This window comes from Neolamprologus multifasciatus, chromosome 3, assembly GCF_963576455.1.
Source record: "Neolamprologus multifasciatus chromosome 3, fNeoMul1.2, whole genome shotgun sequence".
In the NCBI taxonomy this organism is placed as follows: domain Eukaryota; kingdom Metazoa; phylum Chordata; class Actinopteri; order Cichliformes; family Cichlidae; genus Neolamprologus; species Neolamprologus multifasciatus.
Genome location: NC_140441.1, coordinates 27,939,491 through 28,011,579, shown reverse-complemented (window position 1 = coordinate 28,011,579; position 72,089 = coordinate 27,939,491). Strand labels below are relative to the sequence as shown.

Genomic DNA, 72,089 nt, shown 5'->3' with positions numbered 1-72,089 from the left:
GTGTTTGGTGGACTCTCCTGTGGCATTATGCCCGAAGGGAAAAAAGACGCACTCTCCAAGTGACCTATAACAAGATGGTTTCAGGACCTTGAGGAAAATATCGAGGTTCAGCTGAAAAACTAAGAAAGCAATTTATTTATTTTTTCTCTTTGGCCCTGGATGAAAGCTGTAATGTCCACAACACAGCCCAGTTACTCATCAATTTTCCTCTAAATCTTGAATGAGTAAGTAAAAGGGATCCAAATCTCTTTTGGCTGTATCAGCCCTTTAAGTTAGAGCACCATCAAAATTGACCAAAATAAGAAAATAGCATAAAGTTGGAACATTTTCAGAGTCTGCTGTACTATTAACACGGTAAAAACAAACAAACAAACAAACTGTGTGGTAAGCTAAGGTTTATGCTTTTAATGGGGAATAATGGAAATGAATGCTTTTTATGCACTAGATGCAAGCACCTGTGTGGGTTTTATGATAAGAGGGAAACAAAAAAAACCCACGTCATATGCTGAACCCTTGAGCTTACAAGGTACTTTATTACCCTAAATATGCAATTCAAACACTGAGGATTTGCCATTGAGTAGTTTGAGACAGGTGATTGCTACCCTCTACAGATTATGTAATATTCATCTTTTTCTTTTGTTTTCACCCCTAATTTTCTATATTTTATGACTAGCACGTTAAAATATAAATGTGTGTTCTCAAATTATGGGATACAGAAGAAGAAAACATTTAAATCTCTTATTGTTTTTTCCTGTTTGACCAGAGGTTGTATAATCGTTCCCATTCGTTGTTAAAAGTGTTCAGTCCAAAAATGTAGCTGTTTGAGGTCTATTTTCCTGATGAAAAGTTTAAAGGAAACAAACTTGTCCCCAACCAACTAGCTCCTGTAGTTTGTCAGGGAGTTTTCTTTGGTTGCTTCTTTGTTTTTCACTGTATGCAGCACCAGCAACACGATAACTAAAGCTTTGTTAGGTTAGGTAGCTAACACTGAGGGAAATTACTATGATTTGCTTCCTTAATTTTCTTTAACTTTCAGATAGGCATTGGCTGTAACTGATATTTATTCCATTACAAAGTAGATTTTAATTGTAAAAATATAAAGTAGTAATTTAAATTGTAAAAATAAATAGACAGAAAAAAAGAGGGTTTGCAAGAAATCAAGATGTTGACTTTCTTTGACATAATTCAGAACAAGACTCAGGCTGTGACTTAAACAGTGATTGATATTATTTGTATTGTCAGACAGAGTCATTCTGCAGTCGTGGTTAAAAGAAAGTGCACCCTCCCTCCTGTACTTTTCTCATTATACTGTAAATATTACATCAGAGCAATATTATAAATTATATAAAGTCTGTCTCGATGGACTCCTGTGCTGCTTAATTCTGAAACTGTCTGCTGAAGAAGGTGTAGTAGAAGACGAACCACAGCAATGGGAATTACAACAAGAAGAGCAGCAGCAACCACCACCAACAGGCTTAAATTATTCAAGTAACACAGTTGCAGTTACTGCATAACAGGAATCAAGTCTCTGCACCATGAAGTTTGCTATGATTCATCATCACGAGGTCACAGTGACTGATTCACAATTTTGGACTGATCTACCTTTAATATTTGTGAACAGTAAAACCAGCTTCATATCATTTGATTTGATTTTGTTTGTTGAAGATGGACTTTTGTAAAAGCTAATTTTTAGCAGTGGATGGTCATATATCTTATATATGGATGGAGTACAGATAAAATAAGACATGACAATCATTACACTCTTACTGTGATTTAAAAAAAACAACAAAAAAACTATTCCAACATGAACAACAAGAAATATGTAACTGTCCCAGTACTAATAAAACGGACTATTTATGTAACTCATTTTTATTTTACCTCGGAAGGAAATAAAAGACAAAGAGTAGCCAGACTGAATGCACCATTTGAGCCACAATATGATGATATGTGTGTTTCTGTGAGTTTTTGAGACTTCTACATGATCAGTGTGACTTTCTTTTTTTTTTTTTACCTCAAAAAATGATATAAATTACATGGCACATGTTTAATGACTACATTGGAAAAATGTGGCTAATGTAGCAAATGTGATACAAATTAAAACTCAGATGCAGATTAAAATTTTATATATTTTTTATATATTTTGTCTGAATGTTCAACAGACACTCCATAATCAAAAAGGTTTTCTGGCAGTTATTTCATGGTTCAGGTTTTAAAGGGTAAAACATTCACAGATATTCAAAGGAGCTTGCAAAGAAAAGCGTCTGGACTTCTTTAAGTTACTTGAAGACGTTTCACCTCTCATCCGAGAGGCTTCTTCAGTTCTAAGGTCAAATGGTGGAGAGTCCCAGATATAAACCTAGTGGGAGTGTCCCCCCACAGAGGGACAAAAGGACCCCCTGATGATCCTCTAATCGCCTGAGCCAAGGTGTGGAACTGGGTGTGGGTCCCAATCAGCCAGAGTTTCGGGTGAGTTCATTGTGAAACCTGGCCCCACCTTATCATGCGAAGGTGTAAGGTGGGGCCAGGTTTCACAATTAGCAATGAAACGTCTTCAAGTAACTTAAAGAAGTCCAGACGCTTTTCTTTGCAAGCTCCTTTGACTACGATGACCTGGATGACTGAGAACCTTCACAGACATTCACAGATATTCCCCCTTTTTCCCCCCATAAATTTAAATCATCCACATCACAATTTTAATCTCTATTTTATACGACTCATCCTCAATAGCAGAAAATACCAGGGTGGGCTCTGCCATGCACTCATCAGAATATTCATGCCCCCAAAAGCTGCCTTTTAATGTAATCACATTAAATTGACTTGATTTGTATACTTTTAGATTGTACAAAACACGTTTTCCTTAATGTTCCTGATTATTTGAATAACTAAACCTTTGGTTTCATGCTTCAGTTGCATTTCTCTCTAAATGATTGTGTCAAGTTTATGAGGGCAAAGAATCCTGTTTTGAGTGTTTCTGATAATAACAGTAAAGATAACGAGACATGGTCTTGAATAAAGAGTTTTACAACATACTTTACTACTATAAATATGCAACTCAAGCAGTTAGTAGTTTTCTCCTGGGCACAACTCATCAGCATAGACTGTCTGTCAGGTAAGATTAGATATTTTTTTCATTTCACCCCCAAAGTCTTGTTATATATGATCTAACTGATACGAATAGTTTTGTAGTATTGTATTCTTTCTGAAAAGGGGTTGGTTCGGTGTTTATTTTCTTATATGTTTATTTTTTAAAAACATGTTCAAAGTTTATGTATTTAAAGAAAAGCTTAAAGGGAAGCAAACCTAGCTCCACTCCACAACCATCGTGTAAAACTTTGTTGTTCTCTATGTATTTAATATTTGTCTCTGAGGTGATCAGCACTTTAGGACTGCTCTACTCTAACTGATTATTTTTTAAATATGAACAAATGTGGGTTTCTAGGAAATTCTATTAAATCTTCATTTCCTGGCAAAAAATCTAAACATTTAGACTGAAAACATACAAATTGCATAGTTAAATCTGGTCTTGAGCTTTGGTTGAATTTTTTTTTTCTGACAACTTTCAACTTTTACTCTCTGTATTTTAAGGCAAATATCTGTAGTTTGTATCACTTACATTTTCAAAACAGTCTTGTTACTGACTATGTTCCATGAAAATACTACAGTAGTTAATTTGCAATACTGTGGTGAAGTGTTGGACTGTTGCAGAGCATTTTATTTTAAGTTGATGACGACGACTGTGATGCTTCACAGTATCACATCTTGAGAAATTGGAGTCTAAACTTATTTCTGAGCGATTCTTTTCCCTATGCTCCACACATTTTTCAGTTTTTTTTCAGTCGAGTAGAAGTCACACAGCTACAACATAGGTTATAACCTTTAAAGCAAATCTCTTTTTTTCTGCTTGTGTTCTACATAATACACATGAATTCATAAAAAATTTGAATTTGGCTTGAAATAAAGCTGTGTTTGCCTGTATATTCATTCGATTTTATTATACTTCAACGTTCGGTTACCTTTTCACAAAAATAGGCCATAGAAAAGTCTTGCAAAGAGCTACTGCACAGTTCTGATTTAAAAAACATATATTACTTATCACATTGTAAACAGTGTCTTCTTTGAAACAAATAAGGTCAGAACAGCAAAATATTCAATTGAAAATATGTTGTTTTTCTCTCTCCTCCAGCAGGTTCACAAAGCTGGTTAAGACCACCACATCATGGAGAACATCACACATGTGATGAGCAAATCGCCCTATGACCCCAAAATGGAATTCAGCACAAAAAACTGGGGTGTTGTGGTAAACACCAACTTGGCTGGAGGAATTCTCCTGTCCACCTCTCTGCTGGGCCTGGCTACCTATATTGGTGCCTTCTGGGACCAAAGAGGTGCACTCAGTCTTTTTAAGAGAAGCTTCATCACGTCCTTCTCGTGTGACCATGGGAACCTCAAAGGTGCTCAGAACACCCACATCTCTCTTTTTGTTCTGATTTTCATCGATGTTCTAAATGTCATCGGAGCAATGACCTTAGGAAGTCACCTGGTTGCAGCTACCTGTCCTGGAAACACATGTTTGTACACCGAAAACCTGTGGATGTTTTCAAGACGGCATTTAGTCATGATACATCTCCTGACTGCCCTCATTTCAATCCTTTACCTCTGCCACCCACACCTGGGTTCCAAACTACGTTGTGTTTTCTCTGTGGTGGCTTTATTGATTTGTGTTTTATACTATAGTTCTGTGCTCTACACCATTGAAGTACTATACATGCAAGAAGTTCTCACCTGCGGACTGGCTTTGGCCATAACTGCAAAATCTAAACTCACAGGGAGGAAAAAAGACAAGCTACGAATTGTAACTGTTGCGTTGTTCACCTTCTTAGTTGTCTACTTTCCGGTTTTTGTTCTTGATTACCTGATCTATAGTCAGACCATCTCTGGGCTGCCAAGAGAAGACTATTTTGTAATTTATGTAAATGTGTATTATTTCACAAACTTTCAAGTCTTTCTCGATGGACTCTTGTGTTATTCAATTTTGAAGATGTCTGCAGCAGTAGAAGAAGAACAACCACAACAATGGGAGCTACAAGAACAAGGGCTGCAGCAACCGCCACAACAATCACAGCAACAATTACCACAACCACGACAACCATGGCAGCAACAACCACCACTACAACAATCGCAGCAACAATCACCGCAACCACCACAACCATGGCAGCAACAACCACCACCACAGCAATGGCAGCAGCAGCAACAACAGGGCTTAATTTATCCAAGGGTTCATGTTAATACAAATGCAATTACTGCATATAACAGGCAAAACTGGAATTAAGTCTCTGTGCTATGAAGTTTGACTCGATCATAACTCAGCTACATGTAGTATTTGTTTCTCAGCTCTCTGCAACTATCGACACTAAAATCAATTAAAAAATGACTAGATGGGTGAGGGCCTAGTTAAAGGTTGATAGCACTATTATTCAGATGGCTGTACTTTATGTTCTATTAATTCAAATTAAAATTGGATGAATGGCATTTTAAATCAGAGATTAAGATGATTATTGTACCTCTACTGTGATTTTAAAGCCAATGTATAACACAGAAGAATAAGTACACACAGAATGCACTATAAATGTGATTATGTGACAAATTACAGCAACTACACAAACACTATAATAAAAAATATCCTTTTAATTGAAGTTGTTTCTTTTTTTAACACTGTTATGCCTGGTGGTGACAGATCAACTTCTCAAAAAAACAAACAAACAACAAAAGTAAACCCCCACCACACATAACAACAGCTTATAGCCATACAACAATGTGGGGGAGAAAGGGACCGTTAGGTTGTGCCAAAGAGATAAAACTGTAGCTGAGCTTTACTCTAAGAGGGAAACAGCAAAGAAAGAAGATCCTAATCCTCATCTCACAAAATAAGCTCAAAACTGTTGCGTCTAAAGTCAGACCCCGCTGATGTGAATGGTACAGTAAGCCATGTTTACAATGAAAGTTAACTGTTTTTGAAAAGTCTTCCTGAATCCATGAAATGATTTCCATGATAGACTTTTTCCTGTTTTTAATCCAGTGCCGCCTGAGGGCCCAAAGTTCCTACGCATCCAATACTGGGGTCCATTGCGCACAGAGATTTCTCTGAATCTTTTCCAATCCAATCCTAATAACACACACACACACACACACACACACACACACACACACACACACACACACACACACACACACACACACACGATTTTGCAATAGTAATCCCTTACTTTACTTGTTTTTACAACATAATTACATCCATATATGTGCAGCTCAGAGTGGCAGTGTTTGTCAGTTGGTGATTTTTACCCCAGGGACAGGAGATCACTTTGTAAATAAGGTAAGATTAAATTGTGTCTTTTTACTCTCAAATTCTCATGTTGTATATGTAAAAATTAAAAGACTAAATGATTTTTACATGATTTTTACATGTTCTCTGATTCTCTGACAGAACAAAATGTTTAAAATGTTTTTTTTGTTGTTGTTGTTTTTCCTGTTTGTTGAGCAGAGGGTATATATTTCTTCCTGTTGATTATTGTAGAAAAGTGTAAATTCCAGCCTTTAATTTTCAAATGTCTGCCTTCACAATGAGAGCTTAAGAGAAACAAGAAAGACTTCAGTCAGTTAGCACATTCTAAGCCCCTGTGCCCTTTATGTGAACAGGCAGCAACATGTTTCTCATTACACTATAAATTTTACAACAAGTTATGGTGTCAGAGGGGTAGTTTTAGATTGGGTCCGGAGTTATTTAAGTGACAGAAAGCAGTTTGTGAAAATAAATGGTGGTTGTTCCTTATGTATGGACATTGCTTGTGGTGTACCCCAAGGGTCAGTTTTGGGTCCAAAATTCTTCAACTTGTATATTAACGACATCTGTAAAGTGTCCAAAGTATTAAAAATGGTTCTCTTTGCTGACGATACAAACATTTTTTGCTCTGGTGATGATCTGCAGAATTTATTGGAGGATATGACTAATGAAATAAGTAAAGTGAAGTTCTGGCTTGATAAAAATAAATTATCATTAAATTTGAATAAATCTAAACGTATGTTATTTGGAAATAGTAGTTTAAATACAAATGCAAAGATTCAAATAAATGGTGTTGATATTGAAAGAGTCAGTGAAAATAAATTTCTGGGGGTAATAATAGATGAAAAACTTAACTGGAGAGCTCACGTAAGATATATTCATTCCAAAGTATCACGTAGCATTGCAGTGCTAAACAAGGCAAAACAGGTATTCGACAGAACATCACTTCATATTCTATACTGTTCACTGGTTTCACCATACTTAAGCTATTGTGCAGAGGTCTGGGGCAATAACTATAAAACCACATTACATTCACTTTTTACTCTTCAAAAAAAAAAAAAAAAAAGCAATTCGAATCATCCACAATGCAGGTTATAGGGAACATACAAACTCACTATTTTTGCAGTCTGAAATATTGAAAATTGACGATCTAGTGAAATTCCAAACAGCACAAATTCTATTCAAAGCAAAAAATAAAGAACTGCCAGGTAATATTCAGAGTATGTTTTTTTTTTTTGAAAGAAGGAAGTTATAATTTAAGGGGTTTTTGTAACTTCAAAACAATGAAGGTACATACTACAAGAAAAGGCTTTTGTGTTTCTGTTCATGGAGTGAAACTATGGAACAGTCTGAATATGGAATTAAAGCAATGTCCAAACATAAAACTGTTCAAAAAGAGTTATAAAAATATGATCTTCTCAAACTATAAAGAGAAGGAAAATATTTAAATTAAGTGAATGAAAAAAAAAATGAAAAAAACAAACAAACAAAAAAACTCATGATGTGATATATAGTATATCAGAAATCTGTTCACTATTTTTATTACAAATTATATCAGTAAGGAAGCTGACTAAATATTAACTGATCATTTATGGCAAAGGGGTGGGATTAAATAAGTGTTTACTTCTTCCCACTCCCTTTCAACATGTAAATTAATCAGAACGTTTTTTTTGTATGTAATTTGTATAGTTTTTTTCTTTCTTATTTTCTTTTCTAAATGTACTTGTATATTGTTCACATGTTGAAAAAAATTACCAATCAATCAATTATACATGAAAATGTATAATGTATAATAATGTAATTTGCAGGGCAAAATACTAATACAGATATTGGTCTTCTCTCTCCTCCAGCAGGTTCACAAAGCTGGTTAAGATCACCACGTCATGGAGAACATCACAGATGTGATCAGCAAATCGCCCTATGGCCCAAAATTGGCAATTGGCACAAAAAATTGGGGTGTTGTGGTAAACACTAACTTGGCTGCAGGAATTCTCCTGTCCACCTCTCTGCTGGGCCTGGTTACCTACATCGGTGCCTTCTGGTTCCAACGAGGTGCACTAAGCCTCCTTAAAAATAGTTTCATCATGTCCTTTTCATGTGACCATGGGAACCTCAGAGGTGCTCAGAACACCCACATCTCTCTTTTTGTTCTGCTTTTCATCGATGTTCTAAATGTCATCGGAGCAATGACCTTCGGAAGTCAACTGGCTGCAGCTACCTGTGCTGGAATAACATGTTTGTACACCAAAATCCTGTGGATGCTTTCAAGACGGTATTTAGTCATGATACATCTCCTGACTGCCCTCATATCACTCCTATACCTGTATCGCCCACACCTGGGAGCCACACTACGCTGTGTTTTCTCTGTGGTTTCTTTACTGATTTGTGTTTTACACTACAGTTCTGTGCTCTACACCATTGAGGCAGATTACCTACTAGAAATCCTCATCTGTGGATTGGCTGTGGCCATTGTTTCAACAGCTATTTTAAGCTTTGCTGCCACAGGTGGAAAAATAGTAAACATAGGCATCACAGTTATCTCAATGGTCACGTTCTTTGCTGTCTACTTCCCCAGTTTTGTTCTTTGGTACCTAGTCTACAGCAGGGCCACCTCTGGGCAGCCAGTAGCTGACTATTATACAATACATGTAAATGTTTATTATTTCACAAATTTTAACGTCTTTCTCGATGGACTCCTGTGTTGCTTAATCCTGAAGTTTTCTGATGGAGAAAAAGAAGATGAACTACAGCAACTGGAACTACAACCACCATGGCAGCAGCAGCAACCACGACCACTTCAACATGGTTTAGACTATCCAAGGGTTCATGTTAATACAAATGCAGTTAACCCTTATAACAGGCAAAGCTGGAATTAAGTCTCTGCATCATGAAGGTTGACGTGATTTATCATCAATAATAAGCATGACCTGATCACAGTTCTGACCTTTGATATTTGTCTTTCAGTTGTTTAGAACTGTGGACATTTTTTTAAAAAATGATTTGATTTTGATGAATGAAAATGGGATTTGCTACAGGTTGATTTGTAACAGTTTTTAGTAGATGGTTGTACTTCCTAAAAGTGCATGTAATTAGGATGAAATCAAAGATGAAGATCAGAATCACATTGTCACTGTGATATAAATCATAACCAGTATAAAACATTGAGTATAAAAAGAGCAAGAAGAAATATGTAAACATCTCTATATTCACATAGTGGTCTATAAATTAAACGGTTGTTGTGAGAAATATCAGTGATTATGTACACATTGTAATATAAATAATATTGTAAATAACATCACATGAAACTATTTAATGACAATTTTTACACTTTTTTTTCATTTCACTTCATCAATTATATTTTAAAACTGTTATACAAATCTCCACAACAGATTTTAACTCAACTTTAATAAATAATGTTCTTTTCTGCCCTGATTGATTTTAGACCGTTTTTGATTTTCCACACAAAGCTGACACCTCAAGCATTTGAATCCCACATAGAGAATAGTAAATCTTGAGTTCGGTAGCATTACAGTTACATAGAAATACTTTTATCTGACACTTCCTCTTGTCCTTGGATGTTTAACGAGAAAAAAAAAACGTACGAATAAGCCTCTGTAGCCAGAGTGAACAAGCCAAAGCTCTTTCAACTGGTTCATCTAAACAGAAGCTGATTAATTTTAATGTTAGTGTTTATGACATTTTTATGCCCTTTACAATAACTTATTAATTGCTTTTAAATATCTTATCTTTTATTTAGTATTTATTAAGTAAACAATAACCAAAACGAATTTTGTCAGAAGCTTTTTCAGTATCATTTCTGCTTCCTTCAGCACAGGCTGTAAACAGTTTTGAGAACATCTCAGGAGATAGCTTGTGATGCAGTTTACAGGAATGGTCTGGAAGCTTTTTACTGCATACTGGGACAAGGACACATGCAGGCAGCACCTGGGGATCATTTACTACTCACGTAACATCATTACAATTTGACAAGCGCTTAATCTTTAAAGACTGATTGTATACGGAGTAATTTATGACATACAACAAGACAAGTTTGCATAAAACTATAGTTATCTTTAGACTTTAGACTGTAGCTTTGTGAGAACAAGCAGCACTTTCACCTTAATGCTAAAACTAACAATTCTGCTGTGGTGTAAATTTGCTGTTGGTTTGCAGGTGTATTGTTTACTATGCTCACTCTCTAAATTTAGTGTCCAGGAGTGAGAACTGCAAAAAGACACTTGATTTAAATGCCTTTTTGGGACATTTTATGTTTGTGGATGCTATAGAAGGGGTGCAATTTATAGAATAATATTGTAATCATTAAACTTATACAGTACTCTTGTTTCACAGGTCAATTATGCATTCAAGACGAAGAAAGTTTTTGGTCATGATAAATCTTGGACTTTATAAGAGATGTTCCTTTTACTTCCAGAATATTGTACCATTCATTAATAGTGAAGTGCAGATATTAACAGGCCTCTCTGAAAATGAGTGAAGTTCTAGCGTGTCCTTCTGTGCTGACAGAATAATGGAAGAAAATGGAAGAAGATAAACACTGGCCATACTTTTGTGTGTACACATTCTGTACTGTACAGGAGACACAGCGAGAAGGAGATTGATTGATGGTCTACAGCCAGTCAGGATGCAGAACACAATGTGCTGTAAAATAGAAACCATGAAAAACTGCATGTAAAAAATCTACAAAACAGCGAGGCCACGAAAGGTGATCTGCGTTATAGTGAGGGACCACTGTATTTTAGGAACTATGACTCCATTAATCACCTTCCTCATTAATCAAACCATGTTTTAAACATACACAGTGACAGATTAGTTTGCAGACTATGGCTTACGTTAGCAGCTAGCAGCAGTAGCCTTGTTTACTTCCACACTAGCATCTTCAATCCAGTGCCAGTATAGTGCTACATTGCTTTGGTTGCTTGGTCATATTTCAGTTTATTCTCATGCAGCCAACATACAGCAGCACATTTTTTACAAAGCACTGTAGAAGTAGGTGTAGAAAATGGGGTGTAGAATAACAGTTTATTGATGATGAAGCAACAAACTAGGCCAGAGGCTGAATTTTGGGGAATGTGCCATTTAAGTGGTTGGTGGCAGCTCCCAGGCCTGGCAGACCCTGAAACAAATGTGAGAAGGCACCAGAGTAAAAGGGTACGGATGGGCTATGCATAAATGTGTGGTGCACGTAGGCATTTATAGATGTATGACTGACAAGGGAGTGTTTTGGGTGTGACCCATCTCTAAAACTTCAGATAACTTATCTCCAGGTAACTTGTCATGCACATCCATGGTCATAGTAGCAACCACGCCAATCAGGTTCCCTACAAATAAATAAATAGATTTGTCTTTTTTTGCAAACATTTTTGGAGTTATTTCTGTGAACTCTGTTTCACTTGGCCAGAATGAAATTACAAGAGAAAGAAAAAGACTGATTTAAATAATTAATAATTTAAATAATTAAAAGTGTTTTTGTTTCCTTCAAAGCACGAGACAGGACAATCATGAGATAAGTTTCACTACTTAAGAAATCAGCTATGGTTACACATCTTTGTTTCTATTTCTTTACGCAGTACAACAAACCTTGAACGAAAACTAACCCTCTCAGGCTCAAATTAGACGTTTTGTTGCTAATGCACAACCAAGTCCTGCAGTGGTACTTCTGAGTAAAAAAGACTCATAAAATATGTATGTGGGGTAATCAGGTTGTTAGTTTTTAACTGTTGCAAATCAGCAACGCCTGCCTCGAGAGGGTTAATATAACTTCTTCAGTTTTACTTTTACTCTTTTTACATACAATGTATGAATAAATTAAAGTAATATACACATTTATTTAACCTCTTAAGCCCCAAGCCTACCTGATCTCCTGCTTTTTGCCCCCGTATCAGGGGGCGTTGGGGCTTAAGAGGTTAATGAACATTAAATGAATGTGCTCTTTTTTATGTGTCAAGAAAACAGGGATACGCAGTGGTAGGGGAGGTACATGTGACAAGCTGCTTGCCTGGCCTTTTCAAAACAAGCACACGGTTTTGAATAGACCTGCCACAGAAAGCACGCAGTAAGCAAATGTCCTGATTGTGCAGTGCTGTGGTCAGCTGCAAACCAACTATACAGAAATGTCTCTTTTACTAACCCATATACAAGTCCAACCCATGTGAAATGGTTTGCAAATTGCATAAACACAGAAAACATATTGAATGTTTAAAATGAGAAAAAACCACCAGTCAAAAATTTTTTTTTTGAATTTGATGGGGAAGGGTGTGAAATATCGGCAGACCAGTTCAGCACAATACTATGAAGCCATGCTGCTGTACTAGATCCTTATTTGTTGAAATATACAATGTTTTTCCTGAGATAAGTCATCTGAATGGAAGCATAGGTTGCTCTAAAACCTGTATATACCCTATCAGCATTGGTGCTGCCTTTCCAGATATGCAAAGTGCAAATCATAGGCACTAATGTACCATTACAGATACAGACTTTTGAACTGTGCTGATAGCAAGTCAGTTCCCTCTTCTTCTATTCTGAAGGACGCAGTATCCATGATTTCAAAAAATAATTACAAAAATTATTTTCATTATAATGTAGATTCTTCAGATCAACATGTGACCAGATGTTTCAGTTCCTGCATTGATGAGTCCAGAGCAAAGTATTGCATTTGCCTTTGTCTTTCCAGAATGAAAGAAGTTATATGTGAAAACATAACATATAACCTACACATGCAGTTAATGTCTCCTAGTTCCGTTCCCTACCATAAACGAAACATGGATAAGGCCCGTTTAACCTTTAAGTCTTGGGAGCCGCCTCCCTTGCACTCAGCACTATATGGCATTTTTATATTGCACTGAACTAACTGACTAAGATGTTCTGCAATATTTATTTTTCAGTTTCCAAGATACAAGAGCCGACCGGACTCATTAGTTTCCCTTTCATTTATTCCTCCAATTTGCATGACAGCTACTGAATGTGTATGATTTCTTTTTGTTCCCATACAAACAATGAAATCTGGAATGAGAGCCAATATTACATCAGTGCAATAACTACAGCCAATCATTTCAAACAGCCAATAAACTTTCATTAATAATTGATATACCTTTATTAGTCCCAAAAGGGGAAATTTCATAAGGCTGCTGACCTATTGCACGCAATGGCGGCGCCATCTTACCCTCCGACCATACATGCATTACACAAAACATCACATGGGGAAGACAGGTCAGAGAGGTATAACAATGGAAAATGCACCACATGAGGAAAGATAAGGAGAAAAAAATAACCCAGACTGAGCTCCAACAGGGAGATCAGTTTGAGAACAGAAAAAAACACCTTTGCACATAGCACATGAAAAAACTCTTAATACACCAAAGAAACACATGACAAGCAACAGGGGTGGGTAAAGGGTGAGAGACAGCCGATTTAGACAGTACATCCGGGCCTGCAGCCTGTGCGCTGGTCTCCTTGATCCACCGTCAGCATCAGAAGGGAATAAGCATCGAAGGCGTTTGGAAAGGGAGGGGGGGATGAGTCTGTGCATATCAGTGTATGTGTGTGTGTGTGGGTCCAGAGTTCAGCTGAGACAGTGTCCTTCGCCCTGCTAGGCTAAGTAAACAGTCTTCCAGCCAACCCAGCTGGCCTTGAATGGAATGGGAAGGAACAGACTAAACAGTCGTTATCAGGGTGTTGTTGTTCGGCTCCAGCCTTGAGACCGCAGCTGGCGCCAAAGGGGTATACGCATGAAGTGATGGTGCTTTTTACTTTAGTGCGAACAGCTCATATGAATTTCAAAGCAGTTCTACAGTCCAACACTGGTCTCTCAATCTTCCATTGGAGAGCTGCGAGTTTCGCCATACTTGTGATGTTGTCATTTCTTGTGCTCAAGGAGCCGATTCTGAGAACTGTGCCTCCCCGAGATGTCATCCAATTTGCGCCCAGCCCTTCCGAGATGTATCCAGTCACAGTCAGAGATCTTATTCTGAGTATTCATAGCAGCCGTAGCCTCTCCAAGATCTTATCCGTGCTGACTCGATGAGCCCATTTTGAGAAACTCACGCCTCATCCCATCAATAAAAGCAAACCATTACAACCACTAAAACATCTTTGACTTTTGTTTCTGTGTGGCTCTCTTCCCTTTAGCTTCTCTTAGTGCTCTGTGAGTGTAACACTAAAAAGCCATAATCTGTGCCAGAAGGAATGATAAATGTAATATATTTATTGTTGCTTTACTTCTTTCTACTCTTGTCAAATATACAGTACATATGGTGGTCAGGATGATATAAAAAAAATTTCTTAATGAAAATTTCAAACAAACAAGAAGCTGACCTGGTACGCATTCGTTTTTAAACAAACAAAGTTTTGAATGATCCTGCAATGCTAAGAAAACTTAACCTAGACTAAGCAAATGCCTTGACCATAGATCATTCAAATTGCAGTGAGTTGCAAACCAAATATATCTGAATATCTGAGACGTCTCATTTACTCACACATGCAGATGTACATATGTTTTCAAGCGTGACAAAGTGCCCTGCTAACATTCATCTCTAGGAATTTGCTCACTTTGCCACAGTTCATAGACGTGATGTTTTGGCTCAGTGCACAATCAAAAAACACAACTCCAAGCTATGGACTATTTATTATACAAAGTTAATGGAGAAGGGGAAGGAGATACACTGGTACAATTTTGTCATAGTGAGGAAACAAAGCCAAGAGGTGAGACTACACTCAGAGAAATACATTATACATTATGTATTTATAAATGGAGATGTATTTTTTTTTTAATAAAAACATTTTATTCAGGGCGTTGAATTGCAGATCATGGAAGGAAGATTAATGAAACTGCTCATCTTTGGTTTGTACTCTTTTCTTATATTTCTAGTTGAGAAATAGTACATATATACAGTATATATGTTTTGGTTTGCTTATGTTTTATTGTAGGTTCTACCTTACAATATAAAGTGCCCTCAGGTGACTGATCTTGTGATTTGGTGCTTTAAAAATAAAAATGAACTGAATTGTTTGGGATGAATTTTGATTTCCTTTGTTTTCACAGGAGTTTTTCTTTTTTCTTTCTTCAATGTGCAGATAGCACAGCTGACAGGTAAGAAAATATGAATTTATATCTATCTAGTATAACTGACTGTCAGAAATAAGAACATGGTGATAGGAGCAGGTGTGTACTGCAATAACTAATAATAACAATAATAATGATGACAGCAACTACATAACTCACCACTAAATCATCCATGTGCCTAAAAGATGTCTTTATTGGAAATTACTGTGACATGTTTTCATGTTTTATCATTCAACCTATTTTTTTTATATAAATATAGTTTTATACTTATATTTGTTTCTAATTTTTTTTCTTAAATCTGTCATCCTGTTTTACTCCTCTTACTACAACTCCAACAGATACTACCATTGCTACTCCTATTGCTACAACTACAGCTAAAACTCCAACTCCAACAGATACTACCATTGCTACTCCTATTGCTACAACTACAGCTAAAACTCCAACTCCAACAGATACTACCATTGCTACTCCTATTGCTACAACTACAGCTAAAACTCCAACTACAACAGATACTACCATTGCTACTCCTGTTGCTACAACTACAACTACAAAAGATACCACCATTGCTACTCCTATTGCTACAACTACAACTACAAAAGATACCAGCATTGCTACTCCTATTGCTACAACTACAACTACAAAAGATACCACCATTGCTACTCCTATTGCTACAACTACAACTACAAAAGATACCAGCATTGCTACTCCTATTGCTACAACTACAACTACAAAAGATACCACCATTGCTACTGCTATTGCTACAACTACAACTACAAAAGATACCACCATTGCTACTCCTATTGCTACAACTACAAAAGATACCACCATTGCTACTGCTATTGCTACAACTACAAAAGATACCACCATTGCTACTCCTATTGCTACAACTACAACTACAAAAGATACCACCATTGCTACTCCTATTGCTACAACTACAACTACAAAAGATACCAGCATTGCTACTCCTATTGCTACAACTACAACTACAAAAGATACCACCATTGCTACTGCTATTGCTACAACTACAGCTAAAACTCCAACTCCAACAGATACTACCATTGCTACTCCTATTGCTACAACTACAGCTAAAACTCCAACTCCAACAGGTACCACCATTGCTACTCCTATTGCTACAACTACAGCTAAAGCTCCAACTCCAACAGATACTACCATTGCTACTCCTATTGCTACAACTACAGCTAAAACTCCAACTACAACAGATACTACCATTGCTACTCCTGTTGCTACAACTACAACTACAAAAGATACCACCATTGCTACTCCTATTGCTACAACTACAACTACAAAAGATACCACCATTGCTACTGCTATTGCTACAACTACAGCTAAAACTCCAACTCCAACAGATACTACCATTGCTACTCCTATTGCTACAACTACAGCTAAAACTCCAACTCCAACAGGTACCACCATTGCTACTCCTATTGCTACAACTACAGCTAAAGCTCCAACTCCAACAGATACTACCATTGCTACTCCTATTGCTACAACTACAGCTAAAACTCCAACTACAACAGATACTACCATTGCTACTCCTGTTGCTACAACTACAACTACAAAAGATACCACCATTGCTACTGCTATTGCTACAACTACAAAAGATACCACCATTGCTACTCCTATTGCTACAACTACAAAAGATACCACCATTGCAACTGCTATTGCTACAACTACAAAAGATACCACCATTGCTACTCCTATTGCTACAACTACAACTACAAAAGATACCAGCATTGCTACTCCTATTGCTACAACTACAACTACAAAAGATACCAGCATTGCTACTCCTATTGCTACAACTACAACTACAAAAGATACCACCATTGCTACTCCTATTGCTACAACTACAACTACAAAAGATACCACCATTGCTACTGCTATTGCTACAACTACAGCTAAAACTCCAACTCCAACAGATACTACCATTGCTACTCCTATTGCTACAACTACAGCTAAAACTCCAACTCCAACAGGTACCACCATTGCTACTGCTATTGCTACAACTACAACTACAAAATATACCACCATTGCTACTCCTATTGCTACAACTACAAAAGATACCACCATTGCTACTGCTATTGCTACAACTACAACTACAAAAGATACCACCATTGCTACTCCTATTGCTACAACTACAGCTAAAACTCCAACTCCAACAGATACTACCATTGCTACTCCTATTGCTACAACTACAGCTAAAACTCCAACTACAACAGATACTACCATTGCTACTCCTGTTGCTACAACTACAACTACAAAAGATACCACCATTGCTACTCCTATTGCTACAACTACAACTACAAAAGATACCACCATTGCTACTCCTATTGCTACAACTACAGCTAAAACTCCAACAGATGCTACCATTGCTACTCCTATTGCTACAACTACAGCTAAAACTCCAACTCCAACAGATACCACCATTGCTACTCCTATTGCTACAACTACAAAAAATACCACCATTGCTACTGCTATTGCTACAACTACAACTACAAAAGATACCACCATTGCTACTCCTATTGCTACAACTACAGCTAAAACTCCAACTCCAACAGATACTACCATTGCTACTCCTATTGCTACAACTACAGCTAAAACTCCAACTACAACAGATACTACCATTGCTACTCCTGTTGCTACAACTACAACTACAAAAGATACCAGCATTGCTACTCCTATTGCTACAACTACAACTACAAAAGATACCAGCATTGCTACTCCTATTGCTACAACTACAGCTAAAACTCCAACTCCAACAGATACCACCATTGCTACTCCTATTGCTACAACTACAACTCCAACAGATACTACCATTGCTACCCCTGTTGCTACAACTACAACTGATACTACCATTGCTACTCCTATTGCTACAACTCCAACTCCAACAGATACTACTACTGCTACTCCTCTTACTACAACTCCACCAACTGACATCAGACTTCCTATGAAAGGTACAATCTGTTGTAATTTACATAGCTTGATAGAATGAAAGAAATTAGAACAGAGTAGCCTTTATCGTCATGGCTTCCAGGGGTGGCAGAAGGTGGCCAATGATTTTTTTGGGCAGTGTTAATACCCTCTGCGTAGCCTTCCTGTTCTCAGTTGTGGCGCCTGCTTCCCAAACACCTGGACAGTAGGAGAGTACACTCTCCACTGAGGAGCGGTAGCAGGCCAGAAGCAGCTTCTGGTCTTATATAAGTCTTATTCTTATCAAGTCCATCAATACATTTCCTTTCTGTTTGATACAAAACTGAAGAATTTTTTTTAAGATGAAAATAATAATTATTATTTCATTTGCCATTTCCAGATGTGCAAAAGAGGACTGTAGTGAGGCTGAAAATGAAAAGCAGTGCTAATCTGACAGATCCAAACATCAGGGATCAAGGGCTGCAGCAGGTACAGGAAACAGATGTGTTTGCTCTGCTTTAAAACACCTCTACTCCATTTTCTTATCAGCTCTCAGCAACTCAAGCAACAAATGACACCATTTTCTTTTTTTATATGTTGTGTATTCAGCTGGTGGCCTCTCTTCAAAGTCAGGTCTCTGGTGTTGTTAGTCTGCGTTGGAGGCACATCAGCTGTTAAAAGCAACAAAAGGAAGGTACGGATCCTAAATAACATATTTACACCATGTCATAAGTGACCCATATATGGTTATGTTTTATTTTATCCATATGCTAAATAAAGAAGTTTTCTGTAAGCAGAAGAAGCAAAATTTCATGGCTTGTTTTATGTTTTGATTAATTCAGCGTCTAATCTAAATTGAGCTACAGATCTGTTTAGAATTCACTAATATCCTATCTGATATTAACAAGTGGTGGATATTCCTTGAGGCCAGGATGAGGGACTGTTTTAGGTTTTACAGCACCTGTTTTCAGAGAAAAAACATAAATAATTTCACAATATCAGGTTCACCAATCTTGTTTTCCAGCGGCAGATACATGTGTGGAGGACAGCGATTTACTCTAAAAGAGGACTGCAGAGAAGATCTGACATCAGGAGCAGGAAAGCTATGATGATGTTTGCAAACCTTTAGCTTGCATTTTTAATTATTTTGAGTTGATTTAGATACAAATGTTTAATTACTACAGTGGCTATATTTTATGTTTTACTTTGATTGATTTGCTGTTTCTCTAAACTGTTAATGCAATACTATAACCAGAAATGAAAAGTTGTTTTGGAAGATTTTAGTGTTGATATTTATGTTTATGTAAGTTATATGTCACTTCATTTGACTTTCACAGACTTTCCCACAGGCACCAGTCACCACACCAGCACAACCAACCTGCAGTTCAGTGATATGAGCTGCAGATGAGTTGTGACTTAAAAGACTTGTGCAAGAACTGTGGGGGTCCTGGGTCCCCTGACCCAGCATGTTTAGTTCTTTGTGCTTTTTGTATTATTGTACTTGAGTGAGTTATTCCATGGTTTCTAGTTTCGATCCCTTGCCCTTCATGTTTCTCTGTGTCCCCTCTGTTCTGTGTAAGTCTGTGTCGGCATGTTTGAGTTTACCTCTGTGTCTTTCGGTTCTTAGAGTCCTCTACCTTATGGTTTGTCTCTGTGTTTCTTAGTTGCTGTCTCCACCATGTCAAGTTCGCGTCTCTATGTCGTACTTCCTGTTTTACTTTGAAGGTCCGTGTCTTATGTGAATACGTCCTGCTTTCCTTGTCTCGTTAGTCCTGATTTCTCCCAGCTGTGCCCTCCTTCTGTGTCTCATTCCCCTCGTTACTTCCCAGTATATTTAAACCCTGTGTTTCTCTGAGTCAGTGTCGCGTTGTTCCTCATGCTGTGTGGAGCTCCCTGTGAGTTTTAGTTTGTTGTTTCCCAGTTTAGTTTGTTTTGTATGACTTTCTCCTGCCAGCAAATAAAGCTGAGTTCTTTGTGTTTAAACCTCGTGCCTGTGTGCCCGCATTTTGGGTCCAACTCCTGCCTGCCGCACAGCGATTCATGACAAGAACCATAGACTGAATTTAAATGCAGCATGATTATAAATGAAAAGCAAAGCAAATGACGTGTTTTACACCTGCATGCTTTCACATGTCCAGAATTTCAAACTGAGTAGGAAAAAGTACATTTCAAGGATGAAGTTTAAGGATCAAGTTGAGACATAATTCCTTTATGATGTATTACCTGTGTGCAACTTTACCCTTATACAACCTGGCTTTGAGGGGTGTATAGATGACTCAATAACTGAAAAAACAAACCAAGCCCAAATCAGTAAGCTTCCACCACTTTCCTTGACAGTTAGATGTTAAGTTCAATGTCACTGGGATTTGAACTAATTCCTGATTTTTAGTAGCTGCACCTATGTCATGAATTTAAAAATACTCATTCTCAAGTTATCGTGTTTATATAATTTTCTGAAAAATTTGTGCTTGGCTTTTACTTCAAGGTCACTAGGTTTCAAACTCGTCAGAAACGTTTCGTACATGCACCTATGATATCAGTTTGAAAATCCGATGCGGCATCATTTTCAAGTTATCATGTTCAGAAACCTGGGTGTCCACGCTACCAGCCACCCCATCCACCTGCATGGCAGGGTGACGACAAAACCCCGTCAGCCTTTTACAGCTGAGGGGTAAAAACCTTTCACAAGAAAGAAAAATGGATGCAAAAATTTCATTCTGCATTTAAACTGATACATATTACAGATTCTGTTCTATATAATGAATTCAATCTACAATAGACTGAAAGGGATTCATTTGTACATTTGTCAACTTGCTTCCACTTAACATTAAACTCATCACTGTACTTATTAGTCTCATGGACTGTTGGCTTTTCTCACATCTGACTGAAACCTGAATTCTTCTCACAGTCTGTGATGCATGTGTTGATGATACTAACAACAAAAATGAAGTGGAAAATATTATGGAGCCTGATCTGGGCTGTTGCATGATTTTGACTTAGAAATAAATTAATATTGTATCATACTGAAATATAATTAACTTGTAGGTTTTTGTGACAGTAATAATAATTGTGCAGAAGTGAAAAACAGGCTATTAAGATTTTCTACACCAGCATTACATTATTCACCACTAGATGGAGACAGTCACCAGTGTGTGTGTGTGTGTGTGTGTGTGTGTGTGTGTGCAGTCCATTTTACATGTATGAAAATGGTGTGCGTGGTTAAACAGGTGTGGTTAAACACCAGCTTCTACTTTATACTGGTTTCAAGATCTCAACTTGACTTTGCAGGGTAACAACATGGGAAAGAAAGACAAAATAACAAAACACTTCTGACAATCAAGTAATCTTGCAATAAATCTAAATATGAAATGTTTGCATTTGCAAATAAGGACCTGGATGTAAATAAAACCATCTTCTTAAGCTTGACCACCCTCTTGGTGAATGTTAAATCAGGAGATTAAGTTAAATTCAGCATGACCCTCTAGTTTAAGAAGGGTTCATAAACTCAGTGTGGTCTTTAACAACACACTAGAAACACTTTTGAGAGCCACGTAATCTTAAGCATTTTCAAATTTGCATTTGCAAATAAGGACTTACATGTAAATAAGTGCATGTAAATCTTGGGCTTTATCATTCTCTAAAACAGGAGATTAAAGTAAATTCAACTACATTCCATTTTATTTCTATAGTGTCAAATCACAGCAGCACTGCAGTATCAGCCTCAATGCATCTAATGGACCCTTCAATAATAGAGAGAAAACCCCAACAAACAAACAACCTCCTATGACTAAGCACTTCACGACAGTAGGAAGGAAAAAGTCCCTTTTAACAGGAAGAAGCCTCAGGCAGAAGCAGGCAGGAGCAGCGACTGGTTGGGGTGAGGGGAGGGAGTAAGGCCAAAAGGCACACAGTGCAAGAGAATAACAATGATTAAATGCAGAGTGTTGTATAAACCATATAGAGTGAGAAAAGGTCAGTGAAGAAGAAACAATCATGCACATCATGGGAAGGTATAACGCAGCTTAATTAAGTGAGGTTAGCTGATCCAGCTCAAACGATATGCATTGAAAAAATGTTTTAAACCAAATCTTAAAACTGAAGAGGATGTCTGTTTCCCAAATCTAAACTGGGAACTGGTTTTGTCTCCCATTCTACCTTTAAATACCCCAGAACCACAAGTAATCCTGCAGTCTGAAAGCAAAGTGCTCCACTGGGTTGATATGGTACTATGAGGGGTTGATGATACACTATATCGCCAAAAGGATTCACTCACCCATGCAAATCCTTTTATTTAGGTGTCCGAGTCACTTCTATAGCCACAGGTGTTTAAAATGAAGCCCTTGTTTCAGAATGGCTCGTTCTCAGGAGCTCAGTGGATTCCAGTGTGGTGGTTGTCAAATTTAGTCCCTGATAAATATTCAAAAGTATATATTTATATACCACCAACAGCCACCTAAAGCTGCTTTATATTTTAAGGTAAAACCCATGTAGTTAGTAGTATTAAAATAAAGTGGAAGCAATTAGGACTGACAACAACTCGGCCAGGGAGTGGTAACCAAATTCCCTTAAGTCTTCTCCGTAATTGTTTTGCATTGCATACAAATACATCGGCCTTCAGTTCCACAGAAGGATTTACAATTAAAACACCACAGATGTATGGCACCATATCAGGTACTTTTATAACTGTGATTATAAATCATAAATATTGACAGCTCATTAAAAGAATATTAATAAAAATGAAGTATCTGGTTTTGTTTTAAATAGTTACACTGTAGTTTAGCCAATTTTACATGACTTAAATGATGCTGTTTTGTGTTGTGCTGTGTTCAGACTGTTTATTCTATATTTTGAAGCCATGGATAATAAAACTGTTGTGCAGGTAAATCCAATTTTGGATATACATGCAGTTTCAAGTATATACACACACTCACTCAAAATCTTTTAATAAGTGTTGCTCAGTGTTCTATGTAAATACCTTTTAACATGACAAGACCAAGGTCTAACTCCTCATTAGTTGTTATGATTGACTACTATCGGTAGTTGTTGTCATTTTTCCCATAAAAAGGTTTGTTTGACAGCAATTTTGGACTGACCAATACTCAGAACACTGGGAATGCTCTCTTTAACTCTTACTGTTTCTCCTTGTCCTGGTGCTCATGGGGTCTGGTCCTCTGTGGTTCTCAGGAGTGGGGTCTGGCCAGGGCTGGACTGGGACAAAAAATCGGCCCGGGCATTTTGACTAGAGACCGGCCCACCAGGTATTATAGGAAAAACCATAAAGCCTTTGAATGAAAACAAATGCTGTTGTTACAGTGATGTACACTGTCTTGTTGGTATATATGCATCAGTCTAATAAACTTAAACCTACACCATCCTCCCTATTCTGGTATTCTAAACAGTACCCAAAAGTAGACTGCTTGGTCAAGTTAACCTCCTGAACTATCTATAACACATGGTGAAAACCTGAAATTAAGACAGAGAAGACTAGTGAGACATGATCATTACTGATTACTGATGAAAGATTTAGATATATTTTCATAAACCATTCATTTGCCACATCAATAAACAGCATGGCAGGGCAAAATATATTTTTTCTAACATGGCAACCTTGAAAAAGTGAAAGGAGACAGAAAGACAGTTGAGACTTTTTGATGGCAGTTTACACACAGTACTGGTACAGTATCTAGAAAATGTGGGAAAATACTGGCATCATATACAGTACTTAGCTACTTCTGAAGAAGTTATGATGGGACCCTAAAAAAATTACTATGTACAATAATGGATTTCTATACATTTTACATCAGCTGAAAACGTTTGTCGTAAGATTCAGATAATTATTTGTTAAAAGCGAGACATTTTAAATGAGAATAAGAAAATATTTATTTGTGCCCTCCTTTCCCTGTTAATGCTCTACCTGGCCCCATGGCAAAGCTTTGCTAGACCCGCCCCTGCACAGTTACCAGCTGTCAGCTACATAAAAAAAGGATCCTGGTGTTATTTGTCTCTCAGAAACAGTTCATAACTTCCCTTCAACTCATTCATGTTACCTAAAAGGTAAACCTGTTTCTCCATCACCTGTTCAGCTCTGATGATTCAGTAAGGACATCTCCTGGTTTCATCTTCATGTTTCCCTCTCACCAGATAACCAAACCGATATCATGACCAGCAGCTTTTACAGCTGTAGCTCCAGCAAACATCAGCTGATACTAGAAATTAATATTAAATAAATTCTAACAACAGCTGATCAAGCTTAAATGTACTGCTGTTGTTTAGCGCAACATCCGCTGGTTTCTTCTTTCTGGCGCAAAGTGGGCGAGAAATAAACAAGAGAGAAAAGCCGATCAGCTGATCATTGATCAGTTTCATGATTGAAGTAGCAACAGGAGAGGGAGGGTGAGAGGATGAGAGAAGAAGAGGCAGCTGTGCAGCGTAACAACAGAATAACTCCAGCTTTGTGTCTTTTTTTCATTATAGCAAAAGTACGGGACAAACTGCGTCTCTTCTCAGCTCAATACGAAACGTGTAATATTTTCTCTGAATGAGGGACAATTCCATTTTTTAAGGAATCATTGGCAACTTTACTAACTAACCTTATGAATAAAATAAAGTTCACTATCAGTAACATCATAGCACCCACACAGCTGTATAGAAACTCCGTCATGCTAGCTAGTACGCAGTACGAGTTATTCTAACTGACTGTAAAAAGTCAGCACAACGAAAATAAACTCCACCTAAACTTGGTGTATATCTGACCCAGATAGACTGCAGGTCATAACTTCTTACCTGAAGTTCAGTTCACCTGACACTCGGACTGGCGGCTGCCTCGGGTCTCTCCTCCTCCTGCCTCCCCTTCCCTCATCCACCTGCTGGCCTCTGTGGAAGCCCCGCCATAGCCACCACCAAACAACTGAGTTATTTTTACACATCGACCTGCATCTGGCCAATCCACCACCTCTCATTGTTCATGCCATTACAAAAAAAAAAAAAAAAAAAAAGTCACCGGGCATATGCCCGGTATGCCCGATGGCCAGTCCAGCTATGTTAACTTGCAACCAAATCTGCAGCTCCATACAGCAATGTTATGACTTAGATGATATTTTATAACTCATAACTCTTATGTTAGCTCCCCTCAGTAGCATACTGTCTGAAATATTCGATGGCTGCAATAATTCTTTAAGTGTTATTTTTTTCCTTAGTATTCTAATTTCACCGAAGTTTACTAAACTCAACAAGCTTAATATTGCTTAACGGGACATTTATTCTGTCCTCATTTTCTTTCACCGAAAAATTGTTTCCTGCAGTGCCGTCTTCCATGCTTGGCTCTCCTACCTTTGCTAACGTGATGCACATAGCACAGAAGTCGATGCTGCATTCACTTACACTCAGATATCTGAGCTTCACCGTGAAAACATAATCGTACATTTGATATTTGATTGAATTTTATTGTTTTACCTTTGGGGTGGCACCTGGGGTGGCCAGTCTGGTTGGGGGGGGTGGCCTGTGCCCCCCCAGGCCACCCCGCTGGACACGCCACTGCTGCTGGCCTCCACCACTTGCTAATGTTACTGAATCTGTGGAAGCTCCGCAATAGCCACCACCAAACAACTGAGTTATTTTTACACATCTCCCAGCATCTGGCCAATCCACCACCTTTCAGTGTTTATACCGTTAAGGAAAAAAACGAAAAGAAAAAACAAAACAAAACCCATCGGCCCATAAAAACGAAAAATCACCATGGCCCACCGGGCAAATGCTCGGTATGCCCGATGGCCAGCCCAGCTATGGGTCTGGCCTGTGTACCTCTCTGGATGGTTTCATGAGGGATAGCATGCTGTTGTATGGTGGATGCTGGGGTGGCTGTATGGGGGCTCACCGAACCGACAAGCTGGAGTCAGAAACATATTTTTTGTGGTCATTATATCAAGTAATTGTAACCCTAATCTTGTTAACATAAATATACTTGGAAAGACCATAAACTTTAGTCTTTGGAACTTAGAACTGATTTTAGAAACAGCCATCAAAATGTAAATCTATTTCTTCTCAAAACATATTTAGTTTTCTGTTGAATGGCTTGATGGTGCAGTGGTTAGTACTGTCACTGGGTTTGAATCGGTTGACTGTGGCTTTCCTGCGTTGAGTTTGCATGTTCCCCCAGTGCCATAGACATGCACGTTAGGCTGCAGGGGTGAACATGAGTGTGATGAGCTGGAGATCTGAATGTTGTCCTTTGTCGGCTTGGATAGGCTCCAACCCACCACCGGCAAAGTGGACGAGGAAAAGAAAGTTATTTTAGTGGAATAACAGTTATTAGTGTAAATTGAAAATTTTTGTTGATCCAAGTAGGTTATTTAGCATTAGCTAATTTAGTGTGCCCTCCACATGCTTTGAATTTTAATCTTGGCAATCATGCTGAATGCTACTGACACCCTTTAACAAGAAGTCTGGGCTCTGGGGAACCCGAGTGCCCTGGAGGGACTTTCCCTGCCGGATACACGATGGACGGGTGGCAGAGGATCGTGTGCCTGGCGGGACTGTCGATCGAGGACGCTGAAGATATCTACCTATTCGGAACCATGGTAACAGGGTTCTTGCTTGCTTCTTACGACTGCAGTGAATGCTCAGAATAAGACCTCTGAGTGTATGTATGTTGGATTACATCAGGAAAGAATCAACTCAGAACAACATCTTTGGGCGGAAGCTGGATTACATCTCGGATCAGTTGGCTGCGGTCATGACGTCTCAGAATCTGCTATGTGAGCAAAAGAGTGACAAGACCACGGAATCGACGGCTAATAACATCACGGAGAAACTCGCAGCTATTAACGGGAGATTGAGAGACCAGTGTCGGAGTGTTAAAAAACAGCTTGAAATTCTCATGAGTTGTTTGCAAAAGAAAAATTACCATCATAATGCGGCTACCCCTTCGGCGCCAGCTGTGGGCTCAAGGCCGGAGCTGAACAAAAACTCCCTGATAACGACTGTGTTGAGTCTGTTCCTTCCCATTCCATCAGGGCCACCTGGGTTGGCTGGAAGACTGTTTACTTAGCCTGGCAGGGCGAAGGACACTGTCTCAGCTGAACTATGGACACGCACACACATACATATACTGATACTGATAAGCACTCACTGACGCATCACCCTCCCTATCCAACGCCACCTCCAACGCTTACCTCCCCTCTGATGTGGACATCGAGTCAGCTGGAGGCACAGTCGAAGATTGCAGCGGTCCTAGATAATATTTTTAAAAAAGCACAACTTAAATGAAAAACTAATTTTAGAAAGTAACTAAAAAGAAATTGACTGAAAAAGTTGGCAGGAAAGAATAAAGCCGTTGTGGTTTAAAGATAATCAGCTCCGCAATCATGCATGACAACAATCATTCCCGTTTGTCATACCTAATTAAAAGAAGACAGGCTAATTATTTTTGTTATTTATTTATTTTTAGTCAGAATGCTTCAGCAGTATCACCTAATCCAGGGGTAGAGAACGTTAGTACTCGAGAGCCGGTGTCCTGCAGGTTTTAGATGTGTCCTTGATCCAACACAGCTGATTTAAATGGCTAAATTACCTCCTCAACATTTCTTGAGTTCTCCAGAGGCCTGTTAATGAACTAATCATTTGAGTCAGGTGTGGTGACCCAGGGTGAGATCTAAAACCTCCAGGACACCGGCTCTCGAGGACTAACGTTCACTACCCCTGACCTAATCAATGAATTCCTGATGGGTGTGCGGACCAGAGCTTCTGCAGAGTAAAGTATACGGACCATAGAAAACGTGGACAATGAAAACGAGCTGGGCAACACTACACAATGTGAACTTCACCAAATGGAGCCTTGTTGAAACCAAGTAATTCTGCAGGCAATGAGTGGTGTGGAATAACCAAAACATATGTATGTTGTGAAGGCGAGTAAATGACTATGTGATTTTTGCACCAAATGCCAATACACTTTAAAAACTGTAATTACAATAAACAGCAACTTTCAAATCTTAGTATTTCATGCTTCCTTCCCTCCCACCAATGAAGAAGACAGAGATAAATGTTTATATAGTGAACATCATTACTCTCAGGAACAAAGCTGGGAAGAGAGGTCAAGATCTGTGCAGACAGAAGCACACTGACATGGCATGCATGCATGTCAGAAGCACTAAGAATAAAAGAGTGTTTTTGTCTCTTACACACATTTCTTAAAACAGCAACTTGAAGATAAACTTCCATTAGCCCTGGGCCGGACCGCCTGTTATTAATGACCAAAACCTTGTTCAAACTTGTCTCTGAGACTCTTACTGTCTGCTCTTGCAGAACTCCCAAGTCTATTTCTATACATTAAGTTCTATTTGTAAATGTATTTAAAATCGATAGATACTGTGACTGCATATATAAATTTAACATTGAAATTACTAATCATATTCAAACTGATGATTTAATAATGATTTACACATTACAGTTACCTGAATGTTAGACAGACAAGAAGGTGAAGCTATGTGTGGTAATAGTTGACAGTGTAACGGAGCGGAGGGTGATGTCTTTTTTTTTCCAGTGTTCGTTTAAAGGAGGGGAAACCTTCCTCCGAAACGGATAGAGCAGTGGATCCGCCAAGGGAAAACACACAACTTTAAAACTGTATAATTAAAATATAATTTATTATATTTAAATAGTTAAAAGTATAAAATGAATTAAAACAACCCTGGCCAGGGAACAACACAATAAAAATAAATAAGACACAACATTAAAATCCGGTGGCGTCCGCCACAATATAAAAGTCACTAAAAAGTTAAAAAATCCAGCGGAGCGGTGCAGGGGGGGAACCCGGCGGCGTCCTCGCCTTCCTTCCCACGTTCTGCGGCCCGGTGCGCTAAAGGAGGGAGGCAGCGGCAGTTACTATTCTTCCGGACAGCTTTCAATTGTTAACAAGGGAAAGTCCAGAGACTTACCCCGGGTGGGCAGAGCTCTCAACTCCGCCCGCCGCTTCTTTATAGCTGTCACTCGGCACCGGCCCGTCTCGTCGCCTCCAATTCTCCACAGCCGCATACTCCGGTCTCGCGCTGCTGTAGCAATCGGCCACTCGCTCTGCGTCTCTCGATTGCCGGCGCTGTGTCTTCCTTCTGTCTTGACGCTAAGCTCCACCAGCCTTCCGGCTTGCAGGCACCGCCGCCTGACACCACCTGCCTGCCGTCTCTCAAGCCTCTTTCTCCCCCAAAAGTGTTCCTCAAGCCTTCCCTTTTGTGTGGTCTTCCAGGCCCTCTTATTGGCCTCCGGGACCTTCCAGGTGTGCTCAGGTTGGTAATTAGGTAGGGGCGGAGTCTTTCCAGGACAAGTCATCCAATAATACCGTAAAAAACATGCAATAAAACTCATAAAATATAAACCAATGTACAATATTAAAATATTAAAAACGATAAAATACAGCAAAACATGCATAGTAAAAAAAACTAAAAACTTGTCCCTTTCCACCCCGTGACATCCCCCCACACTGAAAGATTAGCAGTCCCTGCTAAGGCCCAGCTTCCAGTCATGTGGTCTTCTTGGAGTTCGGTTCCTTTTTCTACCCCCAAGCAAAAATATAACACAGTGCGCCATACAGTCCGTTGCCACAACGAGCACTCTCTCCCACGTCCCCATAGCATAACTACCCGGAAGCCATAAGGTCCTAAGCTGCACCCGGCTGCTACCGTGGGGATACTTCCAGGCCTAACCTGGCTTTGTGCTTAGTCCCAAGCACTGCTGCCTAGCAGCAAATTACCCCACATCCCGCAATCCTGCAGCTGACCTCCCATGACGACCTAGGTTGGACGTTCCTCATTCATTCTTGGCCAACACTCATACCTGTGCACACTGTCCGTACCCATTTGCTCAGGGGGCCCTTGGCTAAAACTCCAAATCCTCCATCTTCTTATTTGACCTATTCCTACCACGGCAATACTGGGGCACCAAAATACACATACATCATCAATATTACTATTCCCCTGACTAACCCAACTGCTCTTGACTCCGTATCCTGTCGACAACGCCAATTATGTAACGGAGGGAAGGTGATTATTTTTTTCCAGTGTTCGTTTAAAGGAGGGGAAACCTTCCTCCGAAACGGATAGAGCAGTGGATCCGCCAAGGGAAAACACACAACTTTAAAACTGTATAATTAAAATATAATTTATTATATTTAAATAGTTAAAAGTATAAAATGAATTAAAACAACCCTGGCCAGGGAACAACACAATAAAAATAAATAAGACACAACATTAAAATCCGGTGGCGTCCGCCACAATATAAAAGTCACTAAAAAGTTAAAAAATCCAGCGGAGCGGTGCAGGAGGGGAACCCGGCGGCGTCCTCGCCTTCCTTCCCACGTTCTGCGGCCCGGTGCGCTAAAGGAGGGAGGCAGCGGCAGTTACTATTCTTCCGGACAGCTTTCAATTGTTAACAAGGGAAAGTCCAGAGACTTACCCCGGGTGGGCAGAGCTCTCAACTCCGCCCGCCGCTTCTTTATAGCTGTCACTCGGCACCAGCCCGTCTCGTCGCCTCCAATTCTCCACAGCCGCATACTCCGGTCTCGCGCTGCTGTAGCAATCGGCCACTCGCTCTGCGTCTCTCGATTGCCGGCGCTGTGTCTTCCTTCCGTCTTGACGCTAAGCTCCACCAGCCTTCCGGCTTGCAGGCACTGCCGCCTGACACCACCTGCCTGCCGTTTCTCAAGCCTCTTTCTCCCCCAAGAGTGTTCCTCAAGCCTTCCCTTTTGTGTGGTCTTCCAGGCCCTCTTATTGGCCTCCGGGACCTTCCAGGTGTGCTCAGGTTGGTAATTAGGTAGGGGCGGAGTCTTTCCAGGACAAGTCATCCAATAATACCGTAAAAAACATGCAATAAAACTCATAAAATATAAACCAATGTACAATATTAAAATATTAAAAACGATAAAATACAGCAAAACATGCATAGTAAAAAAAACTAAAAACTTGTCCCTTTCCACCCCGTGACAACAGTATCACTGTTTTTCTGCTATAATGTTTTTCTTTAAGTTGGAAATAATTCTGAGTGATCAAGGGATGATTGATTTCAAATTCTATTGGCAAGATGACAAATAAAGTGGTACCTTTCAACTCCAAAAACAATCTGAGACCACCAGGTAAGCGGCTATAAGTAGCTCCCTGTAGAAAACAAAAATCATATTGCACTTCAACTAGCCTTTACTTGAAAAAAATGCATAGAGACATTTAAAAATGTCTTTACAGGATACTGACTTCAGGTGTTCCCATGGAGTTATATGGAGATGTGGTCTGCCTACAGTAAAATGACGTGTGTTAACCTTTAGTTTAGAGATTACCTGTCAGTGCACCTACCAACAACATCACCTCAGAGCATGCAAATCCATCTCATTGTGATTGATTTCCATACAGTGTGAATGTTTTGGCACGTTGCATGCTTAAAACAACCACAGACATTACAAGGAAGCCACAGGATACACAGTGCATCAGATCAGGTACTTTCTAAACTTTGATTATAAATAATTATTTACATGTACAAACATTTATTTATTTCTATTAGTTGCTTTACTGATAGTTACAACAGTTGTTTTTAGTTCTAATGTCTGAATTCCTTGTAACTTATAAAGTGTGATTTTGTGTTACATAATTTGATGTACTTTCTGCTCTTTTTGCAATCGTAAACTCTTAATCTGTGGAGGTAAAAAACTTTTGCTTTGATTTTTGGCTTTCAAAATTTGATAGTATCCTTATTGGATTTTTAGAATATAAACCTGCAATTATAATTATACTCATACTTTAAAACTGTGTAATTTTCAGGTACCTATACTTTATTGGAGTATTTATTTTTCTGACAACTTTTTACTTTTACTCCCTACATGTTTAAACAAATATCTGTATTTTTTACTTCCTGTGTTTTCAAGTCGTTACTTTAGGTTCTTTTATAACGTTTACACTTGCGACTGAAAGTGGGCTGGAAGGAGTGCTGGTAGGGCTGTGCGATATGACCAAAATCTCATATCCCGATATAAGAATTTTATCGTCCCGATAACGGTATAAAATCACAAAAATGTAACATTTTCTGTAAATTCTGTGAATCTCGGGCAGCTCGACTTGCGGGAAGTGTTTCCAGCTGTGCGTCATGTAGCTGGAGTCGAGTGTTTTAACAGATGCATGAAACTATACATTTTTAGACATAAGTTGTAACAGCTGCCGTTTTCTTTGAGTATTTATTACACGGCGTGCTGCGGGGAAAAGCCTGTTCTAACGTTTGAGTCTAAGGTTTATTTTTTTTAGCACCTGGCGGCTCTTTTTTACTTCTCATCCGTAAATAATCTGCTCTTTCATGCGATTCAGTTTAGTTTGAGAAGTCTCAACAGGATCTTGAGCTTTATTGTGAAAGGTTTATGTGGTACATAAACAAGCGGACACTCGGTGTTACCGTCGTTGTTGCTAACCACAACGCATAAAAACAGGCGCTTGTCCATCAGTAGTGTGGTTATAATACATATAAGAGAAAGAGAGAACTTTAGGAAATTAATATAGCCACTACAGCGACCATCAAAACGGTGAAAAAATATTGCCGTAAACAGTTTATTTTGTGACACCACGAAACAAACGATAGTGTAAAATGAAACGATAGACGTTTTTATATCGTCATCCGATATATATCATTATATCGAACAGCCCTAAGTGCTGGCATCTTTAAATTTAAAATCTATAAATGGAGAGACCCTTTTATAAGTGTCAGGTAATCAACATTTCAAAAAAAACCATCAGCAAACACACAAACTGTTTGTGTGCAGTTGTGTTGCACAGTGTGTTGATAGCTTCGGGTCAAGCTGCTGTGAACTGGGAGATTTAAGAAAAGACAAAGGAAAGCAAGAAGAGAGGTTACATTTATTAATAAAGGTTGTAGAAAGGACAGCTCAGTGACACTTGATAAAATGCAAATTTAAAGCTTATAAGTTTTGTCTTCATTTTGATTGTTGTTGGATTCTTCTCTGTATGTTTTATTGTCGCCTCTACCTTACAATATAAAGCTATTTGAGGCAACTATTGTTGTGATTTAGCGCTGTATAAATAAAATTGAATTGACATGAACTGATTACATATTCAAATCAAATTCAAATTCATCACACACACAATCATACACAGTACAACATGTAGTGAAATTCTTATTGCTGTGCAATGCCCGACCATTAAACTACAGTAAAGAAATTTACATAATTTACAAATTTTAAAAGTTTACAGAAAAATTAAATAGATCAATTTACAGTATTAATTTATAGAGAAAGAGGTAATACAAGTGTATAATAGATTAAAAAAAAGTCTAACAGATGTAAAGACTAAACTAAGAATTAAAGGTAAATTATAAGATAAAAAGAGAATGTGCAAATAAAAAGTGTGCATTCGTTGATGTGATGTATGAGAGTCCAGACTACACCTGGTTCAGGGCCTGAATAGCCTGGGGGCAGAAGCTCCTCCTCATTCTCCCTGTTTTGGCCTTAAGAGAGCAGAAGTGCATCCCAGACCTCAACAGTGAGTAGAGTCCATTGTTGAGATGGGAGAGGTCCATCATAATCTTTCTGGCTTGGAAGTTCAGAGCGAATGCTGCATGGCCGAGCGCACCACTTGTTCTTTTTCCTGTGCAAACTACCGAGTAGTTTCACGCAACATTTCAGTAACACAAAGATACTATAGCTGAGTTTAGATATTCTGTCTTTGTATACAGTAAACTGTTGGCGTAAAATGAAATTCACTGAAGCTCAATGGCTTCATTATTTTTATGGTGCTTTTGTAAACCTTTGATTATATTGTAATATATCTATATCATGGCTAAAGCACTTCTGGATGGATGCTAACTGCATTTTGTTGCCCTGTACCTGTGCATCTGCAATGACAATAAAGTTGAATTCTATTCTATCTATTCTATTACCAAATAATAAATTACCATGTATTTTTTGAATTCATTCATAGTTAATATTCTTTGTAAATATATTAGGTGCAGTGTATGACACAACATTTCTCTGCCTGGTAGGCTTTGAGACTAAACAAATAAGGATAATTTTCCATTCAAAGAAATTCTCCCAGTTGACTTCAGCCATATTCAAATTCTTTCTGTGAATTGCAGGAATGTTCTTTGTGCTTTTGACGACCAAGACCAGGACTGCAGAGGTGATGACTGTGTCACATTCAACAGGTAACTGAGGACACCCCGGTGGGCCTCTAAGACGGAGTCTTTCAAAAATATAATGTGTTGATGACTCTACTGGATATCACACGGCAGCAGACACTCAAGTTTAATGAAACCAAGCAGGGCAAATAAAGAATGACAGGTTTCTGAGGGAGTGGAACGAATCGCCATTTGAGTACCAAGGCTCCAATAACTGCAGCTAGTGACTGGATTCTGTGCAGCCCAAGTTTGTTATTTTTTTATTGATCAAAAATGCCAGCTCTAGAGCACTCTACCAGCAGCAAAAGAAGAAGCCCTTTTAATTAGCAATTGACAGCCCTTATCATACCCAGCTGCTGATAAGCCACGTCCTCATAACCTTTCAGTGTGTGTCCACACTTAACAAAACAAACACCCTATGAAGATTTATATATCATATTTTATCATTAAAAATAATTATAATTTTTTATACATAATAAAATATGAGTTTTTATTCTAAGTATCTATGCAAGTATGTGCAAAAGTTTTCCTAAAGAGCGGTGAACTGGACATGTGTGTGCTTAATAAACTGGCAAATTACAGCAGGATATTCCTATCCTCGGTCAGAAGGCACAGGTGACTTATATGATGAAAGAGAGGGTCCACAGCAATGATAATTTGGGTTCCTTTAATCCAAAACATCTTCAGAAGTGAATTTGTGTGAGTATATGTATGTGTGGTTCTGTAAAATAACAGAAATTACAATTAGCAAACAATTAAAGTCAACCAAACTGGTCTAAATAATACAATAAGGGTTGAACAGAAAAATCTAATTCAAAATGACTAAACACCACCCCCTGGTGGACACAAATGGGCTTCTGCACAGGGATAGACTCCATCTTTACTTTGGGCAGCTCAGTCCATAAGGGTGGCGCCATTTTGGTCAAATCAACATGAGTAACTACAGTTGTGTCTCGTGGCGACACAAACCACTCTATATAAGTATCACACGACATACATGGGCGAGTATAGGATGAGTTACAACCATAGAACAAATACAAGGCACTTACTTATCATTCACGCACACGCACGACACATGTTCAGTACAACAAACCAGCTCCACCAGCGCTATCCGGTCGTTAGGGTGATGACGTGATGAATCCTACTTCCTGGCCTAAAGTAGTCTGCGTTTAATTTGGCTTTTGTGTTGTTAACATGTTTAATGTTTTGTATTTTCTTCTATTTAATCTCAAAAAGCTCCTAAAACAGTCAGTGATTACTGTTGACCTCCCTCAGCTTTTATTACCGCTAATCATTACCGCTAATCATCAAGCTCCGTTTTTAAAACCTTAGGATGTAACTACAGCCCAGCCCATGCAGCAGCATATGAATGACTAACCTCGTATTATGGATGGATTGTTATCCTGGATGAAGTTTGGTCCTTTTACAGCATCCTGCCATGCGATTACATTTGTTCCTGACCGACAACACTCACATTAACTTTTATCGAGTGGAAAAAAAAGTTAGCTTGTTTATATTATGCTAACATAGCTGTGTCGCTAGCGGTCACGTAGCACATCATTATATACCAGTTAGCCAAACTTCAGTAACCCTACAAACGTCACTACTGTTTAGATTTCTGTCTTCATTTATGTTGGAAGTGATAACAGAGCTGTACGTTTTAATTTGTTTCCAAAACACCGCAGTCAGGACATGCTATATTGTATTTAGATAGAAGCTAGCGAGCTAACTTCCTGCTAACTTCTAACTCCGTTAAATGTCAAATTCCATTTTCATGGATGCCTGGATGTTAAACTCAATTGTTACACCTGGTAGAGCAGAATGCTGATCATTTTATTAAAGATGAAAGACTTTAGACAGTGTTTTATCTCTCAGTAATGCCATAGTGAGCGTTTGATATATGGACCTGCAGCGGAGTTTAGGCCCAGACACGGCTAGTGACGTCAGACTTAACGACCAGATAATGGTGAACCAGTGCAAAAACAAACCCAGGATGGGAGGAATGTACCATCTTAGCAGTAGTTAGAGGGGGTCCGTGGAACAGTCTATATACACAAATCACAGGGGTTTTATACAAGTGGAGTGCTAATAAAGTGCAAATGCACCTAGAATGCATCCACTATTAGTTAAAACAAACATAAAAATTACTCCAGGTAAGCAACGAAACAGGTCTTGGCTGCTTGGCTTACACGGGTGCCCCTGCAAAATGATCCAGATAAAACCTCAGACACATAGGACACACATGGATTATGGAATAACTAGAACTGTACAAGAGCAACAGGACCCTAAGGCTACGTTCACACTGCAGGCGAAAGCGCATCAAATCCGACATTTTAAGGGCGATCGTGGCTCAAGAGTTTGCCTTGTAATGGGAAGGTTACCGGTTCGAGCCCCGGCTTGGACAGTCTCGGTCGTTGTGTCCTTGGGCAAGACACTTCACCCGTTGCCTACTGGTGGTGGTCAGAAGGCCCGGTGTCCCCAGTGTCCGGCAGCCTTGCCTCTGTCAGTGCGCCCCAGGGTGGCTGTGGCTACAATGTAGCTTGCCATCACCAGTGTGTGAATGGGTGGATGACTGAATGTAGTGTAAAGCGCTTTGGGGTCCTTAGGGACTAGAAAAGCGCTATACAAATACAGGCCATTTACCATTTTTTGACCCTATGCGATCCATATTCGATCAATATGACAGTTTGAACAGCACAAATCTGACATTTTCAACAGACATTTTCCACATTGGATTTAGATCTGGACTTTGACTGGGCCATTCTAACACATGGATATGTTTTGTTTTAAACCATTCCATTGTTGCCCTGGCTTTATGTTTAGGGTCGTTGTCCTGCTGGAAGGTGAACCTCTGCCCCAGTCTCAAGTCTTTTGCAGACTCCAAGAGGTTTTCTTCCAAGATTGCCCTGTATTTGGGCAAGGTTCCCTGTCAGCTTCCCTGTCCCTGCTGAAGAGAAGTACCCCTAGAGCATGATACACCACCATATTTGACAGTGGGGATGGTGTGTTCAGAGTGATGTTCAGTGTTAGTTTTTTTTTTTTTGTAGCCTAAGCCTGCTTTAAATTTCTCAATAACTTTATCCCTGACCTGTCTGGTGTGTTCTTTGGACTTCATGGTGTTGTTGGTCCCAATATTCTCTTAGACAACCTCTGAGGCCGTCACAGAGCAGCTGTATTTGTACTGACATTAGATTACACACAGGTGCACTCTATTTAGTCGTTAGCACTCATCAGGCAATATCTATGGGCAACTGACTGCACTCAGACCAAAGGTGCAGTCAGTACACACACCCCACTTTGCAGTTATTTATTTGTAAAAAATGTTTGAAATCATGTATGATTTTCGTTCCACTTCTCACGTGTACACCACTTTGTATTGGTCTTTCACGTGGAATTCCAATAAATTGATTCATGTGGCTGTAATGTGACAAAATTCTGGAAAAGTTAGAGGGGGGCTGAATACTTTTGCAAGCCACTGTATGTGCAGAAATTGATAGACTGCTGCAACAACACCTACTTGCTCTGTAGCCGCTATTTTTACTTCGATAAACAGAGCACGTTGTGTGTGACGTCTTCTTTTGCACATGCGGGCCGCTTTGAGGGCCGTGAACCATTCCCACTAGAGCGCGTTTGCTGTCACATTTTATTTGTAGTGTGAACAACCAGACAAAAAAAAATAAAAAATCGGATTTGATCAAAAAATTGGAACTGAGCATTAAGACCTGCAGTGTGAACGTAGCCTTTGAGACTTCATTAGGAATTCCATGGGAATGTGGTAAAAAAAAACAACCCAACAAACATTAGAGTCCATCAAGGCAAGAAAAGTCCTTGAATGGTTTTATTCTAAACCTGTCATCCTGAGACTTTATGCTAAGCTGAAGGAAGGAGGCCTAGGACTAGTGAGTGTCAGAACCACTATCCAGGATGAAATGTTATGATCACAACTGACTACAGAGGAAGAGGCGCAAGCAGAAGAACTGTCATGAAAGGACAAACCCAGACACAGCATGTACCGCTGATGGAAATAAGTGGCTGATATTGAAAAATCCTAAAAATAGTGCTTAAAATGAGCTCTAAGCACATGATAGATAGATGGATACTTTGGTCTATCACACCCGGCAGAGTACACCAGGCGTGTATGGGCAGATGTGCCCTTGAGACAATCAGCACATCAACAACAGCTGAGTGCAAAATAGCTGAATTTAGGGAGCTACAGATTCCCACGGCAGAGTGCACAATGAAACATTTTCTCTTTAAATATTCTTGTTTTTTTTTGTTGTTTTGTAGAAAAGATGTAAATCAATTAGAACAATGCCGTATTAGTGCCAGACCATGTTATTAAATCATGGGGTGTACTTAGTTTGTCAAAGGACTTACTTACAAGTTATGAATGTGTATATATACACATATATACATTTTAAAAGCATTTTTACATGAGCTGACTTTTGTTGCATTATAGGTAGTCTAAGCATCGTTTCTGTAAACTTTTTATAGCAGTTTTAGGAATCCTGTGATTATATGACACTGATTTGCTTTTCTTTCTGAATGACTTAACAAATTTGTGTTAGTGTGATTTTAGTGTATAATTACCCTCAACCAAATAGTAACATTTAATCTTAATTAATTTTCTTAATTTCTTATATTCCACTTACCTGATGACTGTCAGTGGTTCTTTAAATCTTTTGTGATGCATCTTTAACCAAATACATTTCAATTTCTCCTAAACTGCTTTGCACACTGTACAAGTAAATGGACCTTCAGATCTACAGAAGGTGCATAGATAAAATATATCAGATGTAGTGGACAATATCAAACACTTGTTTAACTCTGTGTATAAATTTTTAAAAATATAAATTAGTAAAGGCAAAATCTATATCTTTATTTCAAATTGTCAATAGGTGTATTTAAAAAAGGTGTTCTTTTGTGTTTCTTTTTTCCAGACTAATTCATCTTAATACACAAAATCATGAATATGAAGAAGACATTTTGTGAAAACAAAATCTTTTTTATGAATTCAATAAATAAATAATGTCAAAGATCATAAGATTAACTATGAAATAAATCAATGTAAACTATTTTGAATCCTCTCTGTGCATCTAGTTTTAAAAGCCCATTACTGCTACCTATTATAATGTTGTAAACTGGGAAGCATCTTGTGGGATCAGGGAGAGCCAAGTGACAACCAATCAGAGAGATTTAACACCCAGCACTGGCTAATTTGCAAAGTGGGCCCAACGTGTCAAAGAAACTGAATAAGAATAATTAAGCTTTGTTTTCTGATGCAAGCAAAAAGTACACTGTAATATTCAAGAATCAATAAATGAATCAATTGCCATTTGTATATATTTTTTGACTGATAAAAGTATCCTGTCAAAATATGATCTTGAGAAACAACCTGGGAAACAAACAAACAGACAAGAGTAGACAACAGAATAATAGGACAATAAAGATAATACCAAGGTTTTTAAAGCCTTAACACCATAACTATAGAAATAGATAAATATAATATCTGCTTCTATAATTTCTATGGAAATGTTAAAGTTGTCCATTTAATTGGTGTCATTAATATTGGGATGAAAGTTTACAGATTTTGCTTTTAAAATAATTTAGCCAGCTTGTACTTCTTCTGTAACTTTATAGTACAACATACTATAAATGATCACAACATTCAATTCAATTCAATTCAATTCAATTAAATTCAATTCAATTCAATTCAATTCAATTTTATTTATATAGCGCCAAATCACAACAAATGTCGCCTCAAGGCGCTTCATAGATACAGAGAAAAGCCCAACAATCATATGACCCCCTATGAGCAAGCACTTTGGCGACAGTGGGAAGGAAAAACTCCCTTTTAACAGGAAGAAACCTCCGGCAGAACCAGGCTCAGGGAGGGGCGGCCATCTGCTGCGACCGGTTGGGGTGAGAGAAGGAAGACAGGATAAAAGACATGCTGTGGAAGAGAGACAGAGGTTAATAACAGATATGATTCAATACAGAGAGGTCTGTTAACACATAGTGAGTGAGAAAGGTGACTGGAAAGGAAAAACTCAATGCATCATGGGAATCCCCCGGCAGCCTACATCTACTGCAGCATAACTAAGGGAGGATTCAGGGTCACCTGGTCCAGCCCTAACTATATGCTTTAGCAAAAAGGAAAGTTTTAAGCCTAATCTTAAAAGTAGAGATAGTGTCTGTCTCCCGAATCCAAACTGGAAGCTGGTTCCACAGAAGAGGGGCCTGAAAACTGAAGGCTCTCCCTCCCATTCTACTTTTAAATACTCTAGGAACAACAAGTAGGCCTGCAGAGCGAGAGCGAAGTGCTCTAATAGGGTGATATGGTACTACAAGGTCATTAAGATAAGATGGGGCCTGATTATTTAAGACCTTGTATGTGAGGAGCAGGATTTTGAATTCAATTCTGGATTTAACAGGAAGCCAATGAAGGGAAGCCAAAACAGGAGAAATATGCTCTCTCTTTCTAGTCCCTGTCAGTACTCTTGCTGCAGCATTTTGGATGATTCAGTGGATGACTGCTTGTTATTGTTCTGCATGTTTTGGCTGCAGGAATTTTAGTAATGCTTTTCATGACTACCACCAGGATGGCACTGGTTTCGACAGGGTCCAGTAAAACAGGTAAATAAGCACACTGGTCAGTATGCATACACACGCACGCACACACACACACACACACACACACACACACAGAGAGACTTTAGTTATGATCGTGGCAAACATGTACTCAATAATTATCGTCATCTCTTAAAGCTGCATTGGCACACCATTGTCTCTCTAAAATTTTTAAACAACATTGGAACAAACTGAGAATTATATCTCGGCGTCTGTGTGTAAGACTGGATAATCTTGTGTTTTAGTGCAGTACCACTTCATCAATGAAACCCTGACTTGGTATGAGGCTCAGAGGTTCTGCAAAATAAAGTACACTGACCTTGCAACCATAAACAACATGGATGAAGAAAATCAGCTGGTCAGTACATTGGACAGTCAAGCGACTGCCACATGGATCGGACTTTACAAGGGAAAGAACAACAGGTGGCTGTGGTCTGATGGGAGCGGCATAGCGAGCTTCACCAAATGGAGCTCTGGTCAGCCAGACAACTATGGCGGCATAGAGTCGTGTGCAGAGATGTATGATGACAGCTTCTGGAATGATATTCCATGTGACTTAGCCAGAGATTATGTGTGTTATGAAAGTGAGTAAATTGCAATCACACTTTTGAGAGTGATTAAAATGAACTTTCTGGACTTAAGAGTGCATGCTACTTTTGCTCCAAAATCTTGATCTGTCTAATAATTTTAATATGAAATATTTATTGATGATGATAAATTTAATCTATATTAGTTTTATTAGTAATTATTATTATTAGTTCTATGTAAAAACAAAAACAAACAGTAATCAGGTGAGTAACACACAAAATTGTGTAAGTGTTTATCACCAGAAACATCATGGCTCTGCTGTTAGTAATTTGGCTCTAAATCTCTTACCTGACTATTTTTCTTGGCTGAAGATACAAGTCTAACTCTCTTTTATTCATTTCTCTGTGTGTCTCTAGTTCAGCAGGATGGCAGCAAGAAGTATGTGGTTTACACACCGGGGCAAACCTGGCAGACCAGTCAAGATCTGTGCAGGCAGAAGCACACTGATCTGGCATGTGCGCCTACAGACAAGGAAAATGCAGCGATTGCTGCAGTTACCAACAAAGTCTGGATTGGTCTGTTTAAAGATGCTTGGGTTTGGTCAGATGGAACAAAAACCTCCTTCAGGTACTGGAAAAGAGGCGGAAGTTATAGTGGAAACTGTGTTTCTGTGGAAGGATCACAGACAGGACACTGGATACCAGCTGACTGTAACAAGAAAGCAACATTTATTTGTCAAGGAGGTAAGTTCCTGAAATACACAAGTAATAAATCACTTCCTAGAAAAATGTGATACAACTGTTGTGTTCATTCAAGCTTCAGACCATGGGTTAAAAAAATAATAAAAATCACAATAATAACTGATGTAGTTCCGTATTTGTCTTCTACAGACGCCAAACTAAAGAAGATGGTAATAAGGATGAAGGTGAAGTCTGATGTGGATCTCACGGACTCCACTGCCTCCAGTCAACTCCTAATGAAGGTACAAACGTAGATTCAAGGTTCCTGGTCTCTTTACTAAGAATTAGCTACAAAAAAAATTATAAAAGTAAGCAAAAGTTCTTTATTTTGTTCTAAAACAAAAAGAAATTTCACATTTAACATGATGTAAAAACATTTAGTCATGATTATTACCTGTTTGTTACACAAACAGCTATTTTCTTCTATAATGTCTTTTTTTTTTTTTTTAAGTTGGAGACCATCCTGAGAGATCAAGGGGTGGCTGATTTCAACCTCGCCTGGCAAAGTGATAAAAATGGCAGTGTCTTTCAGCATTAGCTACAAACCACGGAGAAGACGGGGACGAGATGCTCACTGCAGACTGTATATATCATGCATCAATTCAGCTAGTTTTCATTTGAAACATACAAGTCATTTTGTGGAAAGAAATATAGTTTTAAAGCAAAAACAAGTTAAATATGTTTTTCTCTTTCCAGGATGCTGACTGCAGACGTGCCCATGTTGTTTTACTGTAGCGCTGATGGATGGATTGTTTAACTCTCTATGTGGACGTCACATTTTGGGTTCTTTAAACCAAAATACCCAATTTTGCTCTACAAGGGCCTGATATCCACTTACGAGGACATTATACTGCTACTGTTCTATCAAAATTTTAAACGAATATCCTCATTTGTCTTAGAAACAAAAATTGGGTAAAAAAAAAAAAGAGAAAATCTGATGATTATTTGTCCCATCGGGTCCCAATCAGCCCAAATATCAAAGAGAAATTAAAAATGCATGCTGTGGAAGAGTTCAGGTCTTAGGAGGTTAAAGATTGTGTCTCACCTCATTGAATCTAGGTGGGAACTATAGGTGGGAATAGTACTTATATAACATAATATTGACTAAGGATGAAAATTAGCTTTCTCTCTCCATTCCTATCACTGGAGAGAGAAAAAAAACATGTGGCCTCTATAATGCTACAGGCAGCCACTTGTATGTCCACAATAAAGTATTTTTTCTGAATTTTCAACTTGTAATTCATATTTGTTTTGACTTGGTATTGATTTTTGATTCTGATTCCCCATCCAATCCCCTACACTCGCTATTGTCTTCTAAAAAGAAATAGCACTATTAAATTTTTTTTTTTTTTTTTTTTTTTTTTTTTTTTTTTTAATCTCAGAAGTGTTTCCTAGACTTCCCTGATGATGGTGATACTTCCACATGCCAAACATAAGGCACTTGAAATAACTTGCTTAATATTAAAAAATATTTACACATAATTGAAATGTAATCCTCTTTTTTTGTTTTTAATTCAATAAAACATACTTTTAATTTTATAATTATGGTGCAACACATTGCTCAGTGTTTATATAGAGAAGCTGATGCTATTTACCCACTCTTTCTTTGGCAGTTGCATTCATGGATTATAAAACTGTAAACCTTTTGCTTTATTTTCAACCACTTTTAAAATCTTTCAATATAAGTCTTATAAGTGCATTTTAGAACACATGATGATTGGTTTTCAGAGGTAATCCACACATGGGCCAGCACAGGACCACCAGTGTGTTTGTAACTGGTCTTGTGCTTGTGCACCTCTGGCAAACCAGATCTGGGCCACCAAAGGCCCGTCATTCTTTGCGGTATGTGGGCCATGTGTAAGCACATCGTGTGGGCCAAATCTGGACTATACGAATTTCGCTCTGTGGGTAATAGCTGAGAGAAATCAACGACTGACTGGTGGATGTGGTCTGAGAACATTGGAGAAATTGCCATTTACAGCTGCAGTAACAACAAAGGGGTCAGTGACTGTGTGGATGGAATAAGAAGGGTTTGAGAATTGGTACTCTGACATTTGTAGCAGCTTGAGGCTTTTACATGCTTTAAATGTGACTCGCATGCAAAATCTAAAAAAATGTTCTTCCAGTTAACAACTATGGGAGAAAACACTAAACCCTGTATGCTAGCCCTACGCTACATCATGGTGAAATAATTCTTAGAGCCACTGCAGGCAATATCACACAGACTTTGTCAGTGTTAAAACTATCGAGGAGAATAAAGAGGTTATAAAGAATGAAACAGCCACAATGTCTAGATCAAGCTGTTCAAGACACCTGGAAGTGGTCTGACAGGATCTTTTGGAAACCAGAAAAGACTGATGCCAAAATATACTTCTCCACCCATCCTTGCACTTATCCTCATCTGGGTTGCAGGGGGACAGATAATCGTTCATACTCTTGTATGTAAAACACAAAAACAAACTAATTAACATATAAAAAATAAACATGGGCTATATAGGGAAGTTTGTGTCAAACGTTATCCTAAGCAAAGCCAACAAACTATTAGTTGACCCCCCCAGTTTCAATGTAAATCTTTTATTCTCTTTGCTCAAAGAAGGCAGTCCCTCAAGATTCTCACCATTTAAAGCAATGAATTATCAGGGACTACAACATCAAGTCCTTTTACTAAATCTTTGCTCAAAGAAGGCAAAAATGCAAAACAGAGGAAACACACAAAAACGAGTGGCTGTCGTTATTCAGCGCTATATAAATAAAACTGAATTAAATTGAACTGAGCTGAACTCCCACTGCTGTTGCATAAAATCAGTTGGTAACTCAATCCTGCAGAAGTATGCTGTACTTACCACACACACGAACTGAAAGTGAGATTAACTTTTATACTCTAATTTTTATATCACAGTTTTATTCACATCTACAAGAGCAGGGTGTGTCAAATTTCACAATGAGTTGGTGAGCCAAGAAACATAAATGAATCAATTACAAGATAGAAAGATTATGATCCATTAGGTTATACCGTTGCCATAAACCACGCCAACCTGCTACTCATTTTGTTTTGTTTCCCTGTAAACTTCATGATTTCAAAATACATCCTAGTATTTCTAAATGAAATGAAAATGAAATATTCACACAGTTTCATTTTTAATACAGATTGTTGAATCAGTTGGTAAATTTGCAGCCCCACATACTATATGCACATGATCACTTTATTTTCCATGATCAGCTGCTTCTCCACTGTCTTTGGTAAATTATTCCATCATTTAATTCCCTTTGCTTAAAGCACAGTTTATCCAGATAATGCATCTGTCAGGTTTATATTGTTGATTGTCATTTATGCTTAGAAATATTTAACCATATATGCTGTGTATAATCGATTGTGTAGTGATAGGATGTGTGATCCTTAGGAGTCTGCAAAGACTTCGTGTGTGTTCTGGCGTGCACACTCACAATCTTAGGGTCATGGGAAGAGGTTGTATCTTTTCTTGCTGATATATAGTATAGCAAACACATCTATATCTGGATCTATCTAACCTGCTGGACTTCCAGACCAGCAGGTTTAGGGAAGTTGTTTATGGGGTCTCACACACACACACACACACGCTTACACAACGCACAGGCAAGGTACTCTTTGTGTGTATGTATATGTCATATGTGAATGAACCTATGTATATTCATTAGGGGTGCAACAATACTCGTATCGATATTGAACCGTTCAATACAGTGCTTTCGGTTCGGTACGCATATGTATCGAACAATACAAAATTTTTAATTTATTTTATCAACTTTCCTTCTGACGGTGCTGTCTGTGTTGAGAGCTCAGTGGATCTGGGCTCGACAGTGCAGCCTAGGCGGAGTAGTCGAACGCAGATTCACTGAGCGCAGGGCAAGCTAGGAGACAGAAGTTAAGCTCTCGTTGCAACATGGCAAATTGAACCTCCCCCACCCTCATTCAGATCTGGCGTTTGGAACTGTTTTGGTTTTCGTGTGACATATGACCCTGAAGGTAAGCGTGTCATGGACTAAAGTAAAACAGTATGTTGGATGTGCCACGCAATGTTCAATGGTGGGAACTAGTGCATTAGCGCAGTTAGCTCGTTAACGTGTAGGCCGTCCAGCCCCACGCACGGGCGATCCGCGGTAGCTCGTTAACGGAGATTTGCCGTGTTGTGGTGTTAACGTCATTTCAACGAGATTAATGCTGACAGCACTAGTGGGAACACAACGAATATGACTGCACATTTACTCCAACATCATCGTAGTGCAAAGACAAGTGGAAGCAGACAAAAACAACAAGCACGCATGCTACAAACTTTACCCAAGTCATTTAGACAGCCGTTAGCACATGATTCTCCTTATGGGAACCTGATATGTTTAATATGCTGCTGAGAATATAGCCCAGAAGAAGCGTATAGTATAGCTTTTATTTTGGAAAGAGCCATTTCTCTGTAATAAACTCTCTTTTCCAAAGATGAGTGATTCCTCAATCAGATTTTTTTTTATTACTTTGTTGTTTCAGCAACATTAAATTTAAAAACTCTACTTTTGAGTTAAAATATATATTTATAATTTTAATAAATGACAAATTAAAAAAGCATGAACATTTTTTTTTTGTATCGAAAAAATATCGAACCAAACCGAACCGTGAATTTTGTGTATCGTTGCACCCCTAATATTCATGTAACCCTAATAAAAGGGCAGTTGTCCCGAACTCGAAGATATTGAGGAGGAAAACAAAACAACACTGGTCCCGAAGAGTCTGGTCAAACAATGATTTTATTGAACACAAGCGCGGGAAGATGTATAGTGCACACAATCAGCATAGATCTCCACCCAAAAATACAAATGCAATTGCTTTTATAATGTCAGTGTTTGAAGCCCCTTCTCGCGTTTTCCAAGAACATTATTTGCATTTTTTACAGACAATGGTCAATTTTAAGAGATAAATGCAGACACCGAAGCTCCCCTCACTGGCATCTTCGTCCACATATGGCGATAAATCCAGGCCCTGAAGATCCCCAGGGACTTCTTTTCTTTTGACACATCTTCTGTCACCTGTTACTAAGCAAACTCAAACGCCACAGGTTGCTGAATGGGTTCAGGCTTTTGCTCAGGCCTGTTTCTAGATTATATGTACTATATGTGTTTTGTAAGCGTGTATGCAGTTTTAACCTTCTATAGCTCCAAGTCACTTACACAATAGATCGCCCGGACAACGCGCCAAACGAGGCTTATGACCTTTCCTTAATAACCATCTTAATGCAATGTCAATACTGTAGATTATATTGTTAATGCAATGGTAATGCTGCAGGATATATTGTAGCTGTAAAATAATTTCTTTAATTCCACACAGTGTTACGGGGGAGCGTACGAGAGCAACTGGGGTCAATCGAAGGAACGGCGTTTGTCCAGTTGGTCTCCCTCGTTTATTAATCTATTGATTAATAAATTCATTTAAAAGATGTGGGACAAGTCCATGTAGAACCATATTTATACAACAGGTATACTTAATTTAATTCAATTATATCATCAAAATTAATTTTATTTCATTTTATTTTGTTACAGTGATTACATAATGATAGCCTTTTATTAAAACAAACAAACAAACAAAAACAAAAAAAATGGGGAGCTAATACGATAAATACATATACATATATATATATACATATACATATATACACATATACACATATATATATATACATATATATATATATACACATATATATACAGTGGGGCAAAAAAGTATTTAGTCAGCCACCGATTGTGCAAGTTCCCCCACTTAAAATGATGACAGAGGTCAGTAATTTGCACCAGAGGTACACTTCAACTGTGAGAGACAGAATGTGAAAAAAAAATCCATGAATTCACATGGTAGGATTTGTAAAGAATTTATTCGTAAATCAGGGTGGAAAATAAGTATTTGGTCAATAACAAAAATACAACTCAATACTTTGTAACATAACCTTTGTTGGCAATAACAGAGGTCAAACGTTTACTATAGGTCTTTACCAGGTTTGCACACACAGTAGCTGGCATTTTGGCCCATTCCTCCATGCAGATCTTCTCAAGAGCAGTGATGTTTTGGGGCTGTCGCCGAGCAACACGGACTTTCAACTCCCGCCACAGATTTTCTATGGGGTTGAGGTCTGGAGACTGGCTAGGCCACTCCAGGACTTTCAAATGCTTCTTACGGAGCCACTCCTTTGTTGCCCGGGCGGTGTGTTTTGGATCATTGTCATGTTGGAAGACCCAGCCTCGTTTCATCTTCAAAGTTCTCACTGATGGAAGGAGGTTTTGGCTCAAAATCTCACGATACTTGGCCCCATTCATTCTGTCCTTAACACGGATCAGTCATCCTGTCCCCTTGGCAGAAAAACAGCCCCATAGCATGATGTTTCCACCCCCATGCTTCACAGTAGGTATGGTGTTCTTGGGATGCAACTCAGTATTCTTCTTCCTCCAAACACGACGAGTTGAGTTTATACCAAAAAGTTCTACTTTGGTTTCATCTGACCACATGACATTCTCCCAATCCTCTGCTGTATCATCCATGTGCTCTCTGGCAAACTTCAGACGGGCCTGGACATGCACTGGCTTCAGCAGCGGAACACGTCTGGCACTGCGGGATTTGATTCCCTGCCGTTGTAGTGTGTTACTGATGGTGACCTTTGTTACTTTGGTCCCAGCTCTCTGCAGGTCATTCACCAGGTCCCCCCGTGTGGTTCTGGGATCTTTGCTCACCGTTCTCATGATCATTTTGACCCCACGGGATGAGATCTTGCTTGGAGCCCCAGATCGAGGGAGATTATCAGTGGTCTTGTATGTCTTCCATTTTCTGATGATTGCTCCCACAGTTGATTTTTTCACACCAAGCTGCTTGCCTATTGTAGATTCACTCTTCCCAGTCTGGTGCAGGTCTACAATTCTTTTCCTGGTGTCCTTCGAAAGCTCTTTGGTCTTGGCCATAGCGGAGTTTGGAGTCTGACTGGTTGAGGCTGTGGACAGGTGTCTTTTATACAGATGATGAGGTCAAACAGGTGCCATTCATACAGGTAACGAGTGGGGGACAGAAAAGCTTCTTACAGAAGACGTTACAGGTCTGTGAGAGCCAGGGATTTTCCTTGTTTGAGGTGACCAAATACTTATTTTCCACCCTGATTTACGAATAAATTCTTTACAAATCCTACCATGTGAATTCATGGATTTTTTTTTTCACATTCTGTCTCTCACAGTTGAAGTGTACCTCTGGTGCAAATTACTGACCTCTGTCATCATTTTAAGTGGGGGAACTTGCACAATCGGTGGCTGACTAAATACTTTTTTGCCCCATTCGTATTGTGCCGCTAGAGGTGAAATTCTTGGACCGGCGCAAGACGGACGAAAGCGAAAGCACATATATATATATATACACACACATATATATATACACATATATATATACACACATATATATATATATATATATATATACACATATACATATACACATATATATATATACACACATATATACACATATATACACACATATATACACATATATATACATATATATATATATACACATATATATATATACATATATATATACTAGGGGTGCAACGATACACAAAATTCACGGTTCGGTTCGGTTCGATACTTTGGTGTCACGGTTCGATATTTTTTCGATACAAAAAAAATGTTCATGCCTTTTTATTAATTTGTCAGTTATTAAATTTTCACGGCACATTCTGCACCACCTCTCTGTGCGTTCATCATTTGTTTGAAGCCAGCTCACCTCCTGCAACCACTTTTCCGAGAATACGTGCTTCTTTTGTGGTTCGGACTCCTGACATTTCTTTGGAGGTGGAGGAACATCACAGTAACTGCTTAAAGGAGCTTCTTCGACATCTTTAAGAATTCTAAACAAATGTCTGTCCTCCGCCTGAAAATCTTATGTACGCAAACACGCGTTGCAACTTCTTATCTTGTGCGGGTTTTTATTTTGACAGTGAATGCGCACCTGCGGACCACTTATGTGCAGCCCTGGTTATTTAGCTCGTCATATTGCAGCCACAGAAATTATTTTGTCCATGAAACCATAAAGCTGCACTTTCTTTTTGTCTTATAGTCTGATTTGTCATAACTTTTCCGTTTTGTCACTTCTTCACCCTGACCTGTCTTATTTGGCTCAGCAGAACTAAAATATATATCCTGCTGCTTTTACACACGCACTAACATAACGCTCAGCGATTCTCTGCGTGATCAACCTCTCACATGTTTAAGCTGCGGGAGATTTCACTTGTCATGTTTGCATAGTAAGCTAACGATTGATAAGACGATGTCAGAGGAATTGGTGCGCAAATTATCATCACTCACCAATCAGTACTGTCGCTCTCTATACACAGTTCACGCGATTGCAAAGTGAAAGCAAAAAACAAGCGCAAATTCAAACGCGATTTCAGTATGTCACATATTGACAGTGGCCGATGCCAATGACATAATTACCCAGCTACATTTCCGAAAGAATGCAAAAGCATTGTGTAACCCAGTAGAGAAAACCGCTTTTGTTGTTATTCTTTCTTGGTTTCTTTTTATTTGTATAAATGTATTTTCATTCTTTTATTTTGAAAAGCATCATTTATTTTGAAAATAGGAAGTGTGATCCTCCAGCAAACTTTATTTTTCTGTTGCCGAATCACAAGGGGTAAATGCTTTTTTTTTTTCATTGGTTGAAAGTGGGTTTAGCCCCGTCTTCCAAAACACCAGACCATCGTTTCACATGAGCTAGGTCTTTTCGCACGTGGAAGTAGATGAGACAGGCCACGGATAGCTCGTGCGGAATTTTCTAACATTTTGGTGAGTTGAGCCCATGGGTTTGAAAAATTAATAATGTGTTAGCCTGTTGCTAAAAGTTGTTTTTTCTGTTCATACCGATTCGCGAGTGGTAATTTGCTGTTTAAAAACGGTTGAAATGCTGTTTGTGGTAGAATTTGTTAGCATACTTGAACGATGATTGGAAAAATCTATTATCTTGCTGGTTATACCTATTAATCACAATTTCGTGGTTGAAAAGAGAACGAGAAATTCATTTGTTGTTTTACATGTGGTTAAAATAATTTCATGTACAACGAGAGATATATTCAAAGCGTGCATGTAATGTATTACTGTGGTAATGTGAAAGAAATGTGAAAAGAGATAAAGAACTAAAGCTATAGCTGTGATACAAGAGAAGAAACGGAGCTGGCTGTGTGCAATAATGTTAATATTGTTGTGCAGGCTAGGTTTTTTCCTTGTTCGTGTGGAAGGAACTAAGATTTTGGATCCCGATGGATTCTCTCCAGATGGAGATGGCGAGCCTGAGCCCAGACTGAACTTTGCAGAGGAGCTTACTCTTCTTCCTCGACGGAGACTCCCAAGTGGTAACACACAAACCACAAACGAAAGAGAAAAAGAACTAGACTAAGAACTTTTGACTTGACAAATGACCAAAGACAAAAAGACAATTGAATATTGAGCTCAAACAACTATTTTTGGGTTTATTTTTGTTTTGCCGGCTTATTCTTATTATTGTTATTGTTATTATTATCATTACTACTGTCAATGTGGAATTTGTGTCTTGTTTATTTCATTTTTGTGTAAATAATAACCGTTGCTGCTCAAATTCCTGTCTCCAGCCATTTCATTCTGTATTCGCCTCGCTTTCTATTGTAGCCCTGCCGAACCTAGCAACTGGTCTATAGTTTGGCTGTCCTAAACTACTTAAAGTGAGTCAGTGGTTACAGTAAGTTTTGGCGAGCCAGCCAGGAGCCTTTGCTCATGTGATTACAAGTATATAACGCACCCAAAATGGACCGTCTTGTTGAGCGTGAATCTGTTAAAGTCCCAAATTCGGTGATGGTGAGCGAAATAGCTGGAGATGAGCAAATTGATGAGGTGACTGAATTCCTAAAACAGTATGGGTCAATCTCAAGAGTCTTAAAGGTAGATGATAGTAAATCTGAGTTTTTCTCGAGTGTTGTAGTTGAGTACAATTCAGGTACTGCTGTTGATGCTCTTGAGCCGTTACCTTACAACCACATATCCGATAGTGGGGTTAACTATAGAATACAATCTCTTGCAAGCGTATACACGCGATGTGTGGGGAATGATACAACCAAGTCATATCTCACTGAGTTAAAAAACCTAGCCAAAATGAGCGGCCGAGGGTTTGCAGATGTTCTGAAGGACATGATGTCACAGATAGCTGAATCAATCAAAGAGCCTGAACATGATCAATCAGAGCAAATTGACTCACCTGAATCTCCCATGGCTGAGTTTCAGCCTTCAGCTGTTGAACCCAGTGTTGGTGGTGCACAACAATCGAACCAGTCAAATCACACTGCAAGAAACCCAGCTCATAGTGCACCCACCATACCTGCACCAGATTTAAACCCTCCTGAGGTGCAGCGTGTAGTAGTTGAGCACATTGTGAGAAGAGATGATCATTCAGTGCAACATTTTCCACAAAAACTCAGAGCTTTTTCTGGCAAGGACCCCCGGCCAACCTATGAGCCAGATTATGATACTTGGCGTTCCAGTGCTGAACTAATCATGAGTGACACTTCCATGTCGCAGCTGCAACAATCGCGAAAGATTCTTGAGTCTCTCTTACCCCCGGCAGCTGACGTAGTTAAGCACTTGAACCCAGACAGCTCACCTGCAGACTACCTTCAAATGTTGGATTCTGCCTATGGGACAGTTCAAGATGGTGGAGAGCTTTACGCCAAATTTCTTGACACCTTCCAAAATCCAGGTGAGAAACCGTCGTCATACTTACAACGCCTTCAGGTAGCTTTAACTCACACTGTAAAACGGGGTGGTGCTTTAAGCAATGATGTTGACAGACTCCTTGTCACGCAGTTCTGTCGTGGTTGCTGGGATGATTCCCTTTTAAACGCACTTCAACTAAAACAAAAACGGATTAACCCCCCATCTTTTCCTGAGTTGCTTCTCTTATTACGCACAGAAGAAGACCAAAATGCTACCAAAAACATGCGAATGAAGCAACATTTGAACATCACAAAACAAAAAGCGACATACCACCTCCAAACAGTCAAAGGCTGCTTAGACGAAAATGAAAACACAACCACCTTAAGCTCAATTAAAGAACTCTCAAAGCAAGTTGCAGAGCTCCAGGCCCAACTGGTGCAGCTGACTGCGAAATCAAAAGCGCAGAATTCCAGATATGCCTCCCATACCAAGTCTAAAGAAAACCGAAAGCCAGACAAAGTGAGCAAGGAGCACTCAGAACGAACCGTTAAAACTCTAAGTACCCCGCCCAAACCATGGTACTGTTTCCAATGTGGAGAAGATGGCCACATCAAGCCAAACTGCGAAAATGAACCAAACCCAGCCCTAGTTGCTGAAAAGCGCAAACTGTTTAAAGAGAAACAGAGGAAATGGGAGGTTGAGAACCCTCCAGCCACTAAGGAACAGTTAAACTGAAAACAGTCTCTATTGCGGGGCAAATGGAGACTGCAGCCAGGCGATCATGTCCCACTAAGTACATGCAACGTGCTAACTGTAAGCAGTCTGTCACTAAGCCACAGAAGTATAGTCTGCCAAAAGGGTTGGTTGGCTCTAAATGCACAGCAGTAGTTAGCATTTCTGGCGTTAATGTAAATTGTCTCCTGGACTCAGGGTCACAAGTGACCACAGTCGCTGAGTCGTTCTACAAACAGAACTTTCCAGATCAAAACCTTAACTCACTCTATGATCTTTTAGAAGTGGAGGGTGCTGCAGGTCAGCCCGTTCCCTATTTGGGTTATATAGAGACATGCATTACTTTTCCAAAAGACTTCTTAGATGCAGAGATTGACATACCAACCTTAGCTCTTGTTGTTCCAGACACTCATCCAAACAGTCAGACCCCAGTGTTGGTGGGAACAAACACGCTTGATGTCCTTTATGAAAAATCTTTGGACCTTAAGACTTCTGACTACTTACCTAGTCCTTGCGGGTTTAGAGCCCTGTTGAAAACTCTAGAACTAAGACATACACAGAACAAAGATGGGAGCATTGGGTTAGTTACCCTGTCAGGCAAGGCTACAGCTGTAGTTCCAGCAGGCCAAACAGTAGTTTTAGAGGGATCTGCTAACGTTCATTGTATTGCAGCAGACACGTGTGCCATAGTTGAACACCCCTCTCAGTCTTCTTTGCCTGGTGGCCTTTGTGTTAAAACTTGCTTGATAACACTTCCTTCCCGAGCTCCACACAAAGTGCCTGTTATGATTACAAATGAAACAGAACAAGATGTTACTATCCCGTCTACTTGTGTCATTGCAGAGCTGGGAGCTTTCCATTGTATCATGTCCCAGCATAATGTCACCAGTGTTAATGAGTCAGCCACAAGCAAGACACCACTGAATTTCAATTTTGGTGACTCTCTGATTCCACATGAATGGAAAGAGAGGATAACCAAGCAACTCAATGACATTCCGGAAGTATTCGCTTTTCATGATCTTGACTTTGGGTGTACGAACAAGGTGAAACATTCCATCAAGCTTAATGATCCGACTCCTTTCAAGCACCGTGCACGCCCTATACACCCTCAAGATCTTGAGGCTGTTCGGAAACACCTGCAGGAGCTGCTTGCTGCAGGTGTGATAAGAGAGTCTCAGTCGCCCTTCTCGTCTCCCATTGTTGTGGTGAGAAAGCGGAACAATGATGTGCGTCTATGTATAGACTTTCGCAAGCTGAACTTGCAAACAATAAAAGACTCTTACGCACTTCCAAATCTGGAAGAGACATTCTCTGCCCTTTCAGGATCCAGGTGGTTCACGGTCCTCGATCTGAAATCTGGGTATTACCAGATAGAGGTTGAGGAGACAGACAAAGAAAAGACCGCGTTTGTGACACCGCTTGGGTTCTGGGAGTTTAACCGCATGCCGCAGGGCATAACCAACGCCCCAAGCACCTTCCAGCGGCTGATGGAGCGCTGTGTTGGTGATATGAACTTACATGAAGTGCTCGTCTTTTTAGATGATCTCATCATCTTCTCAGACAGTTTGGAAGAACACGAACGCCGACTTATGCGGGTACTCCATCGCCTTAAAGAGTATGGCCTAAAGTTATCGCTGGAAAAATGTAAATTTTTCCAAACCACAGTTCGGTACCTTGGGCATGTAATCTCTGAAAGAGGAGTGGAGACGGATCCCGAAAAGATTCAGGCCCTAAAGACCTGGCCACGGCCCAAGAATCTCAAAGAACTAAGATCTTTTCTGGGGTTCTCGGGGTACTACAGACGTTTTGTAAAAGGGTACTCGTCCATAGTACGCCCACTCAATGACCTCACTCGTGGTTACCCACCACTACGTAAGAAATTACAGTCCAAAGAACCCAACCAGACCTACTTTGATCCCAAACTGCCATTTGAGGACCGATGGACCGCAGAGTGTCAAAAAGCTTTTGACTCAATCATTGAAAAGCTAACGTCAGCCCCCGTCTTAGGCTTTGCAGACTCAAAGCTGCCTTATGTACTCCATACCGATGCCAGTACTACTGGTTTAGGTGCAGCACTCTACCAGGAGCAAGAGGGTCAGCTCAGAGCCATAGCTTTTGCCAGTCGTGGGTTATCAAGAAGTGAAGCACGATATCCAGCCCACAAGTTGGAATTTTTAGCACTCAAATGGGCAGTGACTGAAAAGTTTCACGATTATTTGTATGGTGGTCAGTTCACTGTAGTTACAGATAGTAACCCACTCACATACATATTGACCTCTGCTAAGTTAGATGCCACTGGCTATAGGTGGCTTGCCGCTTTGTCTAACTACAACTTTAAGTTACAGTATAGAGCGGGAAAGCACAACTTAGACGCAGATGGGTTGTCTAGACGTCCTCATGGAGAACTCGTAAACGATGTCCAGTCCAGGAAAGAGCAGGAGCGTGTAAGCCAATTTGTAGAGCGTCACTTAGCTGACACTGACGCCACTGACACCATAAAGCTTGTAGATAGTGATGTTGTCCAAGCAATCTGTCAAAATCACTTTGTAAAAGTCAGTGATGATTGTCAGGATAGTGGTGTTACACTTGTAGAATCGCTTACCCTCTCAGCTGACGCGATTCCAGACATCTATGTTTCAGAAGAACATCGTGGCTTACCAACCATTCCTGCCTTGTCCCAATCAGAAATTAAGGATAAGCAGAGAGCAGACTCGACAATCAACCAAGTTATCAAACAAATCGAACATGGCCAGACACCTCCACCGACTGTTAGAAAAGAACTCCCAGATCTCCCTCTTTTGCTTAGGGAACTCAATCGGTTGGAAATGCACAATGAGGTGTTATTCAGAAGAAGACAAGATGGAGACCAGGTGACCCACCAGCTTGTTCTTCCTGAGGAGCTCAGAGCTTCAGTGCTCCAAAGTTTGCATGATGACATGGGCCACTTAGGTATCGACAGAACCCTTGATCTGGTCAGAACCCGATTCTATTGGCCACGCATGGCGACAGAGGTTGAGCAAAAAGTGAAAACATGTGATCGTTGTATACGGAGAAAGAGTCCCCCTGAAAAAGCAGCGAGACTGGTCAACATAACAACAACCAGACCTTTAGAACTCGTCTGTATGGATTTTCTCAGTCTAGAACCAGACAGTAGCAACACACGGGATATCCTTGTGATAACCGATCATTTCACTAAATTTGCCCTCGCATTGCCCACCTCTAATCAAAAGTCACGAACGGTCGCCAGGTGCCTGTGGGACCAGTTCATTGTCCACTACGGCATACCTGAGCGCCTGCACAGCGATCAGGGTCCTGATTTCGAGGCAAAACTGATAAAAGATCTGTGTGAGATCTCTGGCATAAAGAAAATAAGAACTACCCCTTACCACCCACGTGGTAACCCTACTGAACGATTTAATAGAACACTGCTTAGTATGTTAGGAACACTGGAATCCAAACAAAAGTCTCACTGGAAAGACTATGTTATGCCATTAGTACATGCGTACAATTGCACCCGTAGTGATGCAACAGGGTTTACACCCTACGAATTGATGTTTGGCAGAAAACCCAGATTAGCTGTTGATCTTGCATATGGACTTCCTCTCAGCAAAGATCAAAAAGTGACACATTCACAATATGTTGAAAGTCTCAAGAAACGGCTAGAGGAAAGCTATAGGTTAGCTTCTCAAACCACACAAAAAGTGGCAGACAAGAATAAGGCCAGATTTGATCGCAAAATAACTGTTTCAGAACTTGAACCTGGGGACCGGGTTTTAGTTAGAAACGTGCGGCTGCGTGGCAAGCATAAACTTGCTGATAAATGGGAGGCAGACATCCATGTGGTAGTCAAACGTGCAGGCGACCTACCCGTTTATACTGTTAAACCCGAGTCAAAGCAAGGTCCCTCCCGAACTTTACACAGAGACCTGTTGCTTCCCTGCAGTTTCCTCCCGGTTGCCACCGCAGACACATCTGAGCCACAGCAGGTTCACCGTCCTAAAACGCGTCAAGCTGTTGTCACAGAAAGCAATGAGGATGAAGAATCAATGGAACTTGACAATGAACTTTTCATTCAATGGGTTGATGACTCCCCATGTGAAGAAATAACCAGATTTACTACTGTACATGAATATCCAAAACCTTCTCATGAACCAGAGATTACGAACTTACCTGATTGTGACCTTTCTGAAACTGCTAGCAACAAGGAGCCGAATATGGATAAAAATGCAAGCAAAGACGAACTTACCAATCATGTGCTTGTTGAAAGCTTACCAGATGGAGATGAGATTGGAATTGACAATCCTGTGGACAATGGAACGGGAACCGTATTGGATGAATCACCTGAGGATTTGGTTAAAGAACCAGGAAACCAGCCTGTTAACTCACCTGATGAGATGGACAGTGGTGATCCCATTACAACTCAACCAGTAAGACAGTCAACAAGAATCAGATATCCACCTAAAAGACTTGATTATCCTGATTTAGGAAACCCTCTAGTTACTGTTGTGAAATCACTTTTCCAGGGGTTAAGCATAGCCTTTTCTGAGTCCCTAAACAGTACAGAGGGACAGTACTGGCTACACATGCAACGAGACGTGCATGACATTTAGCTGGGGAGAGTGTAACCCAGTAGAGAAAACCGCTTTTGTTGTTATTCTTTCTTGGTTTCTTTTTATTTGTATAAATGTATTTTCATTCTTTTATTTTGAAAAGCATCATTTATTTTGAAAATAGGAAGTGTGATCCTCCAGCAAACTTTATTTTTCTGTTGCCGAATCACAAGGGGTAAATGCTTTTTTTTTTTCATTGGTTGAAAGTGGGTTTAGCCCCGTCTTCCAAAACACCAGACCATCGTTTCACATGAGCTAGGTCTTTTCGCACGTGGAAGTAGATGAGACAGGCCACGGATAGCTCGTGCGGAATTTTCTAACATTTTGGTGAGTTGAGCCCATGGGTTTGAAAAATTAATAATGTGTTAGCCTGTTGCTAAAAGTTGTTTTTTCTGTTCATACCGATTCGCGAGTGGTAATTTGCTGTTTAAAAACGGTTGAAATGCTGTTTGTGGTAGAATTTGTTAGCATACTTGAACGATGATTGGAAAAATCTATTATCTTGCTGGTTATACCTATTAATCACAATTTCGTGGTTGAAAAGAGAACGAGAAATTCATTTGTTGTTTTACATGTGGTTAAAATAATTTCATGTACAACGAGAGATATATTCAAAGCGTGCATGTAATGTATTACTGTGGTAATGTGAAAGAAATGTGAAAAGAGATAAAGAACTAAAGCTATAGCTGTGATACAAGAGAAGAAACGGAGCTGGCTGTGTGCAATAATGTTAATATTGTTGTGCAGGCTAGGTTTTTTCCTTGTTCGTGTGGAAGGAACTAAGATTTTGGATCCCGATGGATTCTCTCCAGATGGAGATGGCGAGCCTGAGCCCAGACTGAACTTTGCAGAGGAGCTTACTCTTCTTCCTCGACGGAGACTCCCAAGTGGTAACACACAAACCACAAACGAAAGAGAAAAAGAACTAGACTAAGAACTTTTGACTTGACAAATGACCAAAGACAAAAAGACAATTGAATATTGAGCTCAAACAACTATTTTTGGGTTTATTTTTGTTTTGCCGGCTTATTCTTATTATTGTTATTGTTATTATTATCATTACTACTGTCAATGTGGAATTTGTGTCTTGTTTATTTCATTTTTGTGTAAATAATAACCGTTGCTGCTCAAATTCCTGTCTCCAGCCATTTCATTCTGTATTCGCCTCGCTTTCTATTGTAGCCCTGCCGAACCTAGCAACTGGTCTATAGTTTGGCTGTCCTAAACTACTTAAAGTGAGTCAGTGGTTACAATTGACATATATTTTTCCTTCCTATGATAGGCCGACGGGCAGGGCAGAGATAGATTTTGGTAGCCCGACTGGAAAAATCGCTAGCGATTTTGCGAGCCCTGTATCTGATTGAGGAATCACTCATCTTTGGGAAAGAGAGTTTATTACAGAGAAATGTCTCTTTCCAAAATAAAAGCTATACTATACGCTTCTTCTGGGCTATATTCTCAGCAGCATATTAAACATATCAGGTCCCCATAAGGAGAATCATGTGCTAACGCCTGTCTAAATGACTCGGGTAAAGTTTGTAGCATGCGTGCTTGTTTTTGTCTGCTTCCACTTGTCTTTGCACTAGGATGATGTCGGAGTAAATGTGCAGTCATATTGGTTGTGTTCCCACTAGTGCTGTCAGCGTTAATCTGAAATGACATTAATGTCACAACACGGCAAATCTCCGTTAACAAGCAGATCGCCTCATGAGTGGGGCTGGAAGACGTCAACACATTAACGAGCTAACTGCGCTAACACACTAGTTCCCACCAATTGAGCATTGCTGGCACATCCAACATACTGTTTTACTTTTGTCCATGACGCGCTTACCATCAGGGTCATACGTCACATGAAAACCAAAATAGTTCCAAACGCCAGATCTGAATGAGGGTGGGGGAGGTTCAATTTGCCATGTTGCAACTAGCCTAGCTTCTGTCTCGCTAGCTTGCCCTGCGCTCAGTGAATCTGTGTTCGACTACTCCGCCTAGGCTGCACTGTCGAGCGCAGATCCACTGAGCGCTCAACACAGACAGCATCGTCAGAAGGAAAGTTGATAAAATAAATTAAAAATGTTGTATCGTTCGATACATGTGCGTACCGAACCGAAAGCACTGTATCGAACGGTTCGATATCGATACGAGTATCGCTGCACCCCTAATATATACATATACATACATATATATATATATATACATATACATACATATATATATATATACATATACATACATATACATATATATACATATACATACATATACATATATATACATATACATACATATACATATATATATACATATACATACATATACATATATATATATATATATATATATATATATATATATATATATATAATTTTATGTTTACATGCTACTCAGATTTAGAAATAAAATTATTTTGTCTTTACATTGTGAAAATGGCTTGTGGACATCTCTATTGAAATTATGAGGGCTCAAATTTCAAACTACCCCTTGATGCTTGACTTGTAACTTTTTATAAAACTTTTTATAAAATGAAATGAAATTTTGATCCATTAAATGAACTAAAGTTGTTAAAAAAAATAAGAGAAATCAGCTTCTGATGAGGACCTTACTGACATTCACTGAATGAACTTTAATAACTTTGATGGTTTGCTGTACAGTTCATTCTTCATATATTTAGCAGTTTAAGGAATGATCTGATTTGTATCTTAATAATTTAAAACCAAAACCAATATCTTAATGATACTGCATTATATTATACTAACTGGCAACCTAAACACATAGAGCAGGAAGCTGACCATATACAGGACTGCAGGACTTTTCATTTCATTTTCAGTTCTGCTGAAACGTGTGAGCCATTGAAGGTATTTTCACTCATGCACAAACAGCAATATAGTTGTTATCACTAGCATGCTAAATCCCTCAGGAGAAATGACATAACAGTGGAACATAAACTCAACACCCAAGAGACGGGAAATGTGCAGTAAGCAGCAGGTGTGGCTCAGGTTGTTTAAATACCATTCTTGGGCTCTCCAGTCATCCACAGAAAGCAGATGTTGTTTGTTTTTAAAAGACTTGATGACAAATGTTTTGCTAATTATATATGCTACTCTGAAAACTCTCTCTGTTCATACACTGTTGGAAAAGAAGCTTTCTTCTGATTTCCTACCGTTTGAAAATACTATGTTATTTTGCTTGTATTTTATTACTATGTAGAAGAAGCCAACCAACCAATTCCTTTCCATACAGACAAATTAGCAGGCAGACCTAAAAGTTATTATGAAATATTTATCTCTCTACGTCACCACTCTGACAGGTGTAAGATTGAATATCAAACTCATTTTCTTTTTCCAAATTAATGACTAAACGGTATTTCACGGTTTGTGCAGGAGGCCAGGTTTTGGTTGTTCAGAGCAAAAGTTTTTGCCATCCTATGCTAAACATAAAGTGTTTATCATTTACATCCATCTCACTCTCACTTCTCTAGGTGTGTGATTTCAGTACCAGAAGGAAAAAAGACAAAAAACATAAATTTTATCTTAGTCTTGAAGTTTGGACTCATTGCCATGAAACAAAATTCAGCAGAAACTGAGATGGCTCACAGCAGCGATGACGTGGAAGCAGAAGTTTTATGTAATAACCAAGGTTATTATCGTTAACGAAAACTAACGAAATAATAAAAACTAGAAGTGAAAAAACATTTTCGTTAACGGAAATAAAAATAAAAACAAAAAAAGGAAAACTAACTAAAACTGTAATGAGTGTTCACAAAACTAACTAAAATTAACTGAATTTATAGCAAAAGTGTGTTTAGTTTTCATTGATGTGTGTGTGTCATACAATAGTCAAGGGTGAAAATGAAGTGTAGTTTCCAGATTTTTTTCTTGCTGTGTCTCATTATGCCAGCAGGTGGCAAGTACGTTAGTCGAGTCGTCTGTGTTGCTGCTCCATCCACGCGCAGAATCATGTCAGGAAAAGTCGGGAGAAAGCGCCAGAGTCCAATTTGGGATTACTTTGAATATGACTGTTTTGGATAAAGCAAGTGTCTTGTAGTGGAAAGAGACAAATTATGAGGGACATTTCTAAAGGGAAAGCTCACACAAGAAGGCTAACCTAGCTTACCTTGAGAAGGTAAGGGAGCACACTCAACCCTCATCCCCAGAAAACAGAAGCTAACCCCAGGCAAGGCAGCGTGATGCATCCCGAGACAACAGGACTGGGATATCTACACAACTGTGTGAGTCAATTACCTTCAAAAAGTTTATCAATTCACTTGAACCAAAATTACAAACACCCGGTGCTGCAAGAGTTAATAGTCTCATTGGGGCCAAGATATACATTTTATAGTTGCCTGGTATCAATGGTTGTTCATCTGCCTTTATTTATTTATTTAAAGAACCCATAGGTGGGAATGTGAGTTGTCTGTCTCTGCGTGTTAGCCCTGCGACAGACAGGCGACCTGTCCAGGGTGCAGTATGGTAGCTGGAATAGCAACATACCCAAGGATAAGCAGAAGAGAATGACTAATATGATGAAACTGGGATTTTGTTACACTTAATTATTGCAAACACAACTAAAACTATAACTGAAACTAAGGATTTTCAAAAAAATAAAAACTAAACTAAACGAGCAAACAATTGGTAAAAACTAATTAAAACTGATATAAAATTGAAAATCTGAAGTCAAAACTAAATAAAAATAAAAACTAATGAAAATTGCAAAACTATTAAAACCCTGGTAATAACTACTGGAAACTGTGTGTTTCAGAGTATGTGAAACAAAACCCAGAGTCCAAAAACACACAGCTGTTCTCTTTGTTGGTGCTGCTGAACGCATATGTTCCTAATTCTTACCTCCGTATGGATGAGTGTCAACAGATCCTTGGACCACCTGATCTAATCCATGGAGGTCCTCCCTTTAACGAATGAATGGAGCCTTTCACCTTTTTGATCAAGCTAGACGATTGGCTCCAGCAGATCCTGGGAACAACATCTGAGATCTCTGTCCAGAAGAGCACAGTCCTGGGAACAGCTAAGATACTGCGCAGGACCCTCAAGCTCCCAGGCGTCTGGTAGAGGACCTGAGCTTGAAGGATTGACCGCCCACAGGGGCGAGTGGGGAATTTTATATATATATATATAGACCTGAAATCAGCTAATTGCGATAAAGAGGACTTTACTGACTTTCATTGATTGAACTGTATTTACTTTGCAGTCCATTCTTCTCTCTATTTATATTTATCGTTTTCAGAAATTTATCTTAATGATTTGATAATAAAAACAAAACACCTTAATGATACTGCATTATATTATTGTAACTGGAAACCTAAAAACACATGACAGGCAAACTATTTACAAGAAAACATCACTTTTCATTTTCATTTTCATTTCTGCTGAAACATGTACAAGGCATTGAAGGTATTTTTACTCATGCACAAGCATTAATACAATTGTCTCACTAACATGTTTGATCACCAAGAAGTGACACGGTTTTGTAAACGGACTCAGGTGCAGACCAGGAGACCTTTGCAGAAACTGATAGTGCGTTTATTTACAGTGGTGTCACCGGGTGATTATATATATACAAGGTGCTCGGGGAAGGGATCCGGGGCTCCAGGGGGGAAGGGTCCAAAACCACACTCTGCTCTTTCAGCCAACAATCCCACTCTTTTCCCACTCCAGTCGCTCCTCTCGCTCACTCGGGGGTACAGGGACGGGTCTGGGGGGAATCTACGCACACACACAGAAAATCCAATTAGCACTAGATCACAAGGAAACTCACAGACTTAGGCCGATTGCTGAAGCACTAACGCGGGTGACTCAACGTTCCAGCGACAAGTAGTGTAGGTCTGCCATCTTAAAAAGCCCTTCTGATTGTAGTAACCAGTGCCAGGTGTGATGATGAGCACAGGTGTGTGGGCCAGGGGCGGACCCACAGTGAGCACCGCTGTGGCTGGGGAAAGAGGGAGAGAGAGAGAGCACAAGAACAAAACACATGTTGCCTAACAGGGCACAGGGACCGTGACAAGAAGAGATGAAATCACGCTCAGCACAATGAAAGATATACGTAACCAGTGTTGGGAAGGTTACTTTTAAAATGTATTCCATTACAGAATACAGATTACATGCCCCAAAATGTATTCTGTAATGTATTCAGTTACGTTACTCAATGAGTGTAACGTATTCTGAATACTTTGGATTACTTAATATATTATCATGCTGTTTACAACTACATGAATGTACTATTGCTGTGATTTATTACTGTTACTGAAGGCCCGCGGCTCCGAACCGTAGTAAAGGGACCTCTGGCTAATACGGTGGGTTCTGTGTCGGCTACGAAAACTAGCTTTACTTTGTTGTCTGGGTCAAGTTTTCTTGCGAGAGACAGAGAGAGGTGTTGAAAGGCTGCTCCAACGGAACTTATTGTTTTCGGAGGAAAACACGAACAAAGCGTACAGTCGAGTCTTAATAGCTTACTTACAACTGGGCTCGTCAGGCACTCTTCTTGGCTGCAGTGGTTATTATTATATTTACATGCTTCCAGCTCCTGTTTTTGCTCGATGACAGCTCATACTTTTCCACTCACCTTTTTCTCCCTCCCTCGCTCACAGACACATAACGTGTATGGCGGCCCATTCTCCCTGCAACACGGACTACACTGCCTATGAGGCTACATTCTTTAGAGCTATACCGGTAGCATTCTGCCTATTAGCTTAGCACAGCAACAACAAAAAGGTCACCCAGGAAACACACAGTCGCAGAGAGAGAGAGAGGGAGAGTCGCCCTGTAACCATGGTAACCGTAAGGCTGCCGCCTGGAACAACAGAACATAGCTGTCAAACAAAACCCAAACAGTCCTGACCCGCCACAATATAAAACAGGGAAGTACCGCCGTGTAATCCATTTATTTCAACAAAGTATCTGTATTCTAAATACCACCTTTTTAAACGGTAACTGTATCTTGCGCTCTCCACTCATCCACACACCTGCTGCAGCTCCAACAGGTCTCTTACCAGGTGAGTAGGCAGAAATATTAGTTGCTTGTTTGTAAAAGATTTCAGAGTACACAATACATGTTTTTTGCGGGGTTTATAACATGTGCTACTACTGTACACTTAACAGAAGTAACAAATGTCACATGTAATAATGTATGATATAAAACAAAAAAGATTTAATCTTGTTTATTATGGTTTATTGGCAAAGTACCTAAACAATAGTTGACTCTATTAGTGTAGGTTTTTCTTGACTTTGAGTTTAAAAAAACAACATTTTTTTACTACACATTGGGCTTTGGTGCAGTCTCTCTGTTCATTCACTGTCAGAAAATAAGCTTTCTTCTAATTTCCTAAACAGTATATTGTATTGTTTGTATTTTATTACTATGTACAAGAAGTCAACCAACAAATTGTCATTGCTATCCATACAGCCAAATTAGCAGGCAGACTTCAAAGTTATTATGAAAAGTTTATAACTCTACTTCACCACTCTGATAAATGTAAGATTGAATATCACACTGATTTTTTGTTTTTCCAAATTCTAATGAAAACAGTATTTTCATTATTTTCTTTAGAAAAGTATGTGTTGAAAAAGTTTTTGGTTGTTCAGAGCAAAACTTATTGCAATTTGTATGTTAAACAGAAAGTGCTTATCACATGACAGCTGAGAGATTTATGAAATGTGGAAAACTTTAGAGCTCCCATTTTTCAAGCAATAATTATATGAAATTATAAGTGTATAAGCTTAAATGTTGGAAGTAATAGAAGTTATATACATCTGTCTGTGTGGTTGTTAAGATCTTTTTTGTCAATGAATATATGTTTAAATTATGTACAATATTATCTATTTGGTATATTTTAAAATGAATAGATCATTTACATCCATCTCATCCTCATTTCTCCAGGTGTCTGATTTCAGCACCAGAAGGAATAAAGAAAAAAAAACATCCATTTCATCTCTTGAAGTTTGAACTCATTGCAATGAACCGAAATTCAGCAGAAACTGAGATGGCTGACATCAGCGATGATGTGGAAGCAGAGATTTTATGTAATAACTACTGGAAACTGTGCGTTTCAGAGTTTGTGAAACAAAACCCAGAGTCCCAAAACACACAGCTGTTCTCACTGTTGGTGTTGTTGAACGCATATCTTCCTAATTCTTACCTCCGTATAGATGAGTGTCAACAAATCCTTGGACCACCTGATCTAATCCATGGAGGTCCTCCCTTTAACGAACGAATGGAGCCTTTCACCTTTTTGATCAGTCCGGTCCCTGAACATGTGACAATAAATCACCCAGTGATTGCACAAAGATCTGTGGAGCTGCTGCATGATTTGAAGATTAACAGAAGCACTACAGTGAAAAAATTAATGCACTTACTATGTGGATCTGAGAGTGAACTACGAATTGCCCAATACGTCAAAGATTTGCTAACAAAGAGAGAAATGAGTGAGGATGGTCAAGAGAAATTCTCAAAGTTGATCAGGGATATTTTGACACGAGAGAGGTTTTACCATGCTGTCTCTGCACTGAAATGTGCATCAGAAAAATTTGAAACAAATCCTATTTTTCCTCAAACTATTTCTCGTCTGTATCAAAAGAAGGATACGACTAAAGCTGAAGCATGGGCGAGAGAGGCGATTGAAAGAGCTCCAAACAACTCTTACATGGCTGACACGCTCGCACAAGTTTATAAGAAACGCTTGATTGATGCTGGTGAGGGTATTTTTAAAAAGGCACAAGAGGCCTTCCAAGCATTTAAAGATGTGGAGAAGAAAGCTGAGAATGAAGCGCTCTCAGAGACGATGGAGGTGGCTGAGGCTGAAAGCAGGTCGGATACCTTCAACAACAGAGGCCGCTTTGGTTTCATTCAAGTGGCAAATATAGCTTTTGAGAAACTCAACTACTGCCCTGCAGATATAAAAACAAAAGTTGAAGAGGAGTTCAACTTTTTTGAATGGTATCTAACCTACTCCAAACCTGGCATGAGTACTCTGGAGCCACATTACTTCTGGAAGGATGTTGCATTATGTTATGAGTACTACACAAACAGAAGAGCAGCAGACTCCGCCAGCTTTCCAGGCCTCCTTGATCTGCTGAACCATGGACTTTTCATGTCAAAGGGAAGACGTGCTCAATTTGAGGAACCTGAAATAACTGTGTCTGATTTAGAATCAATTCAAGAATGTCTGGAGGCTGCATACGAGGAAAATGTTGAAGATATCAAACTAGCAGAGAGCTACATCCTCTCCAACATCCTCTTAAGCAACAAGAAGCCAGACTCTCCAAAACTCAGCCCAGTGAATGAACTCAAAAACATCATTCACACATTCTTGGAAAGAGAAGAAGGAAGTAGAAGACCTGAGTTTTATCTTTTGGTGCTGATGTTATTTTGGCCTGAAAATCAGCTTCAGGTGCCACAAAACAAGAACGATGAAGAAGTCGGACAAAAGGCCACAGAGGACAGTAAGTCAGCAGACTCAACCTGGGAGGACAAGAACATTGATGAGGAACGAGACAAAGAACCTGGGGAACCTGCACAGCTTCCTGCTGACCTCGTGTTTGACATCAACCTGCAACAGTATGTCACATTCATGGAGGAAGCATTTAAGAAAGCCGACTATGCCAAGTACCTGCGAGGACGTTACTTGTTGCCATTGTTTTTTCTGGGAAAAGGCTCCGGACTAAGCAAATGGATCCACAGATCCAGGCTGGATGCAATAGTGGAGGAGAAGGTGGATGCTGAGTTAAAGGACAAACAAAATAAAAAGGAGAAGATGAGGCGGATCAATCATCTGTGGCTCAGTGGGAAAGTGTGGCACATTACAGATATCAGAGATATCCTACTTCCGGTCCAGATCGAGTGGCGTTCTTCTGCAGAGTCACAGGAGCTTGAAGAACAGGAAGTGTGTGTTTGTGTAGGAGACCAGAAAATAAAGGCAAGAACAGAAGCTCAACCACCTGAATCAACGCTGCCAACAAGGCTGTTCTACTTGGGCTTCACCATTCAGGGTCCTGTTGTCTTTGAAGTGGGAGTCCTTAACTCTGAGAGTGACCGTCAGTGAACTCTATTATGGACATTTAGTTTACTGAGTTTACTGTGAAAAACAGTAAAAGTAAAGCACGAGTCATACCTGAAAAATCTCAGATGACTTCATGTGTAGATAAAGAAGAAATATTAATATTAAAAAAACAGTAATTTTTACAAATTTATTTTTCAGTTAGCTGAAAAGCTTTTTGATACCTAATTTAAGTTTTTGTTTCGCCAGTTATGATGTTGTTTGAATATGTATTTTCCTACATTTGATGAATTTCAGGTTTCATTAATGCAACATATTTGTGACTGTAATCACTGCTTTAAAAATGCTTTTGTAAATGTAATAAAAATATGTACACTTGAACATGAACAGGGATTATCTCCTTCATGTCTTTTTTCAGATTTCAGCTACAGATGTGCACGAAGTGATTTTAACCAAGTTTACCATCATAACAAATGAATAAAAAAAAAATTTATTTTCATGATCCTGGGTCGTTGACCCAGCGTTTTGTGTTTCCTTTTGGTTTCATCTCGTGTTTTGTGTTAATTCTTATTTTGTATTAGTTCTTAGGGTTTGGTTCTTGTTTTTATTGCTTCAGTGTTTTATCAACCCTACCTGTGTCTGTCCTCTGTGCTCTGTTTGTGCTCCCGAATTTGTGTTGTAAAACAGTCTGTGTGTTTCCTATTTTACTTTGTAGGTCTGTGTCTCTTCTTGTGAATTAGGTTCAGTTGTGCTCCCCTCCTGTGTGTCATTCCCTCATTACCTTGTGTGTATTTATAGTGTGTGTCTGCCTGTGCTCCTGTTCGCGTCATCTGTCATCTCTGTGTATCTCCTGCTGTCCTTATGTTTTCAGGTCTGTTTGTTAGTTTTCCCAGTTTAGGTTTATGTTCAGTTCTGCCCTCACCTTGGTTATGGTTCACTGTAAATAAAACTCACTCGCACCTGCGCCGCTGTCTGCTATGTGGATCCTCCTTCTCACCTCCACACGACTGCTGCCACAGCCGTGACATTTATATGCTGTTATATTTTATTCATATGCCAGAAGTTTCAAGTCATTGGCAGCTGGTAAAAAGAGTCTAAGTCTAATCTGAATGTCATCCATGACTGCAGTTTAGTCACCACACCAACAACTTTAAAACGAAACATTTAAAATCTTGCAGTCAAATTAGGTGGAGAGGGGCACATTCTCAAATGCTTCTTTATTCTCAGGCCACAAAATTCCATCATTGAATGGTTTACTGTTTTTTGGGATTTTGTGGGAAATCACAAACGTCACTGTTCCTTTCCCCGGATGTGTGAAGCTTTGTAGTCCGTCAAGTTCTCATGTTTCGCTGCGTTTTTGCTCTTGTACATGTGATTCAAACTGTAATCCTTAAACACGGCAATCTGCTCTCTATAAAATAAACACATGGCTATGTCAGTTAAATTTGTAAAAAAAAAAAAAAGATGCTGTCAAGATAGCGCCTATTTGCAAAAGTGCTTCATTGTTTGTGCATTGTTTCTGGAAATGCCGCTGCCAGCTCACCTTGGAAGTTGGAATGGCCGGAGTTTGCACAGCTCTCAGTATAAACCCAGCTGGCTGTCGCCTCTCTGAGGCTTTCATATCAGGTCTTTGTTTCCTTTATAAAGGCAGTTGAATATGCTGCTGGCCAAGGGCATAGATTTGGTTTTGGCATTGGTGGGGACCGAACCCTGCCCTGTTTCTTTTTCTTTTCCTTTTTGTCTTTGCTTCTTGATAACAAAAGGAGAAATATACTTGCCTACATATGCTATTCTACATGCTTTTAAACCATTTAAAATTCCAATTCATAGTTTTATATGTGAATTATATAATGTTAAATTACTATTAAACAAATGACTGACTAAGTATTTCAGGCTTTAGTTTACTTTAGCCATAATCCATATAAATCAGGTATCATACAAAAATAAAAATAGCTTCAAATACAGTCATGACAATGAAAGAATATGACTTTAAGTACTTAACAACATTACTTCAGTTGTACTACACCAACATCTCTTATATGCATAAGCACTAAGGAAACACTGAATGACCTGGTGGTTTTTGTCCATAAAACTACTCGTCAAAGATTACCACAAAGTAAAAGATCTCTCAGCAAAATTATGCAACATTTTAGGCACACTACACTATTGCCCCTATCAAATCAGTGAGCTGGGATCTTTTTATTCTAAACATAAACTACTGTTACAGCAACAGACATGGACTACTGGTGTCCCACACAACAACTCAATGTCCACTATGTGAGGGAGCCACACACATGCCTTCTCCTCTCATTAACTGAGGTCAACTGCTGGCATATTTGTTTTACATCTATACTGTCCAGTCTCTCCTGGTGGACCTTAGCCATGTTTTTAGTCTTCTGAGAGCACTGAAGCTTCTTTCAGCCTCAGTACATGCGTTTTATCCTCAGATTACAATTATTATTATTCTGTGCTTGATGTGCCTCACCTTTGGCCCTGGCTCATCCCCTCTGACTGCACTAGGACATATTGCCACCTGATAAAATAACACATTGATTCGTGCCATATAAAAAGTGAGACATGTCAATTCAGATTCTTTGTCAAATATACACTAATGAAACAATTTACATCAGCAGCCTAACAATTGTCATGATAATAAATACTAGTTAATCTACAGCACCAAATCATCAGTCAGTCACCTGTGACCTCGCCTCTTCACCTCTGTCACCTGATGAATAACAGTGAGACATTCCACATACATGCAGTCACACGTGTGCTTCAAATACAGTCATGAACCACCAAGTCATCATCAAATTTCACCTGTGATCTTGTATCACCATTGCTCTCTGAGCTTTGTGTTGGTTCTTCAGTCACCTGACAAATAGGACATACATGACAATAAGAATAAAATGTGGAGCTGCTTCAGTGTTTCTGTCAGTTTGTGCAGATCTTGACTCATCAGTGATGTTTGTAGGGTGAGTGCATTTTTAAAACAATTTGTGCAAACTGCACTACAAGGTGGAATATTTGCAAAATCAGGACTATTCATGACTATGACCTATGAATATGTCAGTACCATTAGGACGAAATTATTGTGTCACCAACATTTAACGTTAGACATATAATTTTAACAGCCTCTGTAAACTAATATCCTGGCTCACTCGAGGCTGCCGTTTTCTCTGACAGTTTCAATCAAAATTAGAAATGCTGCTCTGAGACTGAGATAACTAATAGTGCTGCCTGTTGTGCAGTTAGTTTCCAAAATACGTTATTCGTGGTTACGTACAATTTTAGACTGATGTGGGCCAAAGCCTAGCATAGCCTGTAACGTTATTATGACGGACACATTTTATGAGTGAACTTGACTTTAAGTGACTTACAGGTTTCTTTGAAAAATACTTTCTTATATCCAGGTTCTTCCTCTTTGCTGCCATCCTCCTCTCCTCCTCGCAGCGCAGGCTTACCGCTGCTAAAACTAAACAGAGCTCCCTGAAAGGCACAGCCAATCACATTGGCCATATTTGTCACATGACGTAGGACTCCAGTAGAGAACTAATTTAACTCTTTCTGCACCGCTGGGTGAATAAGACACTGACAGATCTTTTTTTTTTTTCTTTCTATCGGG

At 39.2% G+C, this 72,089-nt stretch overlaps 3 protein-coding genes and 1 long non-coding RNA gene across 4 annotated transcripts in view; 3 read left to right on the top strand and 1 right to left on the bottom strand.

Annotated features, from left to right (window-relative positions):
* The first annotated feature begins 14,867 nt into the window (after positions 1-14,867).
* LOC146522421 (uncharacterized) lies at positions 14,868-22,141 on the top strand. The gene is made up of 7 exons (XM_085154137.1): positions 14,868-15,058; positions 15,146-15,197; positions 15,399-15,446; positions 15,929-18,391; positions 18,748-18,836; positions 18,957-19,041; positions 19,372-22,141. Exons 1-6 carry the CDS (start codon positions 14,996-14,998, stop codon positions 19,023-19,025), a joined length of 2,784 nt encoding a protein of 927 aa, XP_085010263.1. The 5' UTR covers positions 14,868-14,995; the 3' UTR covers positions 19,026-19,041; positions 19,372-22,141.
* Positions 22,142-29,540: 7,399 nt separating this feature from the next.
* Positions 29,541-30,993, bottom strand: LOC146522420 (uncharacterized). The gene is made up of 2 exons (XR_014871198.1): positions 30,789-30,993; positions 29,541-30,709 (listed from the first exon to the last, which is right to left on the bottom strand). It is a non-coding gene; the product is annotated as an uncharacterized LOC146522420 (long non-coding RNA).
* A 627-nt stretch (positions 30,994-31,620) lies between these two features.
* On the top strand, positions 31,621-45,746 carry LOC146522419 (macrophage mannose receptor 1-like). The gene is made up of 8 exons (XM_085154872.1): positions 31,621-31,818; positions 34,455-34,523; positions 41,064-41,132; positions 41,372-41,710; positions 42,071-42,397; positions 42,545-42,636; positions 42,846-42,977; positions 43,091-45,746. Exons 1-7 carry the CDS (start codon positions 31,758-31,760, stop codon positions 42,930-42,932), a joined length of 1,044 nt encoding a protein of 347 aa, XP_085010998.1. The 5' UTR covers positions 31,621-31,757; the 3' UTR covers positions 42,933-42,977; positions 43,091-45,746.
* Positions 45,747-65,415: 19,669 nt separating this feature from the next.
* LOC146522418 (sterile alpha motif domain-containing protein 9-like) overlaps positions 65,416-72,089 on the top strand; it is an 8,736-nt gene continuing 2,062 nt past the window's right edge. Inside the window, exons 1-2 of the mRNA XM_085155482.1 lie at positions 65,416-65,467; positions 66,352-72,089. The exon at positions 66,352-72,089 is cut by the window's right edge and continues 2,062 nt beyond it. Of these exons, the coding sequence (XP_085011608.1) occupies positions 66,428-68,512 (2,085 nt within the window). The 5' untranslated portion in view covers positions 65,416-65,467; positions 66,352-66,427 and the 3' untranslated portion in view covers positions 68,513-72,089. The remainder of the gene's footprint in view (positions 65,468-66,351) is intronic.

Excerpts from the sequence above, each read along its gene's own strand:
- LOC146522421 (XM_085154137.1), top strand. The coding sequence starts at position 14,996 with ATGGAGAAGGGGAAGGAGATACACTGGTACAATTTTGTCATAGTGAGG. Across the intron at positions 15,447-15,928 it reads GCAGATAGCACAGCTGACAG|ATACTACCATTGCTACTCCT; the intron begins GTAAGAAAATAT and ends CAACTACAACAG. Across the intron at positions 18,392-18,747 it reads CATCAGACTTCCTATGAAAG|ATGTGCAAAAGAGGACTGTA; the intron begins GTACAATCTGTT and ends TGCCATTTCCAG.
- LOC146522419 (XM_085154872.1), top strand. The coding sequence starts at position 31,758 with ATGCTTAAAACAACCACAGACATTACAAGGAAGCCACAGGATACACAG. Across the intron at positions 41,133-41,371 it reads GACAGGGTCCAGTAAAACAG|TGCAGTACCACTTCATCAAT; the intron begins GTAAATAAGCAC and ends CTTGTGTTTTAG. Across the intron at positions 42,637-42,845 it reads CCAGTCAACTCCTAATGAAG|TTGGAGACCATCCTGAGAGA; the intron begins GTACAAACGTAG and ends TTTTTTTTTAAG.